General features: G+C 37.5%; 6 protein-coding genes and 3 non-coding genes across 11 annotated transcripts in view; all 9 read left to right on the top strand.

Annotated features, from left to right (window-relative positions):
- The window catches only part of LOC138902133 (uncharacterized), a 1,008-nt gene extending 626 nt beyond the window's left edge, over nt 1-382 (top strand). Inside the window, exon 2 of the mRNA XM_070189952.1 lies at nt 63-382. Coding sequence (XP_070046053.1) covers nt 63-382 — 320 coding nt within the window. The remainder of the gene's footprint in view (nt 1-62) is intronic.
- Nucleotides 383-22,766: 22,384 nt separating this feature from the next.
- On the top strand, nt 22,767-29,022 carry LOC104121522 (serine/arginine-rich SC35-like splicing factor SCL33). Its single transcript, XM_009633535.4, has 6 exons — nt 22,767-22,913; nt 26,076-26,241; nt 26,623-26,700; nt 27,628-27,795; nt 28,147-28,272; nt 28,556-29,022. Exons 2-6 carry the CDS (start codon nt 26,096-26,098, stop codon nt 28,833-28,835), a joined length of 798 nt encoding a protein of 265 aa, XP_009631830.1. The 5' UTR covers nt 22,767-22,913; nt 26,076-26,095; the 3' UTR covers nt 28,836-29,022.
- LOC117273721 (small nucleolar RNA Z102/R77) lies at nt 24,612-24,690 on the top strand. The gene has a single exon (XR_004503748.1). It is a non-coding gene; the product is annotated as a small nucleolar RNA Z102/R77 (small nucleolar RNA).
- On the top strand, nt 25,146-25,223 carry LOC117273722 (small nucleolar RNA Z102/R77). The gene has a single exon (XR_004503749.1). It is a non-coding gene; the product is annotated as a small nucleolar RNA Z102/R77 (small nucleolar RNA).
- On the top strand, nt 25,593-25,673 carry LOC117273720 (small nucleolar RNA Z102/R77). The gene has a single exon (XR_004503747.1). It is a non-coding gene; the product is annotated as a small nucleolar RNA Z102/R77 (small nucleolar RNA).
- Nucleotides 29,023-29,902: 880 nt separating the features above from the next.
- Nucleotides 29,903-30,574, top strand: LOC104121527 (zinc finger protein ZAT5-like). The gene is made up of 2 exons (XM_009633545.1): nt 29,903-30,053; nt 30,123-30,574. The coding sequence occupies exons 1-2, from the start codon at nt 29,903-29,905 to the stop codon at nt 30,572-30,574; spliced, it is 603 nt and encodes a 200-aa protein (XP_009631840.1).
- Nucleotides 30,575-41,083: 10,509 nt separating this feature from the next.
- Nucleotides 41,084-45,606, top strand: LOC104121523 (glucan endo-1,3-beta-glucosidase 4). Of its 3 annotated transcripts, XM_009633537.4 has the most exons (6): nt 41,084-41,297; nt 41,418-41,473; nt 42,988-43,127; nt 43,355-44,602; nt 45,183-45,210; nt 45,298-45,606. In XM_009633537.4, exons 3-6 carry the CDS (start codon nt 43,055-43,057, stop codon nt 45,446-45,448), a joined length of 1,500 nt encoding a protein of 499 aa, XP_009631832.1. In that variant the 5' UTR covers nt 41,084-41,297; nt 41,418-41,473; nt 42,988-43,054; the 3' UTR covers nt 45,449-45,606. The 3 variants fall into 3 exon arrangements, with proteins under 3 accessions (XP_009631832.1, XP_009631835.1, XP_033508810.1); XM_009633540.4 differs by lacking the exon at nt 41,418-41,473; XM_033652919.2 differs by lacking the exon at nt 41,084-41,297 and having other exon boundaries at nt 41,310-41,473.
- Nucleotides 45,607-46,802: 1,196 nt separating this feature from the next.
- Nucleotides 46,803-50,360, top strand: LOC104121525 (constitutive photomorphogenesis protein 10). The gene is made up of 4 exons (XM_009633543.4): nt 46,803-47,125; nt 48,259-48,332; nt 49,599-49,746; nt 49,995-50,360. Exons 1-4 carry the CDS (start codon nt 46,915-46,917, stop codon nt 50,090-50,092), a joined length of 531 nt encoding a protein of 176 aa, XP_009631838.1. The 5' UTR covers nt 46,803-46,914; the 3' UTR covers nt 50,093-50,360.
- A 511-nt stretch (nt 50,361-50,871) lies between these two features.
- Nucleotides 50,872-52,078, top strand: LOC104121526 (extensin-1-like). The gene has a single exon (XM_009633544.4). The coding sequence runs from the start codon at nt 50,941-50,943 to the stop codon at nt 51,850-51,852; it is 912 nt and encodes a 303-aa protein (XP_009631839.1). The 5' UTR covers nt 50,872-50,940; the 3' UTR covers nt 51,853-52,078.
- Nucleotides 52,079-71,386: the final 19,308 nt, after the last annotated feature.

Genomic DNA, 71,386 nt, shown 5'->3' with positions numbered 1-71,386 from the left:
GCCCCGGTGTTATGCTTTTCCAGCCATGCCTGGGGTTGAGTCATCTGACATCATTATTACAGGTACTGTTTCAGTTTGCAGTAGGGATGTTTCAGTTCTATTTGATCCAGGATCTACTTACTCCTATGTGTCATCCTATTTTGCTTGCTATTTGGTCATGCCTCGTGATTCTTTGAGTGCTCATGTGTACGTGTCCACACCAGTGGGATATGCTATTATTGTAGATCATATTTATCGTTCATGTGTGGTCACCATTGGGAGCCATGAGACTCGCGTAGATCTTCTACTTCTCGATATGGTTGATTTTGATGTCATTTTGGGTATGGATTGGTTGTCACCTTATCATGCTATATTAGATTATCACGCCAAGACGGTGCCTTAGACTTGTCGGGGTTGCCTCGATTAGAGTGAAGAGGGACTCCTGGCCATTCTACCAGCAGGGTTATCTCTTATGTGAAGGCTCAGCATATGGTCGAGAAGGGGTGTCTAACTTATTTGGCCAATATCCGCAATTCTAGTGCGGAGGTTCCTTCCATGGATTTAGTACCGGTTGTTCGTGAGTTTCCAGAGGTGTTTCCTGTAGATTTGTCGGGGATGCCACTCGACAGGGATATTGATTTCTGCATTGATTTGGCTCCGGGCACTCATCCCATTTCCATTCCGTCATACCGCATGGCCCCGCCAGAGTTGAAAGAATTAAAGGAACAGTTGCAAGATCTACTTGATAAGGGCTTCATTAGACCTAGTGTATCGCCCTGGGGTACACCTGTGTTGTTTATGAAGAAGAAAGATGTATCGATGAGGATGTGTATAGATTATCGGTAGTTGAACAAGTCACCATCAAGAACAAATATCCACTGCCGAGGATTGATGATTTATTTGATAAGCTTCAGGGTACCAACATATTTTCGAAGATTGATTTGCGATCTGGCTACCATCAGTTGAGGATTAGGGCATCCGATGTCCCTAAGACAACTTTTCGGACTCGGTATAGGCATTATGAGTTTCCAGTAATGTCATTTGGGCTGACAAATGCCCCAGCAGCATTCATAGATTTGTTGAACCGGCCCTACTTGGATTCCTTCGTGATTGTGTTTATTGATGATATCTTGATCTACTCCCGCAGCCGAGAGGAGCATGAGCAGTATCTTCAGATCATTCTTCAGACTCTGAGGGGCAGCCGGTTATATGCTAAGTTCTCAAAATGTGAGTTCAGTTACTTTCTTGGGTCACATTGTATCGGCAAAGGGAATTCAGATGGATCCTAAGAAGATTGAGGCAGTTCAAAACTGGCCTAGACCCACATCACCTACAGAGATCCATAGTTTCTTGGGGATTGGCGGGTTATTACTGTCGGTTTGTGGAGGGTTTCTCATCTATAGTAGCCCCGTTGACCAGGTTAATCTAGATGGGTGCCCCGTTCAGATGGTCGGATGAGTGTGAGATGAGATTTCAGAAGCTCAAGGCTACTTTGACTACGGCACCGGTATTGGTGTTACCCTCAGGTTCAGGATCTTATACAGTATATTGTGATGCATATCGTATTGGTGTGGGCGGTATTGATGCAGGGTGGCAAGGTTATTGCATATGCTTCGCAGCAGTTGAAGGTTCATGAGAAGAATTACCCTGTCCATGACTTAGAGTTGGCAGCCATTGTTCATGCGCTGAAGATTTGGAGGCACTATCTTTACGGCGTGTCATGTGAGGTTTTCACGGACCATCGGAGTTTACAGTACTTGTTCAAACAAAAGGATCTCAATTTGAGGCAGAGGAAGTGGTTAGAGCTATTGAAAGATTATGATATCACCATCTTGTATCATCTTGGGAAGGCCAACGTGGTAGACGATGCCTTAAGTAGGAAGTCAGTGAGTATGGGCAGCCTTGCGTATATTCCAGTCGGTGAGAGACCGCTTGCACTAGATATTTAGGCTTTGGCCAATCAATTTGTGAGGTTGGATGTTTCTAAGCCTAGTCGTGTTCTAGCTTGTACCGTCGTTCGGTCTTCGTTGTTTGAGCGCATCAGGGAGCGGCAGTATGATGACCCTCATTTGCTTGTCCTTAGGGACACGGTGCAGCACGGTGAAGCCAAACAAGTTACGATCGGAGATGATGGAGTTTTGAGGATGCAGGGTCGTGTTTGTGTGCCTAATATGGATGGACTTCGCGAGTTGATTCTAGAAGAGGACCACAGTTCCCGGTATTCTATTCATCTGTGTCGCCAAGATGTATTAGGATTTGCGGCAGCATTATTGGTGGAGGAGGATGAAGAAGGATATAGTTGCATATGTAGCTCGGTGTCTAAATTGTCAGCAAGTCAAGTACGAGCATCAGAGACCTGGTGGTTTGCTTCAGAAGATAGAGATTCCTAAGTGGAAGTGGGAGCGTATCACCATGGATTTCGTTGTTGGACTCCCAAGGACTCAGAGGAAGTTCGATGTCGTTTGGGTCATTATGGACAGGCTCACTAAGTCAGCGCATTTTATTCCTGTGGCAGTTACCTATTCTTCATAGCGGTTGGTAGAGATTTACATCCGCGAGATTGTCCGTCTTCACAGTGTGCCCGTGTCTATAATTTCTGATCGAGGTATGTAGTTCACTTCGCACTTTTGGAGAGCAGTACATCGTGAGTTGGGCACGTGGGTTGAGTTGAGCATATTGTTTCATCCTCAGACAGACGGATAGTCTGAGCGCACTATTCAGATCTTGGAGGATATGTTCATCGCATGTGTTATAGACTTTGGAGGATCGTGGGATCAGTTCTTGCCCCTTGCAGAGTTTGCCTATAACAACAGCCGCCAGTCGAGCATTCAGATGGCTCCCTATGAGGCACTATATGGTAGACGGTGTCGATCGCCGGTCGGATGGTTTGAGCCGGGGGAGGCTCGATAATTGGGTACAAATTTGGTACAGGATGCCTTGGACAAGGTCAAGATTATTCAGGATAGACTTCGCACAGCTCAGTCCAGGCAGAAGAGTTATGTCGACCGTAGAGTTTGTGATGTTGCATTCATGGTCGGGGAGAGAGTTTTGCTTCGAGTATCACCCATGAAGGGTGTAATGAGGTTCGGAAAGAAGGGCAAGTTGAGCCCTAGGTATATCGGACCTTTTGAGATTCTGCAGAGAGTGGGAGAGGTGGTGTCACGGCCCAAAAACCTAACCTGTCGTGATGGCGCCTATCGTGGAACTAGGCAAGCCGACTCATTTCCAAACAAAACCGATATTTTCATTTCCAAGATAATTTCTATTATTATTTAACATAAACCTTCATTTAAGGAGTTCAAATCAAAGAAAAACAAAAGTGCAGAAAAGAAAAGCCCGACATTGGGGTGTCACTAGTCATGAGCATCTAATACAATCTGTCTAACAATATCAAGGCTAACTCAGCCTGGAAAATAGCTGAATACCACTAGAGGAAGATAAGAAGGAGAAGAGCAGGGGTTGCGATCGCCAAACAGCTATCTTACTATCTCCAAGAAAATCTGCAACCAGAACACTCAATAACCGCTACCGTGTCCAGCTACACCTGAATCTACACATAAGGTGCAGGGAGTAATGTGAGTACTCCAACTCAGTAAGTAACAACAATAAATAAAGACTGAGCAATAGTGACGAGCAATAAAACATATAACGTTCATATCATGAAATCTCAGTAAAGTACAACATGCTTTAAAAATCAGTGTTTGAATCAAATCATCACGTTTAAACCCGGTTCCAGTAAAAATCATTTAAAGATATTTTTCCAACAGTTTTTCAACCAAAGGCTCAATGCAAAGGTGAGCAAAAATGATGAAATCATAAACAGCCCCTCGGGCAAAATATCACTCATGTACAGCCCCTCGGGAAAACCTCACAGTCACTCTTGCCACTCGGGCATACCTCACAATCACTCATGCCTTCCAGTCACTCAGCACTCGGCACTCGACACTCACACTCAGTAGGTACCTGCGCTCACTGGAGGGGTGTACAGACTCCGGAGGGGCTCCTTCAGCCCAAGCACTATAATCTGCACGGACAACTCACGTGCTATAATAAAGTATGTTGCAGGCGGGCAACCCCGATCCACACTTATCCTCACAAATCAGGCCCTCGGCCTCACTCAGTCACAAGTATGCTGCAGGCAGGCAGCCCCGATCCACACTCGTCCTCACAAATCAGGCCCTCGGCCTCAGTCAGTCATAAACCTCTCAAGCCACTCAGGAATTTCAGTAAAATAGGGTATTCGGCCCAAAACATTTATATGCATCAAGATAGAGTCATAAAACTGAGTTATGCGGTAAACAAGTATAAACATGACTGAGTATACATTTTCAATTGAAAATAATGAGAGGATGGTAAGAAAAAGGCCCTAAGGGTCCAAACAGCTTCGGCGCAAGGCCCAAACATGGCATTCAGCCCAATTTACAGAAATTCTTTCTAAAACATATAAGTATCATATAATTTCCATAAAATATGCAACTTTACAGTTGCTACGGGACGGACCAAATCACAAATTCCCAACAGTGCACGCCCACACGCCCGTCATCTAGCATGTGTGTCACTAAAACTAGTAGAATGATACAAAATCTGAGGTTTTATACCCTCAGGACAAGATTTACAATCGTTACTTACCTCCAACCAGTCTAATCTCTACCCCGCAATGCTCTTGGCTCTGGACTCGGCCTCCAAATGCTCCAAATCTATTCACAATCAGTACAATACCATTAATATACGCTAATGGAATAAATTCCATAAGAAAAACTATAAAATTACTCCAAAACCCAAAATTGGCTCAAACCCGGCCCCCGGGCCCATATCTCGAAAGCCAACAAAATTCACAAAACTAGAAATCTCATTCACTCACGAGTCTAACCATACCAAATTCATCAAAATCCGACATCGTTTGGTCCTTCAAATCCTTAAATTACTTTCCACAATTTCCAAGCCCTAACCCCTCATTTTCACTAATTACCATGATTAAAACAACGGGAATTCATCATATATACAAATATTAGGGCTCAAGTAACTTACCTCAACGAAATCCCCTTGATTCCCTCTTCAAACCCCTCCAAAAGCTCCAAAAATCGAGTTGAAATTATGAAAAATGACCAAAATTCGCGAAAGGTTCTATTTATAGTTTCTGCCCAGAAATTCCGCACATGCAGACCCTTTCTCCCACCTGCGCTTCCGCATCTGCGGACAAAGGTGCGCACATGCGCATTCTACTTAACTGACCAGACTTCACACCTGCGGCAATATCCTCACACCTGCGAGCCCGCAGGCGCAACCCATTCTTCGCATCTGCCAACTTTTCTGCATCTGCGAGCCTTCCACGCACCTGCGATCATCGCACCTGCGGTTCCCAATCCGCAGGTGCGGACACACCAGAACAGCAGCTCCAGCTGCATTTTTCCAACTTTAACAAATCCGTTAACCACCCGGAATCACCCTGAGGCCCTCGGGACCTCAACCAAAAGTACAAACAAGTCATATATCAACATACCAACTTAGTCGAACCTTCGAATCACTCAAAACAACATCAAATCATCAAATTACCCTCGGATTCAAGCCTAAGAACTTCTAAATTTCTAAATTCGGCAACCGATGCCAAAACCAACCAAACCACGTCCGAATGACCTCAAATTTTGCACACACGTCACAAATGACACTACAAACCTACTCCAATTTCCGGAATTCCATTCCGACCCCGATATCAAATTTTCCACTGCCGACCGAAAATTGCCAAATTTTCAATTTCGCCAATTCAAGCCTAATTCTACCACGGACTTCCAAATCACATTCCGGACGCACTCCTAAGTCCAAAACTACCTAACGGAGCTAACGAAACCATCAGAATTCAAATCCGAGATCGTTTACACATAGGTCAACATCCGGTTGACTTTTCCAACTTAAGTTTCTACTTAAGAGACTAAGTGTCTCAATTCACTCTGAAACCACTCCGGTCCCTAACCAACTAACCTGATACAACATAATATAGCTAAATAACACATAAAGAAGTAGAAATGGGAAAACGGGGTTATAACTCTCGAAACGACTGGCCGGGTCATTACATCATCCCCCTCTTAAACATCTGTTCATCCTCGAACGGGTTTAGAAACATATCTAGAGTCTCGAATAGGCGTGGATATCTGCTCCGCATCTCCCGCTCGGTCTCCCAGGTGGCCTCCTCCACAAGCTGACCTCTCCATTGCACCTTCACTGAAGCTATATGCTTTGACCTCAACCTTCGAACCTGCCGATCCAAAATAGCCACCGGCTCTACATCATAAGTCATATCACCATCTAACTAAACCGTGCTGAAATCTAAAACATGGGACGGATCTCCAATATACTTTTAGAGCATGGAAACATGAAACACTGGATGTACACTCGACAAGCTGGGTGGCAAGTCAAGCTTATAAGCCACCTCCCCAATCCTCTGAAGCACCTCAAAAGGCCCAATGAACTAGGGGCTCAATTTGCCCCTCTTCCCAAACCTCATAACACCCTTCATGGGTGATACCTTCAGCAAAACCTTCTCCCCAACCATAAAATACATATCACGGACCTTCCTATCCGCGTAGCTCTTCTGCCTAGATTGCGTCGTGCGAAGCCGCTCCTGAATCAATTTCACCTCATCTAATGCATCCTGGATCAAGTCTGTACCTAAGAGCCTAGCCTCACCCGGCTCAAACCATCCAATAAGAGATCTACACCTCCTCCCATACAAAGCCTCGTATGGAGCCATCTGAATACTCGATTGATAACTGTTGTTATATGCAAACTCCGCGAGTGGCAGAAACTGGTCCCATGAACCCCCAAAGTCAATGACACAAGCACGCAACATGTCCTCCAATATCTGAGTAGTGCGCTCGGGCTGCTCGTCCTTTTGAGGGTGAAAAGTTGTGCTCAACTCAACCTGAGTACCCAACTCTTGTTGCACGGCCCTCCAAAACTACGATGTGAACTGAGTGCCCCTATCTGAAATGATGGAAACTAGGACACCATGCATACGAACGATCTCTCGGATGTAAATCTCAGCCAACCGCTCTGAAGAGTAAGTAGTACCAACTGGAATGAAGTGCGCGAACTTGGTCAGTCGATCCACAATGACCCAAATAGCATCGAACCTCCTCGAAGTTCGTGGGAACCCAACTACAAAGTCCATGGTGATCCGCTCCCACTTCCACTCTGGGATCTCTAATCTCTGAAGCAAGCCACCTGGTCTCTGATGCTCATACTTAACCTTCTCACAGTTGGGACACCGAGCCACAAACCTAACTATATCCTTCTTCATCCGCCTCCACCAATAGTGCTGCCTCAAATCCTGGTACATCTTTGCGGCACCCGGATGGATGGAATACCGCGAGCTGTGGGCCTCCTCAAGAATCAACTCTCGAAGCCCATCCACATTAGGCACACCGTCATCACCAATAGTCATATCCCTAGCATCACATCTCCGAACCGTGTCCTGAAGAACAAACAAATGGGGGTCAACATACTAACGCTCCCTGATACGATCATAAAGAGAAGACCTGGAGACCACACAAGCCAATACCCGACTAGGCTCCGAAATATCCAATCTGACAAGCTGGCCCGCTAAGGCCTGAACATCCAATTCCAAAGGTCTCTGTGCTGCTGGAAGATATGCTAAACTCCCCAAACTCTCTGCCCGGCGACTCAAAGCATCGGCCACCACATTGGCCTTCCCCGGATGGTACAAAATAGTGATATCATAGTCTTTAAAAAACTCCAACCATCTCCGCTAACGCAAATAAATATCCTTCTGCTTTAACAGATATTGCAGACTCCGGTGATCTATATAGATCTCACAATGAACCCCATACAAATAATGACGCCAAATCTTCAAGGCGTGAACAATGGTTGATAACTCAAGATCATAGACAGCATAATTCTTCTAATGGGTCTTCAACTAGCACGAGGCATAGGCAATCACCCTACCCTCCTGCATCAAAACACAACCAATGCATATCCTCGAGGCATCACAATACACGGTGTAAGAACCTGAAGCTGATGGCAGAACTAACATTGGAGCTGTGGTCAAAGCAGTCTTGAGCTTCTGAAAGCTCTCCTCACATTCATCTAACCACCTGAATGGAGCACCCTTCACAAAGCGATGGTAGTAACCCACCAAACTAAGAAAGCTCCTAATCTCCGTGGCTGAGGACGGTCTAGGCCAACTCTGCACTGCCTCTATCTTCTTCATGTCCACCTGAATACCCTCACTAGACACCACGTGCCCCAAGAATGCTACTGAACTGAGCCAAAACTCACATTTTGAGAACTTTGCATAAAGCTTCTCATCCCTCAATCTCTATAATACAATCTCCAAATGCTTGGCGTGTTCCTCCCGGCTACGAGAGTACACCAGGATGTCATCAATGAATACAACAATGAATGAGTCCAAATAGGGCTGGAATACATTGTTCATCAAATACATAAACGTTGTCGGGGCATTAGTCAGCCCAAAAGACATCACCAAGAACTCATAATGGCCATATCAGGTCCTGAAAGCTGTTTTAAGAATATTTGAATCCCGAATCTTCAGCTGGTGATAATCGGACATCAAATCGATCTTGGAGAACACCCTCGCTCCCTAAAGCTGGTTGAATAAATCATCAATACGAGGCAAAGGATACTTGTTCTTTACTGTGACCTTGTTCAACTGCCTGTAATCAATACACATTCTCATGGAACCATCCTTCTTCTTCACAAATAGAACTGGTGCACCCCAAGGTGACACACTAGGCCGAATAAACACTTTATCAAGGAGTTCCTGAAGTTGTTCTTTCAATTCCTTCAACTCCGCCGGTGCCATACGATACAGTGGAATAGACATGGGCTAAGTGCCCAGCACCAAATCAATACCAAAGTAGATATCCTTGTCAGGTGGCGTGCTCGGCAGGTCTACAGGAAACACATCCGAAAAATAACGCACCACCAGAACAGAATCAATGATAGGAGTGTCTGCACTAACATCCCTCACAAAAGCCAAATAAGAGAGACAACCCTTCTTAACCATGCGTTGAGCTTTCAAATATGAAATCACCCTACTTGGTACATAATCTACAGAACCGCTCCACTCAACCCTCGGAATTCTCGGCATAGTCAACGTCACAGTCTTAGCGTGATAATCTAGAACAGCATGACATAGAGATAACCAATCCATACCTAATATCACATCAAAGTCAACCATACTGAGCAACAATAGATCCACTCGGGTTTCCAGACCCCCAATAGTCACCATACATGACCGATATACGCGGTCCACAATAATAGTATCACCCACAGGAGTAGATACATGTACAGATGAAACTAAGGACTCACGGGGCATATCCAGAAAATGGGCAAAATACGAGGAAACATATGAATACGTGGAACCAGGATCAAATAATATCGAGGCATCTTTATGACAAACTGAGACAATACATGTAATCACAGCATCTGAAGCAATATCATCTGGTTTGGCCGGGAGAGCATAGAAATGGGACTGACCACCCCCTGATTTGTCTCCCCCTCTAGGACGACCCCTAGCTGACTGACCTCCACCCCGAGCTGACTGGGCGGGTGGTCAAGTAACTGGTGCTGTAATCGGAGGCTGACTCCTCTGCTGAGATAGACCTCTATGACGATGAGGACACTGCCTCCATATATGCCCAATCTTCCCATACTCAAAACAATTCCCTGGTGCTGGTGGCGGAAACTGAAGGGAACCCCTAGCACCAGGATGACTGGTAGAAGAACCTGGCATGGAAGAGCCCTGAACAGGTGGAGCACGAGACGAACTCTGAACTGGAAGGGCACTAAGTGATGAGTGGCCTGATGAGAGCTGTGAGAACCATGGCCAGATGATGCACCCCGATGAAATGGCCGAGTTGACTGAGCCTGCCTGAAATGACGACCTCTACTGTGCTAGAACTGACCCTCAAAAGGAGCACCGCTGAATCCACCCTGACCACGAGGCCTCTTGGCCTCCCTCTCAACCCTCTCCTGACCGCGAACCATCTCAATCTACCGAGCAATGTCGACAACCTCATCAAAGGTAGCACCTGAAACCCTCTCTCTGGTCATGAGCAAGTGTAGCTGATAAGTGAGACCATCAATAAACCTCATGATCCTTTCCCTGTCCATGGGAACCAACCAGATCGCATGATGGGCCAACTCATAGAATCGCATCTCATACTATGTCACAGACATATCACCCTGGCGAAGCCGCTCAAACTGTCTGCACGGCTCCTCTCTGCGAGATCGAGGCACGAACTTCTCCAAAAAGACCACGGAGAACTGCTGCCAAGTAAAGGGTGTTGCGCCAACAAGCCTACGCCTCTCGTAAGTCCCCCACCATCTGAGTGCATCCCCAGAAAACTAAAAGGTAGAGACCCCACAAATTTCCAAAATACCAACAATACGGAGTATCCTCTGACACCTGTCCAAAAAATCTTGAGCATCCTCTCTCTCTGTGCTACTGAAAGGTGGTGGTTGGAGTCTCCCAAACCTCTCCAACCTACGCTGATCATCCTCAGGCATAGCAGGAACCACATAATCTTGAGCAACTACAATCGGCTGGGCTGGTGGTGCCTCTGGTGTCTGAAGTCCCTGAATAACCTGCTCGGGTGTGTGTCTGGAAAAACCGGTGGATCTGCAGGTACTGCCCCAGCTAATGTACGGACTGCACCTCTGCCCCTACCACGGCCTCTACCGCGGCCTCGGCCTCTCACGGCCCTGGCTGGTGGTACTGGTGGCTGGCCCTCCTGGCCGGTAGTGTGAGTCCTCACTATCTGTAAGAGAATGAAACAACAGATGTTTATTTACTAGAATCAACAGATTCGCGCGACAAGAATTCAAGAATGTGGAGTTTCCTAAAGGTTCTGCAGCCTCTCGAAGATAAGTACAGACGTCTCCGTACCGATCCACAAAACTCTACTAAACCTGCTCATGACTCGTGAGACCTATGTAACCTAGGCTCTGATACCAATCTATCACAACCCAAAAACCTAACTTGTCGTGATGGCGCCTATCGTGGAACTAGGCAAGCCTACTCATTTCCCAACAAAACTGATATTTTCATTTCCAAGATAATTTCGATTATTATTTAACATAAAACCTTCATTTAAGGAGTTCAAATCAAAGAAAAACAAAAATGCGGAAAAGAAAAGCCCGACATCGAGGTATCACTAGTCATGAGCATGAACATCTAATATAATCTGTCTAACAATATCAAGGCTAACTCAGCCTGGAAAATAGCTAAATACCACTATAGGAAGATAAGAGGGAGAAGAGGAGGGGTTGCGATCGCCAAACAACTACCTTACTATCTCAAAGAAAATCTACAACCAGAACACTCAATAACCGCTAACGTGTCCAGCTACACCTGAATCTGTACACAAGGTGCAGGGAGTAACGTGTGTACGCCAACTCAGTAAGTAACAATAATAAATAAATACTGAGTAGTAGTGACTAGCAATAAAACATATAACGTTCATATCATGAAATCTCAGTAAAGTACAACATGCTTTAAAAATCAGTATTTGAATCAAATCATCTCGTTTACACCCGGTTCCAGTAAAAATCATTTAAAGATATTCTTCCAACAGTTTTTCAACCAAAGGCTCAATGCAAAGGTGAGCAAAAATGATGAAATCATAAACATCCCCTTGGGCAAAACATCACTCATGTACAGCCCCTCGGGCAAACCTCACAGTCACTATTGCCACTCGGGCATACCTCATAATTACTCATGCCTTCCAGTCACTCAGCACTCGGCACTCGACACTCGCATTCAGTAGGTACCTGCGCTCACTGGAGGGGTGTACAGACTCCGGAGGGGCTCCTTTAGCCCAAGCGCTATAATCTGCACGTACAACTCACGTGCTATAATAAAGTATGCTGCAGGCGGGCAACCCCGATCCACACTCATCCTCACAAATCAGGCCCTCGGCCTCACTCAGTCATAAACCTCTCAAGCCGCTCGGGAATTTCAGTTGCTACGGGACGGACCAAATCACAAATTCCCAATAGTGTACGCCCACACGCCCGTTACCTAGCATGTGTGTCACTAAAACTAGTAGAATGATACAAAATCTGAGGTTTTATACCCTCAAGATAAGATTTACAATCGTTACTTACCTCCAACCAGTCTAATATCTACACCGCAATGCTCTTGGCTCTGGACTCGGCCTCCAAATGCTCCAAATCTATTCACAATCAGTATAATACCATCAATATACGATAATGGAATGAATTCCACAAGAAAAACTACAAAATTAGTCCAAAACCCGAAATTGGCTCAAACCCGGCCCCCATGTCCACGTCTCGAAATCCGACAAAATTCACAAAACTAGAAAGCCCATTCACTCACGAGTCTAACCATACCAAATTCATCAAAATCCGACATCGTTTGGTCCTTCAAATCCTTAAATTACTTTTCAAAATTTCCAAACCCTAACCCCTCATTTTCACTAATTACCATGATTAAAATAACGGGAATTCACCATAGATACAAGTATTAGGGCTCAAGTAACTTACCTCAACGAAATCCCCATGATTCCCTCTTCAAACCCTTCCAAAAACTCCAAAAACCAAGTTGAAATTGTGAAAAATGACCAAAGTTCGCGAAGGGTTCTATTTATGGTTTCTGCCTAGAAATTCCGCAAATGCGGACCCTTTCTCGCACCTGCGCTTCCGCATCTACGGACAAAGGTGCGCACCTGCGCATTCCACTTAGCTGACCAGACTTGCACTTGCGGCAGTCTCCTCGCACCTGCGAGCCCCCAGACGCGACCCATTCTTCGCATCTGCCAACTTTTCCACATCTGCGAGCCTTCCATGCAACTGTGATCATCGCACCTACGGTTCCCAATCCGCAGGTGCGGACACACCAGAACAGCAGCTCCAGCTGTATTTTTCTAACTTTATCAAATCCGTTAACCACCCGGAATCACCCCGAGGCCCTCGGGGCCTCAGCCAAAAATACCAACAAGTCATATATTAACATACCAACTTAGTCGAAGCTTCGAATCACTCAAAACAACATCAAAGCATCAAATTACCCTCGAATTCAAGCGTAAGAACTTCTAAATTTCCAAATTCGGCAACCGATGCCAAAACCAACCAAACCACATCCGAATGACCTCAAATTTTGCACACACGTCACAAATGACACTACAAACCTATTCCAACTTCCGGAATTCTATTCCGACCCCGATATCAAATTTTCCACTGCCGACCGGAATTCGCCAAATTTCCAATTTCGTCAATTCAAGCCTAATTCTACCACGGGCCTCCAAATCACATTCCGGATGCACTTCTTAGTCCAAAATCATCTAACGGAGCTAACAAAACCATCATAATTCAAATCCGAGATCGTTTACACATAGGTCAACATCCGGTTGACTTTTTCAACTTAAGTTTCTACTTAAGAGACTAAGTATCTCAATTCACTCTTAAACCACTCTGGTCCCGAACCAACTAACCCAATACAACATAATATAGCTGAATAATACAAAAATAAGTAGAAATGGGGAAAACGTAGTTATAACTCTCGAAACGACCGGCCGGGTCGTTACAGGTGGCTTACAGGCTTGCGTTGCCACCGGGGTTATCATTAGTTCATCCGGTGTTCCATGTGTCCATGCTTCAAAAGTATCACGATGATTCGTCCCATATGTTAGATTTTAGCTCTGTCCAGTTGGACAAGGATTTGACTTACGAGGAGGAGTCAATGGCTATTCTAGCCTAGCAGGTTCGCCAGTTGAGATCAAAGAGCTATCCTTCAGTTCGAGTGCAGTGGAGAGGTCAGCCCGTCGAGGCAGCCACTTGGGAGTCCTAGTCAGACATGTGGAGTAGATATCCACATCTTTTCACCAGCTCAGGTACTTTTCTTTGTCCGTTCGAGGACGAGCGGTTATTTTAGAGGTGGAGAATGTGATGACCCGATAGATCATCCTATATTTTTAACCTAATTATGCATTTTGAGGTCTTAAAAACCTCATCTTAGCCTTCCTTGATTTGTGTGCGATGTCCGAGTGTTCTTCCGGAAGGCTTATATGTTAAAAACTGATAAAAGAGAATTTTTACCTTAAAAAATCAATTTAAGTTGACTTCGGTCAGCATTTTTAGCAAACAGACCCGGATACATATTTTAACGATTCCAGTAGGTCCGTATCGTAATTTGGGACCTGGGCATATACCCGAAATCGAATTCCGAGATCCCTAGCTCGAGATATGGATTTTTGATGAAAAATTAAAAGTTTGGAAGTTTAAGGATTTTTAGAATTGACTGATGTTTGGTCATGTTGATACCGGGTCCGTATTTTGGTTCTTGATCACGGTACAGGTCCACTATAATATTTAAGACTTGTGTGTGAAATTTGGTGAGAAACGGAGTTGGTTTGACGTGATTCGGGCGTCCGGTTCTGAAAATAGAAGTTTTAAAGTTTTCTTGAAAATTTCATTTGATTTGGTGTTCAATTCGTAGCTCTAGGTATTATTTTGGCGATTTGATCACACAAGCGAGTTCGTATGATGTTTTAGGACTTGCGTGCATGTTTGGTTTGGAGCCCCGAAGGCTCGGGTGAGTTTCGGATAGGCTTTAGGGTGTTTTGTACTTAGAAAAATTTAGTTTTTCTGCAGTTTCAGATGCCTTCTAGTTTCCTTCTTTGCGTTCACGAAGGCACTCTCGCGAACGCGAAGTAGAAACTGGAATGGCTGGGTTTTTCTTCTTTGCGAACCTGAAGGCTGGGTCGCGAACGCGGAGCGATGAGGGCTTTATCCTTCGCGAATGCGACCAGCTCAACACGAACGCGTAGTGTTTGGGACCTGGGGGAGGGAGTCAGTCACTCTTCATCGCGAACGCGAGCAAGGACTCGCGAACGCGATAAGAGTTTCGAGATTGCATAAGCTTGGCAACCTCTGCTCTTCGCGAACGCGACAGTGTACTTGCGAATGCGATGAACACTGTCGCCCAGCTATTAAACAGTCCCATTACGGGACTTAAGCCATTCTTTTAACTTTTCAAAAGCCAAACGGCCTAGAGACAATTCTCCCAAGCAAAATTTTTTCCCAAAGTGTTGGTAAGTGATTCTAAACCATTTTTTTTCAATTACCTATTACATTTCATGAATTTCCAACCTAAAATCTAGGATTTCCATGGTAGAAATTGGGGGTTTAGGTAGAATTAGGGATTTTTGGGAAATTGGGATTTAGATCTCAAATTGAGGTCAGATTCCAAAACTAATTGCATATTCGGGCTTGGGGTGAATGGGTAAATGGATTATGGTCCGAGCTTCGGGTTTTGACCAAGCGGGCCTGGGTCGATTTTTGACTTTTTTGGGGAAAGTTTAGGAAATCTAAATCTATGGAATATAATTGATTCCTTTAGCAATATTTGATATTATTGAGCTGTTTTTGAATAGATACGAGTGGTTTGGAGGTGGATTCTAGAAGAAAAGTTGTGATTGAGTATTGAGTGGCCTTCAGAGTGAGGTAAGTGTCGTGGTTAAGCTTGGCTTGAGGGATTAGGCATTATTCGCTTATTTGCTACGTGTTTGTATGTTGAGTACAATGTATAGGTGAGGTGACGAGTACCTATGAGTTGTTGTCGAGTCATAACATGCGAGTGAGTCTTATTATTGTAATCGTGGTATTCTTGATCATATTGTTCATGATTAGACTAGCTATTCGCTATATTGAACAACTCTTATTATGTGTCACGAAAATTGGTATTGATTGGGTATTGACTCAAAGTTGAAGTTAGTAACGTGGAATTGAATGTTGAAGTAAGACTTGTTCTTGATATTTCTATCTCCATGTTATTATTGTTCATTGTCTTGGTGAGGGAGAGTGTTAAAGTACGAAGGGTGATGTCGCACAATATTTTGTGAGTGAGTGATAATGCACGAAGGGTGATATCATACCATGTTATGAGAAAGAGTTAATGCACGAAGGGTGATGCTGTGCCGTTTCTATTGTTTCTTATGGTGAGGTTGAGAGTAAAAGCACGAAGGGTGATGTCGTGCACTTTCCTTTACTGTGTTTACTTGTTTATTTTTGTTAAAGATATATCGATTGATCATGTTCTCATTCCTGTTGTGATTCATTGCCATGTAATCCCCTCAGCAAGTCCCCTTCCCAATATTTCTTGCCTTGCTTCTTTAGTTGTTGTTATTGTTGTATATATTGATATATATATATATATATATTGCACAGGTTTATCTGTAGATGTCTTGTCCTAGCCTCGTCACTACTTCGCCGAGGTTAGACTCGACACTTACCAGTACCTGGGGTCGGTTGTACTGATACTGCACTCTGCACTTTCTGTGTAGATTTTGGTACCAGACCGAGTTGACCCGAGTCTAGTTGCTGGCTTGATCTGTTTGGAGAACCAAGGTAGTCCTGTTGGCGTCCGCAGGCCCTGGCGTCCCCTTCTGTACATTTCCTTTACTGTTTCATTTGTATCGTAAACAGTTGTACTTCCTTCAGATACCTTACTTGTAGCTAAATCTTAGTAGTTTGTGGATTGTGACACCAGTTTCTCGGTAGTACTGTATAAGCATTAAAGTTGTTATGGATTTCCGCGCTTTTCTTTTTACCTTGTTATACCTTATTTACTGTTAATTATTGAAATGTACAAGAATTTGGCTTTAAAATCTCTATCGTTAGCTTGCCTAGTAAGTAAAATGTTAGGCGCCATCACGGTCCTGACGGTGGAAATTTTGGGTCGTGATAGTTACATAATTATGTATTATAGTTTAAAAGTATTTAATGTAATGGTAACTTAACGAACACTTCTTTGTGGACAATATTTTTGTGTGTATGTTTCTTACTAATGCTTTGGTTGTTCTACCTTAACCAGAACTCTTGTTGTCGATCTTGATATCTCTCTTGAAAGTACAACATACAATTGTTCATGCAAAAAAATATATTGCGGTAAATATAGTCCAATATTTAGAATGTTTGTTCTTATACTTTATTTATTATATTTTGCAAAACATAAACATACTAAAAATTATTTTCACACAAATTTAAAAGGATATTCCTTAGTTTCGGAAGACGAAAGTCGAATTTAGGGATAAGAATATACTTAGAAGCATATTGACCAGTATCATAATTTTTGCATGTATGACGTTATTGTTGAAACTTTTATATACCATCTATATGCTATTACATAAGTTATTCGGCGTATCTATATTTTTCAGTAGCATGACAAACATACTTTTCTTCAAAATTAACCTATATACAATGGAAAATCAATTTTAACTTAGTCTATTATATATACGGTGATACTAACATACGTAAGAAATAATAAACTTGACAACAAACATATAAGGTAGAAGGCTATTTGGTATTAAAGTATTTAAGTATTCTTCTTGGTAGTAATTATTGTCTTATTGGTATTATTTTCTGTTGAGTCAAAAACTGAAAAATACTTTATTTTTACTATAAATTTTTGCAATCAACATTTACTTAGTTGATCAACATATTCATTTATGCTAGCTAAGATATCTTTTTAATTGTATCATGTGATTTGTACAAATTACGTTTTAATCTAATGATAGAAATATTTCTCTTATTAAATGCACTACCATCACCATTGAGATTGATAACCAAGAGTTCAAAAGAACTAAATTATCTTTTATTGGATGCTCTTCTTTGTTTTCGACACGAAGCAAGAAGATACTAAATACTGGATACGTTCTTACTTTATATTTCTTGTTAGTTTAATCTTTTTCATTTAAGGCCAGAAGTATAACTTTGGCAAGCCAGCTTTTACAGTCTTTGCTTTTGTCAATTTTAGAACTATGGGTAGTACTTGACATAAATTACCTCCAAACCATTAAGTTTTCATCAAACGGTTCATTGATATCCAATATATCTCTAGAACTCCGGGCAATTATTTCGATCGTTTTATACTTAGCCATAAGTGCTTCATCCCATATTATCAATTTTGTTTTCCTTATAAATTTAGCACCATTGTTCTGTTTTGATATATTTGTGGTGGTTATTTAAGTTGTTTGAAAAGGTACATCAAATCAAAAGTGGGTGGCCTCACAATAAAATCGTTGTTGGTACACCACTTGCTATTATTGCTAACAGTGTCATGCCTCTTGATATGATATTTGCAAGTAATGCATGACATAGAAATATTATTTTGATTCCGCCGGAGGCATCTACAAAGAATAATCCCATTATACCAGAGTTGACTCTTTATAATATAGTCTTGTAAGTTTGTTCTTGATTAGGATTTAACTTTGATTGTGCTCCCTCACACACTTGTATAGCATTTTGATTCTTAGTAATGTACTAACCTTCTTACTTTGTGTTCTAACGCTCTTTTTATGTAATAAATTTATATACTCTACAATTGTTTTTAACTTGAAGAAGAATTTTACTCCTATGATGAATTTTAAAAATAATTGAAATAGATTCTCTTGCTAAATAATTAAGTAAATATTTAATTATTTGGTTTTAACATAAAAAATAATTTATTCTATGTTGATTTAGTTCTTAATATTAGTTCATCTCTTGTTTTGAATATTTAATCTTGATTATAATTTTATCTACCTTAAATTTTATTTTCAAAGAGTAAAAGATTGATATGGCATTTCACTTTTAGATCGTTATGTTTGTAGAATTATTAGTGGTATTGACTCTTACCAACCATTTTTTTCTCTTTCTCACACATTAATATTCTTAAATATTTTCTTAGTTGTTGTTTGATAATTGGGTATTTTTCAATATTACAGGAAAAATTTGTTTAAAAAATATTATTTAAGTAAAAATAAATTCAAATATAATATAAAAATATATTATCATGGGGGTACTTTTTTCTCAATTTCAACACTTTATGCAGTTAATATAATATTTTTTAATTGTTTTATGGTATTAAACATTATGGAGTGGTAATGTATTGTCAATACGGATGATTCTTATAAAATTAATTTTATTAAACCTCCATACATATTTTTAATAAGAATTTAATAGACAAAATTTTATTAATTTTAAATTATTAAATATTAATAATTAGCATGGAAGGTATTGTATTCCAAAAAATAGGTTGTTACAGTTACGTCCTTTCCCTGTGAGTTCTTTTGCTTAATATTTTAGGGCTATTTTGGTATATTAATATTGTATTTATATTTTTATAATAATATAGGCTCTCATTTTTCTAAATGGATTTGTATAGTATAATACATTCTCAAATTTTAATTAGTAATAGGACATTATAATTAGTTTTCAAATTAAATTAGTAATATGAATTTTTAAGAAGTATATCCTAAAAGTTATAGGATTACATGACTAAAGATATTTACTTATTCAATTTTATATGAATTAGACAGCCCGAAAGTAATTATACTAATAGGATTCCTAAAGGTAATCATGTAGGATTCCTAACGTGTAGTATTATGTCCTAAAACTAATAGGATTATAAGGCTAATATCTACCATTCAGGTTATGTCCTTTTATTATGAGTTATTATGCGTAATATTATAAGGTTATTTTTGTAAACCGACATTGTATTCATGCTTTTATAATAACTAGGCTCTATGTTCGTGCGATGTACGAAATATCTTGTGCCAAAAATTATAAACTTCCGATCTTGCATCTAATCAAGCGGCTTCGCTCCATTACAACTTGCTCCAGTAGTTGTTAATGTAAGTCTAATTTATCGACATGTATTTTTGTAAATTCAAAAGGCTGAAACTTGATTTGGTTTATTATCTATTATTCGGCTTAAATCTCTTTTAATGATAAGATAAAAAAAAAAGTTTAAAATATGTGCTACAAGATACCCATCAGCATCATGTCTTCTATTCCCACGAAATCAAAAAGCATTCCATCATGTCTTCTATTCCCATTGATCTCTTAGGTTGTGATACCAATTAATATAAAAAGTTCAAAATGATAATGTCCAAGAGAATTTGACAAATATCATATTTGTAGGGTCGGCGTATGTGTAGTTTAAACCGAAAAGAAATTTCAGACTTAGGTTATTTACATATTTATCCTTAACTAAAGGTCGACTAATGTTTGAGAAATATTTTTAGATAATAAAATTTTATCAAACATAAACTACTTGAGAAAAAGTCAGTAACAAAGAAGAAAAAAAGATCAATACTTCGTCTATTGTCATACCAATTAATATAGTCCAAACTCAAGGTTAAAAGGAATAGTTCAAACCGATAAAGTCTCAAATGAATTTTACCCAAAATCAACTTTGTAAGTCGACATATGTGTAGTTTAAATCGAAAAAGAATTCTAGTCTTGGGCGATTTACAATTATATCCTTGAATTGTACAAATACTAAGGTCATAAAAGTCGATTAATATTTTGAGGATATTTTAGTCGTTTAACATTTAGCATAAATTATTTGTGCTTTTATAACAATATAGATAGATATAGATAGATAGATAGATATATAGATAGATATACATGGAGTGCACGAAATCAAGCACATTAGACCAATCAAGAAGGCCCATGTTGAAACTAGGCCCATATGCTTATTAGAGGTAATTAAGAAAGAGATCTTTATGCAAATAGCCTGCCTAATTCATAGTGTATACTTTGTAGCCGATACATATAAATTATATATTTGTTATACACATATCATATCATACATTATTCTATCATGTTAAGTTTAAGCGGTTAAGTAAACGATTATTTAGATTAATTATGCATTAAGAAAAGTCTTTCTTATCTACGTGTCAATAGTAAGGAAGGCCCATATGAAATATGGCCCAACATGTCTAGGAGAGCTCTCGACATATTTACCCAATCCAAAGGCAACAAAGCCCGATACTGATCCAAGACAAAGTTATCATGTTGGATTCATTTCTTTCACTTTAGAAAAAGGCAATTTATATGTATCGTTTTTGTGAGATGCTTTTCAAACTATGGTTGTCATGGGGGTGTTCGTCGGTCGGTACAGTACGATATTTAAATATTTTGGTTCGGTATTTTTAGTATTCAATTTTTTAAAATATTATACCAATATCGTACCTAATTAAATTCGGTATGGTTCAGTTTTTCTCCTTTCCGTTTTGGTTTATTTGGTTTGGTAACTTCGATTTATTCGGTTTGAATACTAGATAGTGCATGGAATCATAGACTGTAATATTCTTAATTAAAATAGTTAATATGCAAAACTAAAAATATTTTTTGACAAAAGTTTTATCCAAAACCAGCAAATATCAACCCATAGAGAGAAAACTGTACATAAAGGAATAAATTTGATTATTATAAATGTCTTATTACTTGCTTAGAGCTAATTGATGAGTTTCGAGAATAAAGAAAAGTAAAATTTTCGATTTTTTATTTTTATGTTATAATTAATAATATGTGTATTGTGTAATATAATATATATTTTGTTATTCAGTATCGGTATTTCAGTATTTATTTTTAAAATACCATACCTAATACCAATATTTTAAAAAACTTAAACCAAATTCTATACCGAATACCAAATACTAAATTTTTTGATTTCGGTATAGTAATTCGGTATTTACCAAATTATGCACAGCCCTAATTCTCATTATATCATGCAATAAAAAAAACTCGTTTGTAGAAGAAAAATAATGCAAGAAAACAAAATATTTTGCTTAAAAATATGAGTAGTTCAAGTGGCAAACATTGTTAGACTTATCACTTAGGCCACAAGCTCGAGCCATGCGAATTAAGCTTGGTATAAAAAAGGGATAGAGGAACAAACCTTTTTCCTTGAGTTTCGATGATTGTAGTTGATCCTAAAAGTTAGGCTATCTCCAACCTTGACTCCATTTTCTCCTTCAAAATGGAGTAAAGTTACTCCAATCATTACTCCATTTTTTATTCAAAAAAAAAAAATCTATTTTATATTCTTCTCTCTCTTCAATATTATATTATTATTTTTTATTTAAATTTTATTTTCTTATTTCTATTAAAGAAATTTTATCTTTTTTTCTTTTTTACATATTCATCACATATAATTTAATATAAAATTAGTTTATACCATAAATTTTTAAATAATATCATTTGTAAGCAAATATTATAGATTATATATATATTAACGGATAATTCAAATAAAAGTGAAATAATTAAGATACAAGATAATTAAATATATATTATATTATGGTAAAATTCGTATTAAATATTACATAAATATTCAACTTCCACCTATAGTATGCTCTCATAAATGATTTATTAATGCATTACGAAGTACAAAATGAGCGTCTTTGTCCTTAATTTTTTTGTGTCGAGCTAATTGCTCAAATTGGTGATTTTCATCTACTACCATTTTTACCGTTGGAGGTGGACATTCCCAATAAAATTAACTTATAATTTTACATAAAAATAATAAATGCACGAAAATTAATTTATCAAAATTATACGCCAAAGCAAAGATGTAAAATTAATATTCTAAAGATATTATATAAAGATAATTAAGTATATATAAAGAGATAAATTAAAAGAATTAAATAATAAAAATAATAATAAAATAATGATAAATAGTAATGGAGGAGATGAATATTGTCACTCCAAATTTGGAGTAACACTATTCATCTCTTATTTTGGGGACAAAAATGGAGGAGTATTGAAGCCATATTTTGGCAAAAAAAGGCTGCATTATGGAGAAATGGAGGAGGTTTGGAGATGCGCTTAATCGAGAGAGGTTTTTCGATTATATTTTAAAAAAAGACCCCCCCCCAAAAAAAAACTAGTTCAAAAGAGGGGTTGTGTGTACACATAATAAAACCTATGGGGTACAAAACCTATTTTCACGAAAGTTGGAGACCAAGAAAGGAAATATAGACAACGTTATATACCCGGCTCTCTCCTCTCCGGCCAGTGCGAATCTGTTTGCCCTAATTAACCTTCAAAAGGGTGCAAACTTAAACTTCATCCGCCGTCTACAATTCAAATAATTTCTTCTTTCATTATAGGTATAAAAAAAATTCTCTCTTTCTATTATATATAAATTGTTTATTCTAGCTAGGGTTTGTGAAAAGTATAATTGGTTTTTATGAATCTTCGTGTTCTAGGGTTTTGAATTTTTTCATTTTGCTTCGGGTTTTTGGTATTAATTATTGTTTTATATTGTGGATCTGCGTTAGATTTTTGTTAGTGTTTGGATGATTGAAAGTTAGGCGTTTTATTGGAATGTTTTGTCAACGGAAAGGGTAACGTTTGGATTTTGTTGGGTGAAAATTTGTATTTTGGGTGTGTTTAATGTTGGGAAATTATTGTTAGGTGTTTGAAACTATAGGATCTCTTTTCATGAAAAATTTAGGGTCTTAATATTGCTGCTTTTTTGAATTTTGCTTTTATTTAATTGCTTTGTGATGTGTGTCTGAGCTGAAATTGGTTTTGGGGGGTTTTAGTAGTTGAAAGAGTGGGATTTTTATGCTGAAATAATCTGAAGGGGAAGGGCTAAATCTACTATATGTTCTGTTCTGTTGATAGTATTAGCTTTACTTGGACCTGCATAGTGAGTCTTTTTGGTATTGAGATTTTAGAGATTGTACTTAGCTGAGCTAGTATTTGTTTTTATGCATTTCAGCTATTCCTATAAGTTTCGGAATCTGTTGCTGGGAATGATGGGGACGCTAACTGGCGCATTGAGCAACCTCTCAAGCAACCACCAGAGGTTGAGGTTGCTCAATGCGTCAGTCAACGTCCTCATCATTCACGAGCTTGTACTTAGCTGGGGATAGCTAAACTTGCCTCTACTAGCTGGTGTCTCCTTAATATTTCTGTGGAAGCCACCATTTATGTCTTGTAATCATTGAGTATACTTAAACCACATGCATATTGCTTTTATTGAGAAACTTAATTCATGCTTGTTTGGATTTTTAAACTTTTGTTAAGTTCTATATCTTAAGTGCACTTTTTAGTGTTTTCACTAGTTTTTCTTATATGTGATGTTGGGCCTTTTTAAATTGTAATCTTTCTTGGTTTTTGGTTGATGAATACTTTATGGGTTTTGGAGAAGGATATGACGATCGTTATGACTTGGAATGCTGAGATGACAGCAACTTATATTGTATTCGTACTGGCTGATCATTTCTTCAACTACCCAAATTGTTTTTTTTTTTTTTGTGGTTTTAAACTGGCTAGAAAATCATGAGTTCCAGGGAGCTTGCGGTGATTTTTTTTTTTTGTATGAATTCGACTATCAAATTGTGGTGAAACCAAATTGTTTTTCTTTTGGTTTTAAACTGGCTAGAAAATCATGAGTTCCAGGGAGCTTGTGGTGAAATCTTTTTTTGTATGAATTTGACTATCAACTTTTTTATTTGTTTTCATTTCACTTCTATGCTTTGCATTTATTCCCCAACTTATAATCTATTATAAGACTTTAGATCTTGAGCTTCATGTTTATTTTTGGTCCAAAGTCTTATATTTTATACTGAAGAGAACGAGATGATGAATAATGTATTATCATGATTGCTGTATGATGCCATTCATCATGTATTCGTACTGGCTGATCGTTCTAGAATTATCTGGTTATAGGGTGCTTGTTTTAAAAAATAAATTGGTTTACATTGATCTCGGGTGTGAAATCTTGAAATATGGTTTTACATCTGAAACCATTTCACTTGGGTTTACTTCATACATTCTGGACCATACAGTATCATGGAGAATGAGATGATGAATGTTATACGGTTTGATAGCTGATATGATGGCAGATTATCATGTATTAGCTCTAGCTGATCATTCTCTGTGGTGCGCCTTCAACTGGTTCTACACTTGTGTGCTAAGTAGACTTGTTATTGAATTTATTTGACTGGATACATTGTGTGTGTAGCAATGTCTGTTCTCTATTTTTGTTTCAACTTTGACATTTTCTCATCCTGATAATGAAGTCCAGAAGGTAATTTTTATCATGTTGACGTACTATCTTAAAGGCTGTCTTTGCTTTCTTTTAAAGCCCGATGGCCCTTTCGATTCTCTTCTATAGAAGAAGATACTGTAGGGAGTACAGAGGGTCGCCTTTTTTCATCAGAAGGTGCTATCCCTGTCCCATTAATGCTCCCTTCTTTGCTTTTATTTATAAAATATTATCTAGGGTCAATTTTCAATCTTGTGCATCTATATATTCGGCAAGGTAGAACCAAATCAGGACATCAAGAGAAGTCTGACTTTTTTTTTGGGTTTTATTATTTGTGGTTGGAGAATGATATGATGAACTTCATACAAGTGATTGCTTATATGATAGCACTTTATCAAGTATTAGCTCTAGCTGATCATTCTCGTTTGATTCCACACGAATTTTGTTGCTCTATTCTGTTTTCTATCATGTTATTCAATTCAAAAATTTCTTAATTTTTTGCCTTCTTGTTTCTACCAATCTGAGAGAAACTATCGGGCCTGTCTTGTCCTCTTTTCTTTTGTGTTGACGTCAATAGGGATTTTCTAAAGTACAATAATATTAGTATTCACAGTTGGTGTATGTGAGAGTGAGGGTAGATAGGTAATGTTTACAGTACCTAAATTCTACCTTGATTTTATTTGTTAAATATTATCTAGGGTCAAAAGCTCCTGCCTCGTGCACCTAGCAGAACGATGGAGAGCTTATGTAGAAATTTGAATTTTCGTTGGTTTTATTATTTGTGGTTGGAGAATGAGATGAAGATGAATATCATACGAGTGATTGCTGATATGATAGCACTTTATCATGTATTAGCTCTAGCTGATCATTCTCTTTCCATTCCGCACCAATTCCATAAAGTTATCTAATTTTGTAATTTTGATACTCTTGGACTTAACGTTGTTTTGCCTCCTTTTTTTTTCTACCCATCTAAAAGGAATTGTTGGGCCTCTGTTGTCCTCTTTTCTTTTGTTCTGGTTTGCGTCAATAGTAGTTTTGTAAGGTGGAATGTTATCAAACTTAGTGTATGTGAGAATGATAGTAGATATGTAGTGTTTACAGTAACTCCTCTGTTGAATATGGATTGATAATCTGAGTAGACATTCTCTTTTCTCTGGTCTTTTCTTATCATCCCTTTCTTTTGGATCCTGGAGTGTGTGGTTTATGCATTGTTTGATACCATGACATTTATGTTTGTGTAAGAGTTTCCTCACTCTTTTTAAACTGTGGACAGTTCATATCAGATTTGCTGCAATGAGGAGACGGAGTTACAGCCCATCTCCACCGCGAGGTTATAGCAGGAGAGGCGGGAGGAGCCCGAGCCCCAGGGGTCGTTATGGTGGTCGTAGCAGAGATGCTCCGACTAGTCTCTTAGTTCGAAATCTTCGCCATGATTGTCGGTATGCACTAATGACTGTCTTTTTCAAACGTTTAATGAGCTAGACATGAAGCATGCTATACTTTGTTTTCTTTCTGCAAAACCAGAACTGAACCGTTTTGTCAGTTTCAAGTAATTTTGTACCTGTAGTGGATCACATAGACATTGCATTTTATTAGAAATTGCTCAGATGATTCCTATCTTGAGGAACAGCTGGTGGGGGAGAGGGTGAGATGGTAAATATTTCAATAGCAGAGATGGCATTGAAGACTTTAACATTATGAGCTTCAGTAATTATATTTTTAGAGCACTCTGAGCTACTTACGTTTACCTGTTCCGTGTGTGTGTGTATATGTATATATGTATAACTTGCTATACCACTCACTTTACTGCTTGTATGCAGGCCAGAAGACCTAAGAAGGCCGTTCGGGCAATTTGGGCCTGTCAAGGACATTTATTTGCCCAGGGACTACTACACTGGGTGAGCTTGATTTGCATGCGATCTATTCATCTACTAAACTTTTCCCCTTATAAAAGAAGAAAGAGAAACTGAGCAGAAAGCATACCCCTCTCTCTCTGTCTCCAAAAAATAGAAAAAGACCTATCTTTATGGTCAAGCTCTTTCCTGTCATAAGTTGCAATTTTATATTTTAGTTTTGAGAAGCTGACACCGCTCCCTACCTTCCCCCAGCCCCCAAAGTTCTAGTCTAAATTTCATTTTTGGTGAATCCGTACTGTATTTCTAATTTGAGATTCTTTTGTTTACTCTTTTTGTTATGTCAAGTTGGGTTGTGCTTTATTATTAAAATTGATGAGATTTAGCAGCGAAACTTAGAGAGTTTTGAAGACTTCAATCAAGTAGTAAGAGGTTTGTTGACACATTGAAGTAGTAAAGAGCAATCAAGTAGTAAGAGTTGAAGGTGATGTTAATGGTAGTGAAGATTTGAAGGAATTTGGATTTGAATACAATGTGAAGATTTCAAGATTTCAAGTCTTGAAGAAATTCAAGTCAATCTTTAAACTGATACATTCAAGGTCAGCAGCCATGTGCTTGCTTTATGTGCTTATGAAGACATTATTTTAGTAGGATTATTTTTACTACTGTTGTTTTGTGGCTGTTTTGAAGTCTTGGTACTCCGTAGGCTAGTCCTTTACTTTCTTTATTGTATCTTTCTTAGAATCTTGGGTCCTGATAATTGTTCTTTTTGGGGTGAGACTGAAGCTCCCAATCTAAGTGTTTGGCAATTTGGAACGTAAAACCTGGTCAGATTTATATTCTGACTTGGTTTTACTTTTCGAGCAGCCCCAGAGAGCTGTAGCTATGGTTGATGTGCAGAACTCCATACGGCAGCTTATAGAATCTCAAGTTTTCTAACTTTCTTCATTTGTTCCCACATCCTTTGCACAGTCAACCACGTGGCTTTGGATTTGTCCAGTTTGTGGATCCTGCTGATGCTGCAGAAGCTAAATATCAGATGGATGGGCAGGGTTTTCAAGGTCGGCAACTGACTGTGGTTTTTGCTGAGGAAAACAGGAAAAAGCCAACTGAAATGAGAGCTAGGGAACGTAGTGGAAGGTAATACTTTCTATTTCATTTGCTTACATCATATTAGCCCATTTAATTTCTGTCTTGGGTATCCAGAATTTGGTTGCTACTCAGTGGACAACTACTTGAATCTTGGTTGTCCTCCATTTATGGCGTTGAGCATAGTGTCCGAAAGTAAATATCTGGTAGTTTAAAGATTAGTGATTTGGTGCTAGGCAATAATCTACCTCACATTTCCTGTTTCCTATATTTTGGTCATTCTAGTTAGCATTCCTCCATTTTAAATCAAATGATTAAATGATGATAGATGTGATTCTTGAATTGATTGGGTTGATTGTTTTGCATTTTAATGTTTGTCCATTTAACTTGATTTTCTTGTAGTGGTAGGAGCCGCAGCTATGATCGGAGACGGTACTCACCTCAATATTCCAGATCTCCACCTCCACGTTACGCAAGGTCACGATCCCGCAGCCGTGGCTATATTCCTAAAAGGAGGCAGTACTCTAGGTATGCCAGAGTATTATTTTATGTTTATTGTACGTTTATGTTGTATTAAATCCTTGGTGTAACTAAAGGTGCTCTAGGTCTTTAATTACATGTGTGCATCCAACAACCAACCAAGGTGTTAGCCTATCTGCTGATGTTAACTTCAATTTTGTGCATCATTGCATGTTGCTTGGCTTATATTATCACTTGGGTTGCTTTTTGTGCGAAAAATTATATTTTAGATTTTTGTTCAAATCCAAATTTCCATCTTTTTGTTAATGATGATTTACTCCTCACTTTGCAGGTCTGTTTCACCTGAAGAGAAAAGATACAACCGTGAGAGATCATACTCGCATTCCCCTGCAGGGGACATTTCTCCACCGTATAATGGCTCAAGGAGTCGCAGTCAAACTCCAGTCAGAGAGCATTCACCATATGATGATGGTCGAAGGAGCCGCAGCAGAAGTCCAGTTAAGGAGCGTTCTCCGGTTAGGGGTCACAGCAGGAGCCCCAGTCGCAGCAGGAGCCCAGATGACGTTCGTTACTCGAGGGATCCAGATCATGACGTGTCTCCACAACACTGAGCTATCTCTTGGAGATCAATGCTGTAGTAGTTTGAATCACTTTCTAGTTGTATGGCTCTTTGCTGTTTCTTTGTCTATGCCCGAGTAAAATATAGTTGGTATTGGCTTGTCGTGTGTAGTAGACAACATGAATTCTGATTGGCTATGACATTGAACGATTTCTAGAAGTGGTTGATTATGCTTGTTACTGTTGAGTTTAGGCATGTTTTTGAGAGCCAATGATTTCTAATTCAGTTGGTTTTATGAGTATTATAAATGTTCTTTTTACTACATATAAAGTAAGTTCAATATGCTATCTTTCAGGGTAAGACGTAGGATTGGTAAATATAAGATATATTCTCCTACTTTGCTCCTAAGTTTGAGAAAGACAATGATTTAATCCTCACTTCCCAACTGTCAGCCTTTGTATGCCTGGACAAAGTGCAAACATTTGACCAAATGAATGACTTCAATCCTATTATCCAATCCAATCTTGCAAATACATTAAAATAAATTTACATGTATATTTTTACGCTTAAACTCTATTTGCTTTTCCTATGTTTTTTAAGTAGATACGTTATAGACTCTATTTCCTTGTTGGAAGAACACTTCGTATATTACCAATGTTTTAAATTGAGCTATCTATTTCACTAAGGGCTAGTTTGGTTTGAGGGATAATTAATATCGGGTTAAATTTGAGGTGAGTTTATCCTATATTTGTTTGGGATAAAATTATAATATAACTAAATCTGATTAGTTATTCTGAGACGGTAGTATTTTTTTATTCCTATGAAAAGGTAAAATAACTACACTCGAAATAATTAATAATGAAATAACTTTTCTGTTAAACAACTAAAGTCATAAGCGCGTTGATAGATAAAGTTGTCCTGAAGTTCCACTCTTTACACTTGTGAGAAGGGTAAATTTCATTTAAAAAATAAATGAAAGCGAACTTTCTCGGAATGACATATTGACATTAATAAAAGTTGACTATATATCACTCTATTTTAAGCTCAGTAGGAAGGAAAGTAGGTAACTCCAGCAGTTTATAATCAAAGAAAAGAAGAAAAAACACAGTTTTTAGAGAGATGTCTATGGACACAACTACAGAAAATAGTGATTCCTTTATTTCTAATACTGATGGAATCATCTGCGGTTATTCTTATAATTCAGGATGGGGTGAAAGCATGATCTCAGATCCCAATATTACTTCGTCTCCTTCAAGGAGTGTAGACGACCGTCAGTAGCAGCAGTCGAAGCAACAGATTTCAATTGCTGTTGCTGGCGATGATTTGATTATATCATCAGGTGCATCTTCCGGGATGCAGTTTAATGCTTATTGCAATAACTGTAATAAAGATGGTTTTGAACTTTGTTTAGGTTTGAATATTGGTGGTGGGGAAGTGAACAAAGTAGCTAGCGTTAGCTCGTCTGTCCAAACCTTGATGGCAGTACAACGAAAAATCCGAAGTGTAAACAGAGGTTATTCACATAATAATAAGAATAGCAAAAGCAAGCCAAAGGTCCACGAGTGTTCAATTTGTGGGTTAGAGTTCTCATTAGGTCAAGGTTTGGGTGGTCACATGGGAAGACACAGACCACTTAAGATTAAAGCAACAAACAATAAGGTTTCCTTTAATACTGTTGATGAGATTAAGGAGGAGTCGAGAAGCATTCCATTGCTGCTTGATCTTAACTGGCCGGCGGCGCCACCGCCAAGAGATGTGGCGGGACGGATCAGATCTTCCATCTTTAACTAGATGTCTTTGGTTCAAGCTCGAAGAACGAAAAAATCCTCGATCCTTAACTTGATGTCTTCGGTTCAAGCTCGAAGAAATTCTCAATATGGAGGTTTCCCCTTAAATGATTTCTATACGAGCGAATTTGTATTAATCAAACCTAAATTTCAGGTGCTCTAGGTCTTTATAATGATTACGGATATAGAAACTATCATTAATTTATCCGACATTTTATTATCATTTTGAATTTCAGCATATTTAGTACTGGTATAGCTTATATGGTTATGTATATATAACTTTATACCAAACACTATGTGACATAATTGAAGGATTAAAATAAGCAATGAAAGCAATCTCAGTATCAAAATCACATGTAATCTAGACAACTAGCATAAACGGGATTTTACGGGTTACCTCTTGAAGCGTGAACAAAGCTCCTCTATCACGTGAGCCTCCAATTCTACAGCAACTCAATGAATTCTCCATCATCAGCATAATAAAGATTCGCGAGCATTCCACGGTCTTCTACTGTTTTACCCAAATAATATCCGAAAATAGTAATTTCGTGTGAGCGAAATTTTTTAGGAAAAAGGGTGAAAATTTCGGCCACCTTGTTCTACCTCCTCTAGGTGGAAAACTTTAAGTATTTATAGCACAAGTTTTAAGGTTTAAACCCCTTTTCCAAAACCTGTTGGTTTTTTTTTTCACCAGAAAAAAGATTCCTTTATTTTTTATTATTTAGGCACATCAGGGACCACAAAATTTAATTAACAAGGCTTCCAACTATGGAATTAATTTTTAATTTTCGAAATTAATACCCACCATAATTAATTACGAATTATTCCACTAAAAAATCGTAATTGCACTCGTTATTCAATTTCGAAATTTATCCATTAAATCTTATTTAACTCCCCATGTTAAGATTCAGATACTAATCAGTTAAATTAAATTACTTATTGATTATTTCCTTTAGTCTTTCGCTTAACTTATTTCATGTGTCGGATACAAAATCCATCAATCGGGTTTACACATGAAAACTTATAAGCTTTCATAAAGGTGTATCATCAATCTCTAAACCGAGACATGGATTCTATCAACTAACTGTTACTTCGCCAATGTACATTATTATTATTCAATTTATCAGGCATATTGACCCACGAAAGAATCTCGCCTTTTAAGAAATCAAAACAATAATAATATACAAAGTTAACAATAATTATATCAAGATTAAGAGTATAAGTATATTTAATGGCTAGAGAGTTTATTTTATTAAGTCAGTATAAAATACATATCTCTACTTGGTTCGTTCTATACATACAAAATGTACTAGCACAAGAAGTTTGAATTAAACCATTCTCATAATCAAGATAAATTATATTTAATCTTGTGCTACAATCATCCATGATGATTTGTCCAATTTCATCATTAGATTGTAAACTCAAACTTTATACTTATAAGAACCGAGAACCGATTATCTAATCTTCCGTGTATAAGCTAAACTCTATACACTAAATCATCTACTATATAAGCAAAGGACACAGATTAATATATGATCTATTTAAAATTTTATTAAAATTGAATAAATAATTATTTTATAATAAATACTATATCCAAACCAAACACATGGTTAATAGTATATATCCCAACAATCTCCTACTTAGACTTTTAACCATGACAATTATTAGAATATACTATATCTAAACGCATGGTTAATAGTATATGTCCCAATAATCTCTCACTTAGACTTGTGACCATGCATCTACAACTTTTTTTCAGGCATTCTTTTTACATGACTATTAAAAGTCTCTAAAAAATAAGATTTTGTTAAAGAATCTTGCCAAGTTATTTCTGATGCAATTTTTGTCTAGTAGTACTTTGTCGTAACTATCTAGTTTGGTATTAAACTCTTCAGGGATCCTGTTACCAAAACTATCCTAAGCGTGTATACCAAACTATGATTTTCCTTTGTATTCTCCCACTACGACGGAGTACTACTAATATTACCTTCATTACCTTACGACATTGAAATATTAGTGACTTCTTACTATAGTGTTCACTGTTCAAACATCACTCCCACTCGATAAAGGCATGTCTACTAACGTTCTCCCACTACTTAAATGCAATGGAACATCAATTCAGACATGTGGGTTTTGATGTTCTTGAACATCTAGTTATTTCTTTGCCAAGTTCCTATAAAAATAGTTTACTTCTAGGAACATGGTTTATTAAACAGCCCTTATCTAGAAAAATGCATTTATTTTAACAATTGCCTTGTTTTCTTTAGGACAATAAAATAAAACTCCATTCGTTTTCTTGGATATTCAATAAACATGTACCTGTCCATTCTTAGTTCCAACTTACATATCCGCTTTCCCTTTCAGCACATACGCGGGACAATTCCATATCTGAACATGCCATAGACTGAGCTTACATTCAATCCACAGTTCTATAGATGTCCCGGGTACTAACTTTGAAGGAACTAAATTCAGAATATAATTTGCAGTTTTCAGGAAATATTCCAAAAATAAATAAGGCAAATCTGAATAACACGTCATTAATCTATCCATGTACAAAAAAAACTTATTTCTTCTTTCTACTACACCACTCTATTATAGAGTTTGCGGTGTAGTCAATTGAGATGTAATCCCTTATTCTGAGAAGTAACAAAAGAACTCTTTAGAGAGGTGCTCGCCACTACAATCAAATTGCAGTAATTTAATATATTTCCTTGGTGCTTCTCCGTTTCAAGTCTTAAAAACCTTGAATTACTTAATTCATTAAGACTTACGATGCATCAAATAAATATATTAATATTTTGAGTAATCATTTATGAACGTCACAAAAATACTCAAAACTATCTCTTACCAGTATGTTCATTTAACCATACAAATAAGAAGGGATTCATTCTAGCTTATCATTAGTTTTATTTCCTTTTGAAGGGAAACAACCTTGAGTCAAATTTCCTTCCAAACAGGATCTACAAGTTGGTAGTGCCTCTACTTTCAATGAACCTTAAGGTCCATCCTTGACCAACTTGAAACCCTATCCAGATTAATATGACTTAGACAAAAGTGTACATATTATTTTTCTCAATTTTTGAAGAACATATTCTCTTATGAGGTAGACTAATATTGTTCTGTCCAGAAGAGACATTAATATACAATAACAAGGTCATGTATTCATGTACCACAAGTGATAAAATGTTTATCAAGCTCAATAACTCAAGAGTTATTTGAAAAAGAAAACAAATATCCATCTCTTATCTTGCCCAGAAATCAGAATTAAATTCCTTCTAACAAAAGGTACATATATCGCATCCTTCAAATTAATGTCTTATCACAAAAAAAAAAATTTAACAAGTAATACGACAAATTGCATGAAGTCATTGTGGAGTTGAGATAAAAATATTAAATAGATCATAATAAGTCAAAATACTGAATAGTAAAATTCAGACTACATTCAATATTTATATACATACGTGCATCTCGAATAATAAATTTCGATGGGAAAAGAATTATTCTTGCAAAGTATATTATATAATGCAAGAATTATACAATCCAAAAATAAATAGGAGCAACTCAGATGGAGAGTATACTATTATTTTCAGTCAATTGTATATAACCTTTTAATACGAAAATTTTAAACACACTACACATATATGTCATGCATCTTGAATATCAATTTCAATGGGAAAAGAACTACTCATACAACATATATATATATATATATATATATATATATATATATATATATATATATATATATATAATGCCAAATTATTCACTCCACTAATTGAAACAGACCCAACTCAGATGGAGAGTATACTATTAATTTAAGTCAAGTGAACATCATAATTAATAGGTCTAGTTCCATTGATTCAACATGTATACTCAAATGGAGAGTAAGTACACAATATCAATTACTAGTATTTCACTTAGTGAGCTTACAATAAATCTATCTAATATGGAGGAAGACCTAAAGTCAACGCATAAATTTATTACTCACTTGAAATTAATAGCTGAAGACATAGAAATATATTTCTATCACCACTTAATCATGATTATATTTTAGTTACAAAATTGATTCAACCTTTTAAACTCAGATAGAGAGTTAATACAGGTTATCAATAACTAGTAACTGTATCTAGTGAGTTCATAATAAATTTATCCGATATGGAGGAAGACCTAATGTCAACGCGTAAATTTATTATCTCACTATAAATAAATAAAAATGGAGACCATAGGGGTTAATTCCTATCACCACTTTATCACAACAACGGACTTTTCTCTGAGGATTAAGTTCCATAATTAAATAAAATGCTCAATACCCCATTTAAACAGTCTTAAGACGCTAAATTTAATGTTTTTCACTGCATCACAGTGAGTATTGTTCACTAGGATGTTTCTAATAAACCTACCAAATTTCAGACCAATCGGAGATCGTTAAAATCACAATCTCCAAAAATTGCGACCAAATTTGGAAAATTATCATTTTAATCATTTTTTAAGAATTTAAAATATGACCTACATTCTTATCATATACCGATTCATGTCAAATCAACATGTGTTATCATGTTCCAGATTAGATATAAATAAAATGACAGAAAGAATGACTTTTCGTATGTAAATCATACTTTAATCCGCCAAACCTCCAAAAAACTCATCTAAACGATCCCGAATCATCAAATATGATGTGGTTCACTGCATAGCAGTGATTTCTCCTTAACTGATCGTTTCCGATGATCCTACCGAATTTCAGGTAATTCGGAGATCGTGAAATTCACGATCGCCAAAAAACTAGACCAAATTCAAATAAATTATTTTTTGGCGCATTTAGGATTAAATCCATGTGATTTGCATTCTTGTCGTATATCATATCAAGTTAAATCATTATGTTTAAGATTTAACATAAATATAGCCTATATATAAAGAATAACTTTTTCATATTTATAACAAATTCAATTCAATGGACTGTTTGAAAACCCATCTAAACGATCTCAAAATGTCGAAAAACAACATGATTCACTGCATATCAGCGAGTTTTTCTCACTAGATCGTTTTCGATAAACCTACCAAATTTCAGGTCAATCGGAGTTTGTCAAATTTATGACCACCAGCCTGTAACCAAACTCGGAGAATAACCGTTTTAAGCAGTTTCATGAATTAAAATAAATATGATATTGATTTCTATTCTCTTTATAATTATAATACGAGCTCAAGGCATATATTATGTTCTCCCTATTTCTAGGATACATAATATCTCCTTTACAATAAATTATCCTTTTATTAAATACACAAGAACCTAAGATATTATATTTTCTCCCATTCGGCGAAAAACTTAATATCTCTTCTCATGGGTGGAGTTGGTCTCACTAGTACCCAAAGATACAACTCTTTTTCTAGTTAAGAACCTCCCCACTAATGTAGATTTATCAAGGATAATTTTCACATGGTACATTAAGCAGATTTTAATGACTCAAATAAATAGACCATTTTGTGGATCCTACTTATTAATCATAATGCTCAATCCATGAAATGATACAATTTCACATGTACAAATTTATTAAGATTTTTTCATGACTTCACACAAACAAACCACTTTAGTGGTAACTATTTATTACTCACAAAATTCTTAATTTACGAGTGAAGATACATGTAGCTCATAAAATTATTTTACGGCAGATTATGGACCACAACTTAAAAGCCATACCAATAATATAAAACTCATACAAAATACCATCATATTTCACTTAATTACAACCTCCAACCAGAGAACAAAATTTTTCATTGAAAATCCAAGATTAGTAATTACGTAGGGCATGAAAACATAAACTAAAATTTGAGAAATGTTTTTATGCATAAATATACCAAACGCTCCAATCATTAGTCATCTTGGATATCAAACAGAGGATTTCACTTTCTTACAAAATAATTATATCATCACACAATATCAATTGTACCTTGTAAGACATATTCAATAAAATCCTACACTTCTATTAATAAATTTAATACAACAACACGTCTATTTACTAGTAGCCAATGTGTAAACCTATTATATCACCAGTATTTAATCATGGAGACCATGGGGAGTCACCCCCACCACCATTGAATTAAAATTATTAAGAAATAATTTTTAGAAAATAAAAAAACGTCCAAAACACAGTCCAAACGACCTCTGAAAAATACCATGATTCACTGTTAAAGCAGTGAGTTTTTTTCACCACGTCATTTTCGATGGGCCCACCACATTTCAGCTCAATCGGAATCTGTCAACTTTGTTGACCTCCAAAAATACTGGCAATTCGGTCAAAATCAGATTTTGCGTTTTTCTAGGGTTTACCAAAAAAAATCAGATCATCCCAATCAAATATCAATAAAAAACAGATACCTCATGATTACAAGAATAATCTAAATTTTTGCACAGTTAATTCACAAAACAGTAGTGCGGTTTTTCAGAAAACCACATATACATGTAATTCAAAAACGCACATAAACACGATATTCTTGTTTCATGAAAAATCTAGTTTTCTAATTAGATGTGAGTGGGCTCTGATGCCAATTGAAGGATTATAATAAGTAGAGGAAGCAATCCCAGTATCAAAATCACATGTAATATAGACAACTGGTATAAACGAGATTTCACGGGTTACCTCTTGAAGCGTGAACAAAGCTCCTCTATCACGTGAGCCTCCAATTCCACAGCAACTCAATGAATTCTCCATCATCAGCATGATAAAGATTCGCGAACGTTCCACAGTCTTCTACTGTGTTACTCAAATAATATCCGGAAATAGTAATTTCGTGTGGGCGAAATTTTTTAGGAAAAAGGTTGAAAATTTCGGCCACCTTGTTCTGCCTCCTCTAGGTGGAAAACCTTATGTATTTATAGCACAAGTTTTAAGGGTTAAAACCCTTTTCCAAAACCTGTTGGGTTTTCTTTTCCACGAGAAAAAAAATTCTTTTATTTTCTATTATTTAGGCACAGTAGGGACCACAAAAATTAATTAACAAGGCTTTTAATTATGAAATTAATTTCTAATTTTTGAAATTAATATCCACCATAATTAATTAAGAATTATTCCACTAAAAATTCGTAATTGCACTCCTTATTCAATTTTAAAATTCATCCATTAAATCTTATTTAACTCCCCATGTTAAGATTCAGATACTAATCAATTAAATTAAATTACTTATTGATTATTTCTTTTAGACTTTCGCTTAACTTATTTCATGTGTCGGATACAAAATCCACCGATCGGGTTTACACATGGAATCATGAAATATAATCAATATAGGATAAGGAACACTTACCCCAATGATTTCCCATGAAAATCGCCCAAAAATCGCCTAAACCGAGCTCCCCAACTCTATTTTTGTCAAAAATGGTCAAAAAATCCGTTTTATAGACCCTCAGATGTTTCGGGCGTTACAGGTAGCGTGGGGCGCTGCCTGTGTCGCAGTTTCCAGTATCCCAAAATTCCCAGCGCCAGGGCTAGCGCCCCACGCTATCCTGGGCGCTCGCGGCGACGGAAAAATCGTTCCAGTTACGAAAATAGGCATAACTCTCTCATACGATGTCCGAATTCAATGATTCTTTTTGCTATGGCTCCGTAATTTCAATGCGGATCTAATACTTCAATCAAAACTGAATTTGGAGCTCACTTGATTAATGTGATACCATATATTCTTGAAGAATCGACATCAAACATTCCAGGTTCGATGCCGAAACATAGCAAATCAATCCGGAATGAACTCAAATTTTGTGTACAAGTCATAATACCTCGTAGGAAATTATTCAAGACTTCAAATAGTTGAAAGGAGAGTAATTACTCAAAAAAATGACAAGTCGGGTCGTTACAATGCACCTCGTGTGCAGATCCAGGTACGTCCGGACACGGCGGTTGCTAATCTTTTGAAGCTTTATCCATTGAAAACTATCGAGGTAGCTGCTTGACGTCCGCATACCTTGACTTTCTTTCCTTTTAGTTTTTGTACTGTTCTATATTTTCAGAGAGTGTTTCATCAGTCAGACATTGTTATTGTTTAGATGCCCATGTACTCCGTGACACCGAGTTTTGGGAGTGTTTATATATGTATTTGTGAGATTTCTTCCGCTGAATTTAAATATATTTTTTCAAACTAAAAAGATATAGTGGTTTACTAAGATTGCCGGCTCGCCTAATATTGAGATAGGCGCCATCACGACAGGTGATATTTTTGGGCCGTGACACCAATCCCAGATTAAGTTGGTTGAATTAACTTCACAGTAACTGTCCACATCCAACATCGAATGTAGCAATTGAACTACCGCACCAGAATCAGATCCTTTCATTTCTGTGGATGAACCCAAATTGGCTAATGCGACTGCCTCCACATTTTCCTCCCTTGGAATGTGGATGATTGACCACTCTGTGAACCGAGAAATTAATACTTGAACCTTGTTCAAGTATTATTGCATGCGCTCCTCCTTGGTGTCAAAAATTCCATATACTTGGTTCACCACCAGCTAGTAATCACACTTTATTTTGATGACCTCGGAACCTAGTCCCCGAGCTAGTTCAAGTCCCGCAACCAAAGTCATTTGTAACCAAGTATACTAAGAAGTTAATTAGTGAGATTTTTCATGTATAATATATATATATATATATATATTATTTCAAATATCTACATTAAAAGTTGTACTAAATAATGTCAAAGAATTTTGTTTTCTTTAGAAGAAATATAAATAAGGGTCCCACCAGAAGCATATGCTTCCTGAATTTGAAAAAAAGGTAGCATCAAATTGCAAATGATGTTGGCCATTGAAAAATTGTCACTTTCCAACTGGATGCCTTTGTCTGCATTTTCGAACATTCTGCAAACATTTGACCAAATTAATGACTTTTTCCCTATTAAAATAATTCACTCTTCCTATAATGAGAAAGTATCTAAAATCTTACATATGAATTTCTTCACTACTCTTATTAAACCAGATTTACTTTTGATCTATATGCACTTCAAGAATTAAGTAATAATATAACTATTTTATATTGGTTTAGTGGAATATTTCATCCAATACTTCGGATTATTCATGTGCTTACATATAATAAATAATCTCATATTTACTCTTGATCCTAACAGAGCTCCTTTCTTTAGGTATTATTGAACATAATTTTAAATCATAGTCAAAAGTAGAGGGATAAATATAACATTTTTATCTGAAGTATTTGACACATAAAATTCACTCGCTCCTCGTTAGAGCCAGGGGTGAAATTATATGTAGCCAAGGTGGTCAACTGAATATTCTTCGCAATTATATTGTGTATAAAGTAAAATATTTTTTGTTATTAATTAAAAAATAAACTTTGAACATTTTTTCAAAATTGCATAGACTTTGAACATCATTATTGAATTTTTTGACTTTAATACCGCCTGAGCTTCAACGAGGTTATACTAAATACAAGACAAATAGCTCGAAGTATAACGGATGATTTTAATTGTTCACTATTTTGAGTTGTATTAAAGAGGAAAATAATCATTATAAGTTGCTACAGTACAAAATGATAGTGTGATACTACTATAACATAGTAATGGACTTTATATATCACTAATTCACTATCTGGTGTTGTATATTTTGTTCTTTTATTGTTGTTTTTGTGTTTGAATTCTAAGAGCCCATACCTCCAAGTCCTTAGTACACACATGCTTAGTTGGCTTCAACTATAGGAAAAAAGATACTAGGAATCTGTTCATAAATACTCAATCATTTTACCATATTTTTATAGACTTTTCACATTCTTCTGTTTTTTTTCTCAACCTGAAATAATTCTTCTTTTGTGAGGGAAACTCCCCAAAGGCCCTTTTTTTTTCCTTCTTTTTTCTTTACTAAAATTTTAAGATAAAAACAATTACTCTTTCTGTTCTAAGTTATGTGAACCTGTTTGATTGGATACGGAGTTTAAGAAAAAATAAAGACTTTTATAATTTGTGGTCCTAAATAAATCAAAAAGGGACCCATAGTATTTGTGTGGTTATAAAAACTTCTCATTAATGATAGAATTGTAAGTTTAAGTTAAATTGTTATCAAATTTAGAAAGAGATCACTTTTTTAAACTGACAAATAGGTTCACCAAAACTGAAAGAGTGAGAGTATCTCATTTGTTTTAAAATAATAAATAAAAAAGAAAAGAAAACAAAGAGGAATTTAAGGGAATGTACCACTAGATTGTGTTAAGCTAGACATAAGGCGAAAATTTCGATATGTCTCAAAATCTCTGTCCCCAGATTTCAAGAATCTTTAGATCTAGAAAATAAAAAAATAAATGCAAAAAGAAAAACTTTTTTTCTTTTACTTTTTGTATGCCTTTTCCATATTCCAAGAAATTTATTTTCATCCATCTAAAGACAAGTAAAAAAACAAAAAAATGGTACACAGTATCTGTAAAGTTCTAGAGTTGAGATTAGCACAAGCTCTACATTTAAGGTCTCTTTATACTTTTTTTGTCATATAGTATGAAAATAATAATCTTTTTATTGTGGATATGTACAATGACATGAATAAAATAATTTATTTGGTTCATAGTGTACGTGGGTGTTTTTGTTTTTTATATATTAGTATAGTTTAAGGGTAAAGATTAAATCTTTATGCAAGAAGGTTAGTGATATTTAACAATAATTACTTATGTAGTAATAAATGAACAGCTCATTTTGGGGTACTGAAGTTACTACAGTAGACTAGTGTCCTGTGTTGTTCCAGTTTCCTTTAGGTAATTTTATGACCACTCATTCCTTTGTTTTTGTACCCAAAGTGAAGAGAAGTTAAAGGGGTTTTGTCTCTAAACTGTCTGTGTTTACATTTGACTGTTTGAGTTTACTAACTTTTATAGGATCTTGGTTAGTAGATTTTCTTTGTTTGCTTCAGTGGAGCAGAAGTTCAATTAAGGTACTTTCTTTCTTTTTTTCTTCTCCTGCTCCTTCATTTTCTGCTTCTGTCTGAAATGTTGTGTGCTTCTAAAGCAGTTTTGAGATGTGGGATTTTGAAGTTGAGGCTAAATTTGTAAAGGGTTTCTTAATCTTTAAATATTTCTTGGATTTTGGTGTTGTCTATGCTTTTTAAGGTGTTAGATAATGTTAGTTTTTGTTAACGTTTAGTTCTTTGAACACTGTTTTTGCTCTTATGAGAGTGACTGTTTTGTTATTTTGAACACTGTTTTTGCTCTTATGAACTGATAAAGCACATGTCTTAATCAATGTTACCTCTGTAGTGACAATTTCTTTTGTTTTTAAACTACCCTGAAGTGGACTAATAAGTACATGACACTATTTGTATACCAAGAATTGGATGACTGAAACTGAAATGTCAAATACTTGGGCAATCCTGTGATCTATTATTTAGGAGAACAAGCATTCTAAACTGCCAAAAGTTTGAATCTTTTGTTAGGTCTTTGTTTAATGAACAAGAATGCATTAAGTGCTGGTCTTTTGCTGTGGAGTTGTCACTGCGGGAAATCTGGATTCGCTAGACAGTAGACATCCTTTAGTGGAATATTATGCTAAGATTTCTTGTGTTATGAGAGTGTGCCTTCCTTTTTCTTATTGCAGGGTTGGGTGGGAATATGGTGTATATTCTTCTGGACTTCCAGTAGAGTGCTATTACTACCTAGAGTTTAACTGCTTTCTTGGGTTCTGTCTTTTTTATCTTGTTGTTGTTCGTACTTGTTGCCATTACTTTTTTCATCATATGGGGGTCTATCGGAAACAACTTCTCTGCCCTTCCAGGGTAGGCGTAAGGCTGCGTACATCTTACCCTCCCTAGACCCCACTTGTGGGAAATCACTGGGTTTGTTGTTGTTGTTGTTGTTGTTGTTGTTGTTGTATTCTTCTAGTAGAGTTCATGTTTGTTATACAAAATCCCATGCTCTTAGCACAGACAACAAGCTAGAGAGAAAAGAGTTCTATTATCACTTTCTGATACTGCTTTTCTTTTGAATTACTTTACTATAAACACGTCCCTCCATAGTAATAGCTTGGTGACTTGGCCTTTACTCTTGAGCTCCTCGCACGCCTATACCTTATTTCATATCCGTTTGGTGGGTTCTCTAATTCCTGGTTAATACTATTAGGAGAAACCCAATGATGTAGAAGGTTACCGTTAACTAATGTTAGAGCATTTATTCCAAAGTTTTTTTTACAGTGGTTGAACTCTCTTAATAAGTATTCTCCCTTTGATGCGTATAGTTAAATTTATAAAAGTCTTCACTTTTTGAATTTCTTTGCTCATTTTTTAGATATCTGGGGCCAGTTTTATTGGGGAGGAGTGTTTTGCCTGTTAAGTTTTGCATTTCTGTTTATATTTGGAGCTAATAATCGACCTACATTTTTGAGGCAGTCATACGTCTGAGTTCATCTTTCTTTTCAATGAAACTCGCGTTAACTTTTGTACTCTATTTCCTGTAGAACCTCTTGACAAACCTCGTCTGAAGCAACAGTGCAGGCTGATTGATACTAGAGTTATAAATTTTGGATGCTTCTGATGATGCTCAAACCGTGGCTTGCGATATCCATACTATTTTCTTTCCTCATCTCAAATGTAATAGGTAATGCTTAAGTTTCTACTTATCAGCTCAATAATCTAATAGTTGTATGGTGATTCAGGACATTGGTTACTTGATTATGTTCTTAGTTGTTCCTGTTTTTTGTGTTTTGATTTTCTGTTGTTCATGTGATTCATTTGTAATAGGATCCAACAGCTGAGCTTTTTACGTATTGTCCTTGATTTGATTTTGTTTGGAGTTTTAATGTGTATGTTATTTCAAAATTGTAGGTGCATTTGTTGGAATAAACATTGGCACCGATGTTTCAAATTTACCGCCAGCTTCGGATGTGGTTGCACTCCTTAAAGCTAATCAAATAACTCATGTGCGCCTATTTAATGCTGATGCTCATATGTTGAATGCGTTAGCCAACTCTAGTATCGAAGTTGTTATCGGTGTTACAAATGATGAGGTCTTAGGGATCGGAGAATCTCCATCAGCTGCAGCTGCTTGGGTAAATAAAAATGTAGCAGCTTACATTCCCTCTACAAATATTACGGCTATTGCCGTGGGTAGTGAAGTTCTCACCGCAATCCCAAACGCTGCACCGGTTTTGGTTCCTGCTATGAATTACTTGCATAAAGCATTGGTTGCTTCACAACTTAATAACCAAGTTAAAGTTTCAACCCCGCAATCAATGGACGTGATTGCTAGGGCATTTCCTCCTTCCACTGCCACTTTCAATTCTTCTTGGAACTCAACAATCTTCCAGATCCTTCAGTTTCTAAGAAACACAAACTCATACTTCATGTTGAATGCTTATCCGTATTATGAATATGTTCACTCTGATGGAATCTTTCCGATTGAATATGCCCTTTTCCAACCACTCTCCACAGTGAAGCAAATTGTTGATCCAAACACCCTGTTTCACTATGTAAGTATGTTTGATGCTTTAGTTGATGCTGCATACAACTCTATAGCAGCCCTCAACTTTTCAGATATCCCAATCGTTGTGACCGAGACTGGTTGGCCGTGGGATGGTGGTGCCAATGAGCCCGATGCTACTAAGGAAAATGCGGAAACTTTTAACAATAACCTGATTCGGCGTGTTTCAAATGATACAGGTCCACCTAGTCAACCTAAAAATCCCATTGACACCTTTATTTATGAGATGTTCAATGAAGACAAAAGACCTGGACCGATATCGGAAAGAAGCTGGGGTATCTTTTCTATAAATGGGAGCGAGGTTTATTCCCTTAGCCTAGGTTCCTCGGGCGGCATCTCTGACAATTCTACTGCAGTTTTCTGTATAGCAAAAAAGGGTGCAGATGAGAACAAATTGCAAGATGGAATTAACTGGGCTTGTGGCCAGGGACATGCTAATTGCAGTGCTATTCAATCTGGGCAGCCTTGTTATTTTCCAGATACATTGCAAAATCATGCTTCTTACGCTTACAATGACTATTATCAGAGAATGCGTAGTGTTGGTGGAACATGTGATTTTGATGGTACAGCAACAACGACAACACAAGATCCAAGTAAGTTACCATATCTGATGTTTTAGTATGTATTTTCTTTTTTGTCTCTACAAAGGAGTTCCAAGAGACTACTGACTGTTTTTTTAGTTATCTTCTTGTCCAGTCTAGTCACATTTTTTATGGCTACATTAGATGAATGACATTAGTTTTTTCAAATGTTTGTGTATGAGATATGGTAGTGGAACATTGCTTGTTTTGCAAAGTTAAGCAACTTGTATCTGTTTGATTTCTTACAGATTTTGCAATGGTTCTCTAAGTTGTGACACAATGAGTAAAATGCAAAGTATGCGACTGTACACTATACTGCTAAATGCATCTAGCAGTATATTTCTAAATAACATTTCAACATGCTGATGCTGCATTTCAGTCTACAGAAAGCTCTTTGCTCTTCCATTTTCTTTTTCTTTCTTTTTTCCCCTTTTGGCCCCTTGTCCGGATCATACTTGCAAAATCGTCGATAATGATCTAGACAATATGCATTGAAATTACAACCCTTTTCGTCCTCTGTGTATGTTATCAGAACCATTTCTTTTGCTTTCTTATCTAAAGCTCGACTCATTTGATGGTTATCCTTGTGCAGGTTCCAAAACATGTAAATTTACAGGAAGGTGAGATTACCTAAACTAAGTATATGTGTACATGGTAAATTGCAAAAATATTGCTTCTGTGCTAAATTGCTTTCTTTTATTCGACAGTTCGACTCCAGGTGGGCTTTTCCCTCCGGCAGCATTTGGACCTATCAGTCCGACATCTCAGAGTTCAACGATTCGAGCATCTGTTATCGTGTATACATTGGCTGTATTTTCTGCTTTGTTGATGCTTGATGTGAATGTGCATTTTGTTTAATAGCCTCTTTATGAAGTCAGTTCTTTCCCTTGATGATTCCTCATGTATTTTTCAGGAAAATTGAACCATTTCAGTAGTCAGTTTAGATGATTGATATCTGTCTGACATCAACTGGATGATTGAAATCCATTTTTTGATATTTATTCCTGTTGATGATATCCACTTTAGTCATGTTACATGTTTACTAATTTCTAAGAGTCATTTAGTCATGTCAGAGATTTACATGCTTTCAAGTATTTTAGTTTTGTTTTTATTTTGTATAACATTGGCCTTGAGATGAGCTTCAAATGGAGTGACATTGTTAGCAAGGATTCATGTAGGTCGATCTCAACTTGTTTGGAATTCAGGCATAGTTATATCTTGGTTGATGAATAACCTCCTTGCCATTTGTCGTTCATCCACTATTCGGTCAACCGGCTCATCTTGTAGGTACCTTGGTAGGTCAAGTTTCGTCAATGTATTTGACGGAATAGTTAGAAGTATGCACAAGATGGCCAATCAAAATTATTATAGAAAGAGAATAAATGTCACGTGAAAATGTACATTAGATATACTTAATGACTTAGTATATAAAAAGGGCAGTCCAGTGCTTTAAGTTACCGCTATGTGCGGGGTCCGGGAAGGATCGGACTATAAGAGTCTATTGTACGCAATCTTAACTTGCATACGTAATGACTCAGTATATGTAGCGCAATATTTTTTAAACAACAATTATTTTTGGTAATTCTCCAAAGAATTTTGTATGCCAAGCAATAAACTATGGAGTATTCTCTTTCATCTTTTCTTTTTATAAATTTTTAATTAAATCATTGTCAAAATCCCCCAATGCTAGCAAAAAAGTTCCTGGTCTTCCCGTATCTGTCTAGGGACAAAATGAAAGCCTCATTTGAAGAATGGAAATTGTCCATAAAATGTTTTCCTTTCAAAAATGTGTTTATCCATAAAATTTTGTAAGCTTTTGGAAATTTTTTGAAAATGAGTTTTTTAAAAATCAAAAAGTGCTTTTGACCACATTTTTAAAATTTCAGATTTTTTTTTCCCACAAAACTGCAATATTTTTTCTAGTAAAATGCATGTCCAGCCATAATTTCAAATTACAAATATCATTTTTCAATTTAACTCTAAATATATATATATTTTTAAAAAAATTATAATTTTTATGTCCAAACGCCTATTAAGTACCAAATTGTCTAGTACTAAAAATAGAATTTAATTTATATATACACTTTAATAATTATTAAAAATATAATTGCCTGAAATAATGATAGATATTTTGTTATAACAAATTAAAATACGTATAAAGTAATTAGGAAAACTTAGAAGAGAATATTTAAACCACGAATATGATCTCTTTATATAATCTCTTTATATACTTTCCAACGACGTCGTATGAAAGATGGAATAAAGGCAAGAAAGCAACAGAAATAGAAAGCAATCCACTTCGATAGACTGAGAGATAATCTTCAATGTACGGCGGAGCTCCGTCGGGCGGAATAGGAATCGGCGGTAGTAGTAGTGGAGGAAGAACATGGCCGTCGACGACGTCGGTGTCTAGTTCCGGTAAGAGAATACAGAAGGAAATGACTGAACTAAGCATAGAGGCACCACCAGATTGTGCAGCTGGGCCTAAAGGCGATAATCTTTACCATTGGGTTGCTACCCTCTTCGGCCCACCTGGTCAGTCTTCTATTCCCCTCTCTTTCTTTAGCTACAAGGAGTTAATCTTTCTTTTTCTTGTGGATAAGTATTACAAAGTGTTGAGCTTTTTTTTTTTTTTTTTGGTGGATGATACTGTGAAGTGTTAGGGTTTGAAGCATAAAGTTGGATACTTAGTCCCCTTTGGGAATGAGTACTATTATACAGTATTTGCAAACTTGCAATTCTGTATTTTAGAACTTGCACATAATGAACTTCAAGAGAAATATTGAAATAGTTGTTTGAAGGTATATTTCAAGTGAAATGTTGGTTTCAGCTCATAAATCTGTTTTTTAAGTGAAGCTTGTGTCCAAACAAATTGAAACTTCCACAAAAATTATTTATTTTAACTTCAACTCGAATATTGTCCAAACCGTAATACTACTTTAATCCACTTTAACTGTGTTGGATTGACATTAGATGTAAATTGACCAATTTGGTGTTGAAGTGTGTCACTCTATCATTTAGAAGATAAACGATGCTTTTATTTACTTAATTCATGTATGTATTAACAGTTACTCTCATGATTTATCCGAAAAAGAAAAAGAAAAAACTCCAAATCCTGTGTGCTCTGATTCTCGTAGGGACAAGCACACGGAGATACTTTTTTTTGTTAATGAGTTGTGGTGAGACTTGAATCCAATAATTATTTAATTCCTTCACGGCAAGGTCCTGCATAACCTTATTTGTTGAATCTGGCCTGATGATGCATACCACGTAGGTCGAAACCTTACTGTTAATGTATCTTGAATCTCTAAATAATAGGAAATGACAATGCTATTTCTGATGAAAGTGATTTTTGTATTCTTCATGTTGATGTGGCTGTGCTTATTGCCTGGTTTCTTTTAAAGTTGGTTATAAAAACATTTGTTTTTGCAAACTGAGTGCTGCTACAAGTACTTCTTTGAATTCCATGGCAGTTCTAAATATGCTCGGGATAACAATTTTGAGCACTTGGTTTATTTATTGGGTTTACATGAATTATGGGTTTTTAAGTTTGAATGTATACTTCTGCTTGATTTTTAGATAAGTAGATAGATAATTATTTTTTTTGCTTCGATTTACTGAAGAATTCCTGGTGTTTCACAGAATGAATATCTTCCTGTTTCTTGCAGGAACACCTTATGAGGGTGGAATATATTTTCTTGATATAACCTTCCCTTCTGATTATCCATTTAAACCTCCAAAGGTATGTTGAAGAATATGCATTAGTGAATGTATACGTGCATATAGTGTTGTACCTTTTTTTTAAGCAAGGCATCTATTGTTGTATTTTGTCTGAATGAAAAGTTTCCAATATTTTCCAATAAAAAGAAACTCTATCTTCTGATATAACTGTTAAAACTAGTACGAGCTGAAAAGACCAGCCGGAGATCCTTGTTCACCCTCTTCTGATAAATTTTGCAGTGTTCTTTCTGCTGAATAAAACTAACATAAGAAATGATAATTGCTATTATAACGAATTGCCTCCCATGAAATAGTCGCTTGATTGCTTCCCTTCCTTTATGAAAACTGTTACTTATGTTCTTTATTTTTGGGTCATGTGTAAATGTATGATCACTCTGGGAACTTAATACTCTTGATGATTCTTCTATTTATTTCTTCACATGTTTGATGAAAGTATCAGACAATAGCTGGACATAATGTCTTTTGGATTGTTTCATGAATCCTAAACATTGTTTCTAAGGATTTTGAGGTTGCCATGTCTTAAAATGGTAATTCAAATATTTTGGGTTTTCGTGTTCTTTACCTATAGAGTACCATCATGGTGGATAATAGAAGCTTCTTTAGCCATTATAATTGTGAGACAAAAGGTTACACACAGATAAGAATTCTAGGAAATTGTGCAGTGATGTTCGTTTTGAGTGCTAAGTTTCTTTCTGGTTCTTCCTTGTTTCTCCTGATTTATCTCTGCGTAAAGGCTGAAACTTGAGCTAATGATGATTTCCTCCGTACTTGTATAATCTTCTTTATGGTTTTTGTTTAAAATGATCACTATGCATTATTGCTTGAAGAGGACAACAAAGAGCACGGCTGCGGAACCAGAAAATGAAGTGAATTATGCCATGAAACAAAATCATTCTCTATGCGACCAAGTCCAGTAAATTCATAAATTGATGATAAATTTGATCCTTCCTGAACTTTGGGTTGGTGTACAATAAATGAGTGAAGTGAGGAAAGAATTCCGTAAGATCTGGTATATGTATAGTTATTTTCACCTTTATACAGTACCATGCTTATCAAGAACATAGTCTTTACTGTAATTAATCTGAACAAAAGACATGGGTGCCTTCGTTGAAACATTTCAACTGCCAAATTCAGCCGATAAACAAAAATCATCTTCACACAATTAACAATATTTCTTGTTTATCAGCTAAATCTGGCGGTGGAAACATTCCCTGGAGATTATCTTTTAGGTCCCTTTTCTTTTCAATGTGACCTCAAGCTTTTGCAGGTTGTATTCAAAACTCGCATATATCATTGTAATGTTGATCCTTCTGGCAATGTTAGCTTGGACATCCTAGCAGATAACTGGAGTCCAGCATTAACAATCTCGAAAGTACTACTTGCTCTGAGATCAATGTTCACCACTCCAGAAACCTGTAAGTTCATCTCCTATCTGCATTCCTTTGCCCTCTCTCAACCGAAGTAAAATAGACAAAAGTATGTTAATTTTATGAAACGAAAAAATGCATAATAAAGTTTGCATGTGTTGTTTGATGAAAGCGATCACAGGTTCATGCTGGACGTCCTTCCACTTATTTGGTTTCAATGAGTTAACTATATGAATATAATAACTACCTTTCTTCTGCATTCTGATGGTAGTATATTTTGATCCTGATTCTTGCAGATAAGCCCGTTGTTCCTGGTATTGCACACTTATACTTTGAAGATAAAACCAAACATGATGAAATAGCTACAGAATGGACACTGCGATTTGCAAGGTGAAAAAAATGAATTCAATGTGGAATTTTCTTAACAAGTTCTGGTCAGCCACCTGCTTAGTTTGAAATTCTCCCTACAGTTACTAGTTAATAGACATTTAAGAGCTGTTGTAGACTTGTAGGTGATATTTAAACTTAACGTCTGTATATAATACATATAGACAGTAAAAAAAAGCAAAAAAAAGATAAATTAGACTTCCGGTAGCTAATGTTTCAATTTTCCGTTGAGCCCAATGGCCTTATTTGTTCTATTTAAATTGTTCATTCCTTCATATTGCTTCATTTACAAGTCCTTAAGGCTGAATCAATGGAAGCAGAACGAAACTTGAGGGCAGGTTTTACCCAAAATTGGAATAATCTTGCATTCCTTAAGAGGGTGTAACATGAAGTTTTAGGTTTGGGATAAGCTGACTCTCAAATCCCGATATATATATGGTGTCTCTTGTGTGTATTCACTGTTTTCCTTGAACTCCATGTTCAATATTTAGTGATATGTAGTTGATAGAAGAACAAAAAGAACTGCCCCCTTTTTCTGTTTATTTTTTAAGAAAAAGTCAACCTTTTACTTTGATAGTAGGATGCCATAACTCAAGTGGTATCCTGACAGTTTTTTAATTATTTAAATTTATTTTTGTTAGTGTTAAAAATTATTATTTCAGTCACCAGAACCACCATATGGTGACCTGGTTTTTATTTGGAATTTGGTATTATCTTAGTGGGTAAGCATGAAGGCATTGTATTGAGGAAAATAAGGATGTCACATTGCTATATAAAACCAGAGCTCCCTACTCACTATGCAAGACAAGTTTAAGATCTTTTCATTCTTTCTGTATTGTTGGCTGCATAAGCAAAATGACAAGCTTAGGAAAGTTGGGGCAATGGCCTTTACTTGTAACTGCTTTGGCAATTTGCATAGCAGCTAACACTGTTTTTGCTGATTACTCTTATGGGTATACTTCTCCCTCACCTTCTTATGCCTCTAAGAAGTATTACAAATCACCATCTCCACCCAAGTATCATGTACCTACTCCTTACTATAAGTCACCTGCTCCTTCGAAGTACTACAAATCACCCGCTCCTACAAAAAACTACTACAAGTCACTCGTTCCTTCAAAGCAATACTACAAGTCGCCAGCTCCCGCGAAATACTACAAGTCGCCCGCTCCCGCGAAATACTACAAGTCGCCCGTTCCCGCGAAATACTACAAGTCGCCAGCTCCTTCAAAGAACTACTACAAGTCGCCATCGCCTGCGAAGTACTACAAATCCCCATCACCTGCAAAGTATTACAAGTCACCATCCCCATCAAAATATTACAAATCACCTGCTCCCTCTAAATACTATAAGTCACCGCCACCACCAAAATATTACAAGTCCCCAGTTTACTACAAGTCTCCACCACCACCAACTTATTATGAGAAATCACCTTCGTATTACAAGTCACCTCCACCCCCACCAAAATACTATGAGCAATCACCATCTTCTTACAAATCTCCACCTCCACCATACTATAAAGAATCTACACCTTCCTATAAATCTCCTCCACCTCCACTAAAATACTACGAACCTATAACTTACAACGTGCCATCTCTACCAAAGACTTATGAAAAATCACCATCTTATTACTCACCTCCACCACCAACGAACTATTACAAGCAAACTCCCACCTATGCCTCACCTCCACCACCTGAGAAGTACGAGCAATCCGCCACCTATGCTTCACCTCCACCCCCATCAGCATCTCCTCCGCCAACCTACTACTAATTTTAACTATTCGATCATTTTCCTCCATTTCCATGATTTTTAATTCCTTTTTGTTCTCTTATTTTTGGCAACTCCATTTCCTCTGCCAAAATTTGATGTATGCTTCCCGAAATGATCGGCTTTTACTTATTGTGTGTTCAATGTTCTTCTATTTTAATAATTTATATTATGTATTTATTTGAAATTGAAGTAAGATCCTCAAGATCTCCATCAGTTCTACTCTTTATATTGAGATTCTTTGCGTTCTACTTTTCCTAATTCTGTCGTCTTCTTTGTCTAGTACTGCATGCTTTTGTTGACTGAATTCTTTCGTTGTTTCTAACTTAGTTGAAATGAAGCGGTATTATCTCTTGAGAATCTTTTCCTTAGAATTGTTTCTAACCTATCTACTAAAGAATTGGTAAAATTACGAATATATTAATTTCTTTTCACGGTTTCTAAAGATGTAAAAAAAAATTGAAAGGCTCAAATGGCACACTTAATTTTTTTTAATAATTGACAGTGTATTAAAAGATGGGGATTCAAAGTGAGGTATATAAGGTGTAAGCGTTTGAATTTTTTTTGAATTTTGCTAATTTATAAATAAATTAATGTAACTTTATATAATACCATGATTTACAATCAACTACAATGTCCTAACAATTTAAACATCAAAAGGAAACAAGAATTCTCTTGGAAACAAAGTGTGAAATGTACTTCCGGAGAAGTAAATGAGTCGAGAAACATTTTCTTAATGCTACAATTTAAAATTTTCTCTTTGTTTATGACGGGTCGTGTATTCTGGTACATGATACCTCCCACAAGTACATGTACGGGATAACTCTAACCAATTAGGCTTAGGTAGGAAGATATTATCTAGTGTTTTAAAGACTAATGTTTATATTACTAAACTTCTTGGTTGAGATGCAATCAAGTGTTAGATAATTAAGAAATATGATATTTAGGGGTCGTTTGGTATGCGGACTAAATTAGTACCAAGCTAAATTATCCCGGGATTATAATCCCAGTACTAATTTATACCACATGAGAGGTGGGATAAAATAAAAGGAATTTTCAGAAACCATTATTGTTTAGTGACTATTAACTTCCTATAGCTACCATATACATAATTACTTCCTATAGCTACTATTCAGTTGTTACGGTAGTGTATTCGCTGTATTTGCGCTGCTGCATTCATGAATACAACAACAAAAAGCGCTTAAAATCAGGCAGTCCAGCCGTGCGCGCATGTATTCACATGTATTCGCGTTGCTATATTCATGAATACAACAACAAAAGCGCCTAAAATCGGGACAATCTAGTTGTACACGCATTTCATGAATACAACAACAAAAAGCGCTTAAAATCAGGCAGTCCAGCCGTGCGCGCATGTATTCACATGTATTCGCATTGCTATATTCATGAATACAACAACAAAAGCGCCTAAAATCGGGACAGTCTAGTTGTACACGCATGTATTCACATGTATTCGCGCCGCTGTATCCAAAATACAACAGCAAAAAGCGCCTAAAATCAAGGCAATTCAGCTGCACGCGCATGTATTCGCGCCATGTATTCGTGAATACAATAACGACAATCACCTTAAAAATAGGTATGTCCAACTGTCTAATAACGAAAATAATATCAATTAGCGTGATACACTCCTAATATAACTCAACAAAATAAATTCTAACACGCCTCATTATCAACCCAATTAATTAGAATAATTTTTCAGTTGTATATAAATGTTGTATTTAAATTTTGTATTTAGTGTGTTTTAATATTTTTTTTTACTGTTGCATTCATTAGATTCAATATTTGTATTCACTATTTTATATTCAGTGTATTCAAATGAATTTGAATTAACAATATTTTAGTTATTTCTAATACATGTTATTACTGCTGTATTCAATATATTTCATTAGTTGTATTCACTGTATTTTTATTTGTATTAAGTGTATTTTAATGTATTTTAAAATTAAATGTATTCACTGTTTATATTCTATTTTATTTTAATATTTGAAATCAGTGTATTTAAATGTTTATATCCTGTATTCATGCATGAATACAAGTATATTCAGCTGTATTAAAAAAAAAATACAATATGTTCCTTTTCTCTTCTACTATCGAGAGTCGTTTGTCATGGAGGCCAGTGTTGCCAATGCATCCGCGAACTTATTTTTTCTCTTGGTAGTGGAGAGAAACTGATTACATTCAAAATACATAAATACATGCAAAAAATAATGTATTTATACCAGTATTTTAAAAGGCGTGGGCGTAAGGCGGGGCGTTTTACATATGCCTCAGCGGGGCGTAAGCCCCATAGGTATTTAATTTTTAATATTTTATAAAATAATATAATGATAATTAATATTTATAAACAGGTAAAATTGCATAAAAATTAAAGAAAACTATATACATGTGTTCCATCCCCACAAAAAACTAATCAAAACAATCTATTATACGTTACTTACAAGCACAAGTAATTTGAGTCTAAAAGAATAAAGTTTTCTATATGGAGGAACAAAAAGGATGATTAACCTGTAATTTGAACTTTGAATTTGCTGCTATAAAAAAAATGTAGTTCTCTTTGAATTTGTAAAATAAATTAAATATTCGTTGCTTTTGGGAGATATTAGCAGACTAGCGGACAAGATAAAAATTTGAAAAAATCATGAATTAGGGCTTAAATCAATAAAAAAGGTCTTTACTTTTAAATTTAATACTTTTGAGTTCCTTTTTAAACCTTTTGAGTAATTACCAAACTCACTTTTGAGAATTTGGGTATTATATGAAGGACTAATTGAACAAATTTTATTTTAATTTGAAAAAGTCTCTGGGGCTTGCTCCTTACTAAAAAAACGCGCCCCGAACGCCCGGGCGTACGCCCCAAATTGCGGGGCGTACGCCTCTTGAGACTTTCGCCCCACACCATCGCCCCGGGGCTTTTTTGGTATGCCTCGCCCCGGGGCTCGCCCCAAAAACGTCTTTTAAAATAGAGATTTATACAAAAATACAATGTATTTGAGTGAATTTGTACCGAATATAATGTGTTTGTATCATTGTATGTGACTAAATAGCAAAGAAGGGAAGAAAGTTCGCCGGAGATGGCGTTTTCGGCCAAGCAAAATATTACATTGTATTAAAACTAAAAATAGAGACGAACAAAAACCTCGACCCTCAAATCTTCTCCGGCGTAAAAAATATTGCAATATTCGTATAGAGGAATCTATTACAATATCCGATTTAGAAGAAAGCCACAGTTTCTTTCTTTCTAATATTACTGTACAAATCCATTGCAAATATCCGGCATAGAAACTAAGCAGTACAAATCCATTGCAATATCCGACGTATAAACTAAGAAGGTATTTTGCTCGAAGAGAGAGAGAGAGAGAGAGAAAGAATTTTTTTTTGATGGGATTTGAGAGAGAATCGTGTGTTAATTGAAAGAAAGAGAGAGAAGGAAGATAGAGAGAGAAGAAAAAAATCTGAGAGATAATCTTATGTTAATTGAAAGAAAGAGAGAAAAAAAATAAATAGCGTATTTCATTCATGTGGGGGATTGTTGGGATTTTAAGCTTGTGTAGCTTAAAGAAGGTGAATGAGAAATGGAGGGAAAATGAAATATTTGAGTTTCCCTTGGGAAAGGGACATTGTCCCATATCGGAGGAAGAAAAGGCTTTTGATGGGTATATATATAATTGCTCTTCTTCTAGATCTTAAAGAGTTAAGAAAAAAGGCAAGCCTCGCGCCGTCGTCGTCGTCGCTCGGCTTCGGCTTCGGCTACGGCTACGGCTACGGCTACGGCTACAGATTGATTGATTAATCTTTTTGGACAAAATTCCTTTCAATTATTTAATTAATTAATTAAATAATTAACGAAAAATTCAATCCGCCCGCCCCCGACCCGGTTCGGTCAGGCCCGTTTTCTTTTCCGGATTATTTTAAATATATTTTTCCCGCAATATTTCAAACACCCCTTTTCCAACAGCCATGGCTGTTTCTGAAAGGTTGCAAACCTTTTCAGAAACATTGCCATCAACTCTATAAATAGAGTTTGAATCCCAGAATCTTTCCTTACGAAATTTTCTGAGCTTCTTCTTCTTTTTCTTCTTCTTCTTCTGCACAATATTTTCCAGTGTGTTTTACGACCATTGAGTGGTTCGCAGTTCATCAGAGTTTTGGTACCAATACACTGGTGAGTTAAATCGTTCTATCTTGGAAGGATATATTCCAGCACCTCGGGTACTTGAGGGGAATAATTTCCTTAAGGACACACTGTGTATTCAGTGGGCTCGATTTATTCCTATACTGTTTTTTTATTTGTTTTTCAGAATCTATTTCGTTAAACAAGTATTACTAACTTTCTGTTTTGTTTTTTTCAGAAAGTTTAATTGTTTATTACAAATATACAGAATAATAACACTTCCAACTGGTTAATAAAATAACAAACATTTCACAATACTATGATTTGTAAATAAAAGAGAAATCTTTAGATAAAGTTGTTTGTATATTGTTACTTTCTAATACTTATAGTTTTCATACCCCATGAAACAAAAGAGACACTATTATTATCAACCGGAATAGAGTAAAAGAAAAGGACATGAAAAAAAAGTGTTGAGACTGTATTATGAAGACCTTGTAAAATTTTAGTTGATAATAATAGGACCCATTTTTCAGTTGCAATGTACTCAACTTCTAATTTATGATTGATAACGATGGCTTTTAAAGAATTGAGATTTAGTTACGGAATTTTTTGATTTACAAGGCTAATTATACTCGACTGCACAAAATAATGGGACGAGCCTCGTGTGTTGGGCGTGCATTTTACAAGACAAGAGCTTAGACCATTTTTCATGTGCCTCGTCCCACGCAATTCCTGAAGAGTCTTATTTTGCCATGGTACGTAATTTTTGTTATATCTATATATTTAAAGTATATTCTGGTATGTGTATTTGCTGTTTTTGCCTGATTGTTTTTGAACTTCATATCCAATATACCGTAATTATATGTACATGTCTAACTTATACATTCTTGCTTTGGGAAAACAAGAAAGTAACTCCCTCTCCCACCCATAACAAATAGTCAATTCCTTTACTTCACCAATTGTATACCAGTCGTGGCAACCTTATTTCTTTTTCATTTTAACATTATTTTTTTCTATTTTTTTTTTCAATCACAGAAAAATGCTTGCCACTAAGTAGTGACCTAGTCTTTATTTGGACTTTGCTATCATCTTAGTGGTTAACCATGATGCAGTTATATAAATGTCACGCCATATTGAACTTGGCTCCATTTTTCATTTTGGCACTCTATCTCAACCTTGTTCTATTTTGGCCCTCTAATTGTATTTCTTATGTTTCATTTTAACACGAAAGCTGACTAGTCACAGTGTGAATTGGCTCACATGGTAGGCGCGTGAGGCAGATTATTTATGGCAAAATTCCTTCTTCAATAGTAATAAAATAACTTTTGGCCCCATTTTTAATCCCCCAACTTCCTTCCCCCATATTTCATCTTCATTATTTCCTTCCCCATCTACTGTTTATATGAAAACCGATTGATTTCAGTCGGTTTCTTAAAACATAAATTTTGCGGGACACTAAAAGAGTTTCCTGCATTTTTTGCGCCAAAACAAAAAAAGACCAAAGTTGGTCGGTTTCGTAAAAAAAAAATTAAAAATTAAAATATTTTGAAATAAATTTTATATTTTGTGAAACGTGTGTGCATGCATATTCTGAAATACCCACAAATTTTATAAACTTCCGAACCGCTAAACTTTCGAAATCGCGAACTTTCAAACCCGTAAACTTTATAATTTCTAAACCCGTAAACTTCCAAACACATAAAGCTCCGAACTCATAATTTTGGAACTTGTAAAATTTCGAACCTGTAAATTGAAAGATGAAAAAACTAAAACTGAATATATATATAAAAAATATTTTTTTCCCCAGGGGGAGGGAGGTGCAGAAAAACGAAAAAAATAAAAATTTGAAATTACAAAAAAAAAAAAAGAAGTAAAAAAATATTTTTACGTCGGATAAAAGTTTTTATGTTAAAATGAAACATAAGAAATAGAGTTGGAGGGCCAATGTCAAAACCCAATTTCACCTATAGGTCGTGATGGCGCCGGACACCGCTGTCAGACAAGCCAACAATAAATACTAAATAAATTCTCATTTTAATATTTTTAAAGTCATAGTTGTTCCCCTCAATTAAATAGCAGAAGATGACATTTACCAAATACGTACTAATATCTTTAAAAATTTCCAATACAGTGCAACCCATAATCATCCCAAAATCCGGTATCACAAGTGCATGAGCATTTACTGTGGAATTAAAATAAAATACAACATCTGTCTAGAATACAAATTAGACAGGAAAATATAATAATTCTGAAGGAGACTCTATGAGCTACGGATCGTAATATAGAATGCAACTCACCTATGTCCCCACAATTATTAACCACACCTCTGCGCCCACAAGGCCGCTATACATATATGTACCTGCACAATAAAATGTGCAGCAAGTGCAGTATGAGTACGAAAACAACGTGTACCTAGTAAGTATCAAGCCTAATCTCGAAGAGGTAGATACGAGATAACCGACTATGATACTCACTATGGGTCAATAACATTAAATAATCATGAAAATAGAAATATTTATATCAACGTGATTCACAGAGTTAACAATAATTTTATTGAACCAGCAGAAGTAATTAAATTCCTTCAATTCCAATAATTCTCAATATATTAATTAAATCCTTCAATTTCAGTAAAAATTCTAATTTATCAAATAGCTTTACAAGCTGCAATAAACTGTCCAAGTATCGTGTAATTATTATTATTATTAAGCACGATTTCTGCCGAGGTCGTATGGCCCGATCCAGAGTTTCGTGTACACTGCCGAGGGACGTGCGGCACGATCCATAGATGCATCTATCCTGCCGAGGCGTTCGTCCCGCTCCACAAGAAAGGAGAACATTTTCTTATGTACCTCCGAAAGGAGAGTATATTTATTATAAGATAAATTCGGGAGGAAGAATAATTTCTTTTAATAATTAATTAATTTAAACAGAAAATCAAGCATATGAGGTTTCCATCCTTTAATATCTTTATCTGAAAATTCACAATATATATATATATATATATATATATATATATATATATATATATATATATATATATATATATATATATATATACAATTAATATTAATTAAACAAAGAATACAATTTTGTAACGACCCGGCCGGTCGTTTCGAGAGTTATAACCCCGTTTTTCCCATTCCTACTTCTTTTTGTGTTATTCAGCTATATTATGTTATATCGGGTTAGTTGGTTCGAGTCCGGAAGGCCAAGATCGAGGCAGAACCGAGGTTGTCTGGGTAGAATTATAAAAACAGGGACTTCATCCCATTTGCCATTTTTGACAAATTGGAGCTTGAGGAGAGGCGATTTTTGATATATTTTTAAGGAAAACTTTAGGTAAGTCCCTTGTGATCATTTCTACTCCATAATATTGAATTATCATCGAATAATCCGACTAGATTACATGATTTTGAGGTGTAAATCAGAGATTGGAACTTAGAAATTTGGAAATAAGATTTGTAGATTTGAGGGTCGAGTTGAGGTCGGATTTTGGTAAAATTGGTATGGGTAGACTCGTGGTAGAATGGGCTTTCGAATTTTTATGAAAAATTAGTATTTTCTTATGGAATTACTTCCAATAAATTTTATTGACTGAAACAAATTATTTGGGACTAGATTCGAGGCATTCAGAGGCCGATTTGCGAGGCAAAGGCATAGCAGAGTAAAAGGTTTCACGTTTTGAGGTAAGTAACGATTGTAAATCTATTCCTGAGGGTATGAAACCCCGAATTTCGTATCATTCTACTATTTTGACGTGATGCACATGATAGGTGACGGGTGTGTGGGCGTGCACTGTTGGGGAATTGTGACTTGGTCCGTCCCGTAGCAACTGTAAGATTGCATATTTTGTTGAAACTATATGATACTCATATGTTTTAGAAAGAGTTTCTGTAAATTGGGCTGAATGCCATGTTTGGGCCTTGCGCCAGTGTTGTTTGGACCCTCTGGGGATGTTTCTTACCATCCTCTCATTGTTTTCGATTGAAAATCTATACTCACTCATGTTTATACTTGTTTACCGCATAACTCAGTTTTATGACTCTATTTTGATGCATATAAATGTTTTGGGCCGAATGCCCTGTTTGACTGAAATGCCCGAGTGGCTTGAGAGATTTATGACTGAGTGAGGCCGAGGGCTGATTTTTGAGGATGAGTGTGGATCGGGGCTGCCTGCCTGCAGCATATTTATGACTGAGTGAGGCCGAGGGCCTCATTTGTGAAGATGAGTGTGGATCGGGGCTGCCCGCCTGCAACATACTTTATTATTATGGCACGTGAGTTGTCCGTGTAGATTATAGCGCTTGGGCTGAAGGAGCCCCTCCGGAGTCTGTACACCCCCCAGTAAGCGCAGGTACCTATTGAGTGCGAGTGCCGAGTGTCGAATGCTGAGTGACAGGGAGGCATGAGTGATTGTGAGGTATGACCGAGTGACACAAGTGACTGTGAAGTTTGCCCGAGGGGCTGTTTATGATTTCATCATTTTTGCTCACATTTGCATTGAGCCTTTGTTTGAAAAACTATTGGAAAAACGTCTTTAAATGATTTTTATTGGAACTGGGTTTACACTAGATAATTTGATTCAAATCCTAATTTTTAAAAGCATGTGGTATTTTACTAAGATTTTCCTGATATGAACGTTATATGCTTTATTGCTCGTCACTACTGCCCAGTCTTTATTTATTGTTGTTACTTACTGAGTTAGCGTACTCACGTTACTCCCTGCACCTTATGTGCAAATTCAGGTGTAGCTGGATATGGTAGCGGTTATTGAGTGTTCTGGTTGCAGGTTTTCTTGGAGATAGCAAGGTAGCTGTTTGGCGATCGCAATCCCTGCTCTTCTCCCTCTTATCTTCCTCTAGTTGTATTTAGTTATTTTACTGGCTGAGTTAGCCTTGATATTGTTAGACAGATTGTAGAAGATGCTCATGACTAGTGATACCCCAATGTCGGGCTTTTCTTTTCCGCACTTCTGTTTTTCTTTGATTTGGACTCTTTAAATGGAGGTTTTATGTTAAATAACCTTGAAATTATCTTTGAAATAAAAATATCGGTTTGTTTTGGAAATGAGTCGGCTTGCCTAGTTCCACGATAGGCGCCATCACGACAGAGGTTAGTTTGGGTCGTGATAGATTGGTATCAGAGCCTAGGTTACATAGGTCTCACGAGTCATGAGCGAGTTTAGTAGAGTCTTACAGATCGGTACGGAGACGTCTGTACTTATCTTCAGGAGGCTGCAGAACCTTTAGGAAACTTCACATTCTTGGATTCTTGTCGTGCGAATTTGTTGATTCTAGTAATTAAACATTTGTTGTTTCATTCTCTCACAGATGGTGAGGACTCGTACTACCGGTCAGGAGGGCCAGCTACCAGTACCACCAGCCAGGGCCGCGGTAGAGGCCATGGTAGGGGCAGAGGTGCAGCCCGTACAACAGTTGGGGCAGTACCTATAGATCCACCGGTTGTCCCAGATCAGGACCAAGTTCCAGTTGTTGATGCACCAGCTCAGGCACCACTTGTGCCTATTGTGATTCCAGGCCTTCAGGAGGCCCTAGCTCAAATTCTGACAGCGTGTACTAGACTTGCTCAGGCGGTCTCTATTTCGACGGCCGCAACCACTTCTCAGGCCAGGGGAGGCACTCATACTCCCGTCGCTCGCACACCCGAGCAGGTTATTAAGGGACTTCAGACACCAGAGCTACCACCAGCCCAACCGGTTGCTGTTGCTCAGGATTATGTATTTCCTGCTATGCCCGAGGATGATCATCGTAGGTTGGAGAGTTTTGGGAGACTTCAGCCACCACCTTTCAGTGGCACATAGAGAGAGGATGCTCAGGATATTTTGGACAGGTGTTAGAGGATACTCCGTACTGTTGGTATTTTGGAGACTTGTGGGGTCTCATTCACTACCTTTCAGTTTTCTGGGGCTGCACTCAGATGGTGGGAGACTTACGAGAGGTGTAGGCCTGTTGGCGCATCACCCCTTACTTGGCAGCAGTTCTCCGTGGTCTTTTTGGAGAAGTTCGTGCCTCGATCTCACAGAGAGGAGCTGCGCAGACAGTTTGAGCGGCTTCGCCAGGGTGATATGTCTGTGACGCAGTATGAGATGCGGTTCTCCGGCTTGGCCCGTCATGCTATCTGGTTGGTTCCCACAGACAGAGAGAGGATCATGAGGTTTATTGATGGCCTCACTTATCAGCTACAGTTGCTCATGACCAGGGAGCGGGTTTCGGGTGCTACCTTTGATGAGGTTGTCGACATTGCTTGACAGATTGAGATGGTTCACGGTCAGGAAAGGGTTGAGCGGGAGGCCAAGAGGCCTCGTGGTCAGGGTGGATTCAGCGGTGCTCCTTTTGGGGGTCAGTTCCAGCACGGTAGAGGTCGTCATTTCAGACAGGCTCAGTCAGCTCAACCATTTCATCGGGGTGCATCATCTGGCCATAGTTCTCATAGTTCTCATCAGGGCCACTCATCACTTAGTTCTCTTCCAGTTCAGAGTTCGTCCTGTGCTCCGCATGTTCAGGGCTCTTCCATGCCAGGTTCTTCTACCAGTCATCCCGGTGCTAGGGGTTCCCTTCAGTTTCCTCCACCAGCACCAGGGAGTTGTTTTGAGTGTGGGGATCTTGGGCATATGTGGAGCCAGTGTCCTCGTCGTCATGGAGGTCTATCTCAGCAGAGGAGTCAGCCTCCTACTACAGCACCATCTACCTCACCACCCGCCCAGTCAGCTCGGGGTGGAGGTCAGTCAGCTAGGGGTCACCCTAGAGGGGGAGGCAGATCAGGGGGTGGTCATGCCCGTTTCTATGCTCTCCCTGCCAGACTAGACGCTATTGCTTCAGATGCTTTGATTACAAGTATTGTCTCAGTTTGTCACTGAGATGCCTCAGTATTATTTGACCCTGGTTTCATGTATTCATATGTTTCCTCATATTTCGCTCATTTTCTGGATTTTCCCCGTGAGTCCTTAGTTTCATCTATACATGTATCAACTCCCGTGGGCGATACTATTATTGTGGACCGCGTATATTGGTCATGTGTGGTGACTATTGGGGGTTTGGAGACCCGAGTGGATCTATTGTTGCTCAGTATGGTTGACTTTGATGTGATATTGGGTATGGATTGGTTATCTCCATGTCATGCTATTCTAGATTGTCACGGTGACGTTGGCTATGCCGGGAATTCCGAGGGTCGAGTGGAGCGGTTCTGTAGATTATGTACCAAGTAAGGTGATTTCATATTTGAAGGCTTATCGCATGGTTGAGAAAGGTTGCCTATCTTATTTGGCTTTTGTGAGGGATGTTACTGCAGAGACTCCTGTCATTTATTCTGTTCCGGTGGTACGTGATTTTCCGGATGTGTTTCATGCAGACCTACCGGGCATGCCGCATGACAGGGATATTGACTTTGGTATTGATTTGGTACCGGGCACTCAGCCTATTTCTATTCCACCATATCGTATGGCACCGACGGAGTTGAAGGAATTGAAAGAACAACTTCAGGAACTCCTTGATAAGGGGTTTATTCGGCCTAGTGTGTCACCTTGGGGTGCACCAGTTCTATTTGTGAAGAAGAAGGATGGTTCCATGAGAATGTGTAGTGATTACAGGTAGTTGAACAAGGTCACAATCAAGAATAAGTATCCTTTGCCTCGCATTGATGATTTATTCGACCAGATTCAGGGAGCGAGGGTGTTCTCCAAGATTGATTTGAGGTCCGGTTATCACCAACTGAAGATTCAGGATTCAGATATTCTCAAGACAGCTTTCAGGACCCGATATGGCCATTATGAGTTCTTGGTGATGTCTTTTGGGCTGACCAAATGCCCCAGCAACGTTCATGCATTTGATGAACAATGTATTTCAGCCCTATTTAGACTCATTCGTTGTTGTATTTATTGATGACATCCTGGTGTACTCCCGTAGCCAGGAGGAGCACACTCAGCATTTAAAGATTGTATTACAGAGATTGAAGGAGGAGAAACTTTATGCAAAGTTCTCCAAATGCGAGTTTTGGCTCAGTTCAGTAGCATTCTTGGGGCACGTGGTGTCCAGCGAGGGTATTCAGGTGGATCCAAAGAAGATAGAGGCGGTGCAGAGTTGGCCCAGACCATCCTCAGCCACGGAGATTAGGAGCTTTCTTGTTTTGGCGGGTTACTACGCTTTGTGGAGGGATTTTCATCTATTGCATCGCCCTTGACCAAATTGACCCACAAGGGTGCTCCATTCAGGTGGTTAGATGAATGTGAGGAGAGCTTTCAGAAGCTCAAGACTGCTTTAACCACAACTCCAGTGTTAGTTCTGCCATCAGCTTCATGTTCTTACACCGTGTATTGTGATGCCTCGAGGATAGGTATTGGTTGTATTTTGATGCAGGAGGGTAGGGTGATTGCCTATGCCTCACGCCAGTTGAAGACCCATGAGAAGAACTATCCTGTCCATGATCATGAGTTAGCAACCATTGTTCACGCCTTGAAGATTTGGCGTCATTATTTGTATGGGGTTCATTGTGAGATCTATACTGATCACCAGAGTCTGCAGTATCTGTTATGGCAGAAGGATCTTAATTTGCGACAACAGAGGGGGTTGGAGCTTCTTAAGGACTATGATATCACTATTTTGTACCATCAAGGGAAGGCCAATGTGGTGGCCGATGCTTTGAGTCGCCGGGCAGAGAGTTTAGGGAGTTTAGAATATCTTCCAGCAGAAGAGAGACCTTTGGCATTAGATGTTCAGACCTTAGCAGGCCAGCTTGTCAGATTGGATATTTCGGAGCCTAGTCGGGTATTGGCTTGTGTGGTCTCCAGGTCTTCTCTTTATGACCGTATCAGGGAGCGTCAGTATGATGACCCTCACTTCCTCGTTCTTCAGGACAGGGTTCGAAGAGGTGATGCTAGGGATGTGACTATTGGTGATGACAGGGTGCTGAGAATGCAGGTCCGAATATGTGTGCCTAATGTAGATGGGCTTCGAGAGCTGATTCTTGAGGAGGCCCACAATTCGCGGTATTCCATCCATCCGAGTGTAGTAAAGATGTACCAAGATTTGAGGCAGCACTATTGGTGGAGGCGGATGAAGAAGGATATAGTTGGGTTTGTGGCTCGGTGTCTAAACTGTCAGCAGGTTAAGTATGAGCATCAAAGACCGGGTGGCTTGCTTCAGAGGTTAGAGATCCCAGAGTGAAAGTGGGAGCGGATCACTATGGACTTTGTAATTGGGCTCCCACAGACTTCGAGGAAGTTTGACGCTATTTGGGTTATTGTGGATCGGCTGACCAAATCCGCGCACTTCATTCTAGTTGGTACTACTTACTCTTCAGAGCGGTTGGCTGAGATTTACATCCGAGAGATCGTTCTCCTGGATGGTGTCCCAGTTTCCATCATTTCAGATAGGGATACTCAGTTCACATCGCAGTTTTGGAGGGCTGTGCAGTGAGAGTTGGGTACTCAGGTTGAGTTAAGCACAACTTTTCACCCTCAGACGGACGGGCAGTCCGAGCGCACTATTCAGATATTGTAGGACATGTTGAGTGCTTGTATCATTGACTTTGGGGGTTCATGGGACCAGTTTCTGTCACTCGCGGAGTTTGCATATAACAACAGTTATCAGTCGAGTATTCAGATGGCTCCATACGAGGCTTTGTATGGGAGAAGGTGTAGATCTCCGGTTGGATGGTTTGAGCCGGGTGAGGCTAGGCTCTTAGGTAAAGACTTGGTCCAAGACGCATTAGATAAGGTGAAATTGATTCAGGAGCGGCTTCGCACGGCGCAGTCCAAGCAGAAGAGCTACGTGGATAGGAAGGTCTGTGATGTGTCTTTTATGGTTGGGGAGAAGGTTTTGCTAAAGGTATCACCCATGAAGGGTGTTATGAGGTTTGGGAAGAGGGAAAAATTGAACCCTTAGTTCATTGGGCCTTTTGAGGTGCTTCAGAGGATAGAAGAGGTGGCTTATAAGCTTGCCTTACCACCCAGCTTGTCGAGTGTGCATCCAGTGTTTCATGTTTCCATGCTCCGGAAGTATATTGGAGATCCGTCCCATGTTTTGGATTTCAGCACGGTTCAGTTGGAGGGTGATATGACTTATGAAGTGGAGCCGATGGCTATTTTAGATCGGCAGGTTCGAAGGTTGAGGTCAAAGGATATAGCTTCAGTGAAGGTGCAGTGGAGAGGTCAGCCTGTGGAGGAGGCCACCTGGGAGACCGAGCTGGAGATGCAGAGCAGATATCCACACCTATTTGAGACTCCAGGTATGTTTCTAGACCCGTTCGAGGACGAACGAATGTTTAAGAGGGGGAGGATGTAACGACCCGGCCAGTCGTTTCGAGAGTTATAACCCCATTTCCCCATTCCTACTTCTTTTTGTGTTATTCAGCTATATTATGTTATATCGGGTTAGTTTGTTCTAGTCCGGAAGGAACTCGGAGGGAAATGAGACACTTAGTCTCATAATTGAAAATTTTAAGTTAGAAAAGTGGACCGGATATGGACCTATGTGTAAATGACCTCAAATTTGAATTTTGATGATTCCAATAGCTCCGTATGGTGATTTTGGGCTTAGGAGCATGTCCGGAATATTATTTGGAAATCCGTAGAGGAATTAGGGTTGAAATGTCGAAAGTTTTATTTTTGAGAAGTTTGACCGAGGGGTTGACTTTTTGATATCGGGGTCAGAATCCGATTCTGAAAATTGGAATACCTCTGTTATGTCATTTAGGACTTGTGTGCAAAATTTGAGGTCAATCGGACGTGATTTGATAGGTTCCAGAGTTGTTTGTAGAAATTTGAAATTTCAAAGTTCATTAGGCTTGAATTGGGGCATAATTCATGGTTTTAGCGTTGTTGGAGGTGATTTGAGGATTCGACTAAGTTCGTCTGATGTTTTAGGACTTGTTGGTATATTTGGTTGAGGTCCCGAGGGCCTCGGGTGAGTTTCAGATGATTAACAGATCAAAAATTGAACTACAACAACTGCTGCAATTTCCTTGTGTTGGAAATTTCTTCTGCCAGATTCGAGCCCAGAAATCTCTAAGAATCGAGTCCAGATCGAGCCCAGGGTCGAGGGCCACGATCGAAGCCATGATCGAGCCCAGGGTCGAGGGCCACGATTGAAGCCATGATCGATCCCAGAGTCGAGGGCCATGATCGAAGCCATGATCGAGCCCAGGGTCGAGGGTCACGGTCGAAGGCCGGGTCGAAGACATGATCGAAGGCCTATGATCGAGAACCATGATTGAAGGCCTAGGATCGAGAACCAGGATCGAAGGACAAGAACCGGGATCGAGGACCTCGATCTAAGGCCAAGATCGAAGGCCAAGATCGAGGCAGAACCGAGGTTGTCTGGGCAGAATTATAAAAACAGGGACTTCGTCCCATTTGCCACTTTTGACAAATTGGAGCTTGAGGAGAGGTGATTTTTGATATATTTTCAAGGAAAACTTGAGGTAAGTCCCTTATGATCATTTCTACTCCATAATATTGTCGAATAATCCGACTACATTACATGATTTTGAGGTGTAAATCGGAGATTGGAACTTAGAAATTTGGAAATAAGATTTGTAGATTTGAGAGTCGAGTTGAAGTTGGATTTTGGTAAAATTGGTATGGGTAGACTCATGGTTGAATGAGCTTTCGGAGTTTTATGAAAAAATAGTATTTTCTTATGGAATTACTTCCAATAAATTTTATTGACTGAAACGAATTATTTGTGACTAGATTCGAGGCATTCAGAGGCCGATTTGCGAGGCAAAGGCATAGCAGAGTAAAACGTTTCACGTTTTGAGGTAAGTAACGATTGTAAATCTAGTCTTGAGGGTATGAAACCCCGGATTTTGTATCATTATACTATTTTGAAGTGATGCACATGCTAGGTGACGGGCGTGTAGGCGTGCACTGTTGGAGAATTGTGACTTGGTCCATCCCGTAGCAACTGTAAAATTGCATATTTTTTTGAAACTATATTATACTCATATGTTTTAGAAAGTGTTTCTGTAAATTGGGTTGAATGCCATGTTTGGGCCTTGCGCCAGTGCTGTTTGGACCCTTAGGGGCTGTTTCTTACCATCCTCTCATTGTTTTCGAGTAAATATCTATGCTCAGTCATGTTTATACTTGTTTATCGCATAACTCAGTTTTATGACTCTATTTTGATGCATATAAATATTTTGGGCCGAATGCCCTGTTTTACTGAAATGCCCGAGTGGCATGAGAGATTTATGACTGAGTGAGGCCGAGGGCCTGATTTGTGAGGATGAGTGTGGATCGGGGCTGCCCGCATGTAGCATATTTATGACTGAGTGAGGTCGAGGGCCTGATTTGTGAGTATGAGTGTGGATCGGGGCTGCCCGCCTGCAACATACTTTATTATTATGGCACGTGAGTTGTCTGTGCAGATTATAGCGCTTGGGCTGAAGGAGCCCCTCCGGAGTCTGTATACACCCCCCCAATGAGCGCAGGTACCTACTGAGTGCGAGTGCCGAGTGCTGAGTGACTGGGAGGCATGAGTGATTGTGAGGTATGCCCAAGTGGAAAGAGTGATTGCGAGGTATGCCCGAGTGGCACGAGTGACTGTGAGGTTTGCCCGAGGGACTGTTTATGATTTCATCATTTTTGCTCACCTTTGCATTAAGCTTTTGTTTGAAAAATTATTGGAAAAACGTCTTTAAATGATTTTTACCGGAACTGATTTTAAACTAGATAATTTGATTCAAATCCTGATTTTTAAAAGCATGTGGTATTTTAATGAGATTTTCCTGATATGAACGTTATATTCTTTATTGCTCGTTACTACTGCTCATTCTTTATTTATTGTTGTTACTTACTGAGTTGGCGTACTCACGTTATTCCCTACACCTTGTGTGCAGATTCAGGTGTAGCTGGATACAGTAGCGGTTATTGAGTGTTCTGGTTGTAGATTTTCTTGGAGATAGCAAGGTAGCTATTTGGCGATCGCTGCCCCTGCTCTTCTCCCTCTTATCTTCCTCTAGTTATATTTAGCTATTTTTCAGGCTGAGTTAGCCTTGATATTGTTAGAAAAATTATAAAAGATGCTCATGACTAGTGACACCCCGATGTCGGGCTTTTCTTTTCCGCACTTCTGTTTTACTTTGATTTGAACTCTTTAAATTGAGGTTTTATGTTAAAAAACCTTGAAATTATCTTTGAAATGAAAATATCGGTTTGTTTTGGAAATGAATCGGCTTGCCTAGTTCCACGATAGACGCCATCACGACAGTGGTTAGTTTGGGTCGTGACAAATTTACACAATTAATTCATGCTTTGAGTCCTAAACTTCCCGGACTTTAGCATTAATAGTAGCTACGCACGGACTCTCGTCACCTCGTGCGTACGTTTCCACCGCAATTAGCAACAATTATTCAATTTAATCCCTATGGGATAATTTTCTCCTCACAAGATTAGACAAGAGACTTACCTCGTCATGCTCCAATTTAATCTACTAGTAGGCCTTTTCCTCGATTATCCAATTTCGATTGGCTCGAATCTAACCAAAAATAATTCGATACAAACACTAAAATTTATAAGAATCAATTCTATAAGAAAATACTACATTTTCAATAAAAATCCCGAAATTAATTAAAAATTTGTCTGTGCGGACCACATCTCGGAATCCGGCGAAAGTTATGAAATCCGACCCATTCAATTACGAGTCCAACCGTACCAGTTTCACTAAAATCCGACTCCGAATCGATACCGAAATCTCAAAAATTCGTTTCTATGAGATTTCTAAAATTTTCCGAATTTCAATCTCAAAATACTAATTAAATGGTGAAAACAATGATATATTTGTGTATATAGACCAAATCCGAGTTGGAATCACTTACCCCAAATGTCTTTTCTTGAAAATCTGCCAAACGTCGCCTCTGCTTAAGTTCAAGTTTGTCAAAAATGGCAAATGGGTCGAATGCCTCTATTTTTATAACATACAGATCTGCCCAGTTTGATCTCGGGAGCTCGATTTTGGGCCTCGATATTGGGCTCGATCACAACCTAGAATTTCCAGCAGAAGAGAAAAATTGCAGCAGCTTTTTAAGTCCAATTTTTGATCCGTTAACCATCCGAAACTCACCCGAGGCCCTCGAGACCTCACCCAAATATATCAACAAGTCCTAAAACATCATACGAACTTAGTCGAACCTCTAAATCATATCAAACATCGCTAAAACCAAGAATCATACCCCAATTCAAGCTTAATGAAACTAAGAATTTTTAACTTCTACATTTGAAGTCGAAACCTATCAAATCAACTCCGATTGACCTCAAATTTTGCACACAAGTCACAAATGACATAACGGAGCTATAAAAATTTTCGAAACTGTATTCCGACTCCGGTATCAAAAAGTCAACTCCCCGGCCAAACTTTCAAACTTAAATTCTTGTTTTAGCCATTTCAAGCCTAATTTCACTACGGACTTCCAAATAAAATTTCGATCATGCTACTCAGTCCAAAATCACCATACGGAGCTGTTGGAATCATCAAAATTCTATTTCGGGGTGGTTTGTACATAATTCGACATCCGGTCACTATTTGAACTTAATTTTTTTAAAAATCAAAATTCTATATCTTGGGTTAGGGACCTCGGATTTTGATTTCGGGCATATGCCCAAGTCCCAAATCACGATACGGACCTACCGAAACTGTCAAAACATTGATCTGAGTCTGTTTGCTCAAAATATTGACCAAAGTCAAACTTGGCCTTTTAAAACCAACTTAAGAAATCAAGTGTTCCGATTTCAACCCAAACACTTCCAAATCCCGAACCAACCATCCCCACAAGTCATAAATTATTTAAAGCACATACGAGAAGTTTTATTTTGGGGTATGGGGTTCTAAAAGTCAAAACGACCGGTTGGGTCGTTACAGCCAAAATGGAACAAGGTTGAGATAGAGTGCCAAAATAAAAAATGGAGCCAAGTTCAATGGGTTGTCTATGTATTTGGCCAAGCAAGTATGTATACGCGCTGCATTTGTACGTCGGATAAAAGTTTTTTTGTTAAAATAAAATATAAGAAATAGAGTTGGAGGGCCAAAATGGAACAAAGTTGAAATAGAGTGCCAAAATGAAAAATGGAGCCAAGTTCAATGGGTTGTCTATGTATTTGGCCAAGCAAGTATGTATTACTACTAGAAATTCGCTAAAAACCGACCAAAAAAACCGACCAAAGTTGGTCGGTTATGGCTAATTACCGACCAAAACGCGACCATTAAGGTGTGGACGGTGTTTTGATGGTCAGAATGGCTTACCGACCAAAGTTGGTCGGAAATTACCGACCAACTTTGGTCGAAAACATATTTTATTAATTTAATTTTACCGACCAAAGTTGGTCGGTTTAACTAAATTATGTTTTTTATTAATTATTAAAATTTAAAAAAACCGACCAACTTTGGTCGGTAATTG

Source organism: Nicotiana tomentosiformis, chromosome 11, assembly GCF_000390325.3.
Source record: "Nicotiana tomentosiformis chromosome 11, ASM39032v3, whole genome shotgun sequence".
Taxonomy (NCBI): Eukaryota; Viridiplantae; Streptophyta; class Magnoliopsida; order Solanales; family Solanaceae; genus Nicotiana; species Nicotiana tomentosiformis.
This window is presented reverse-complemented; position numbering and strand designations above follow the sequence as displayed.

Excerpts from the sequence above, each read along its gene's own strand:
- LOC104121523 (XM_009633540.4), top strand. The coding sequence starts at position 43,055 with ATGCTTCTGATGATGCTCAAACCGTGGCTTGCGATATCCATACTATTT. Across the intron at positions 43,128-43,354 it reads CCTCATCTCAAATGTAATAG|GTGCATTTGTTGGAATAAAC; the intron begins GTAATGCTTAAG and ends TCAAAATTGTAG. Across the intron at positions 45,211-45,297 it reads ACATGTAAATTTACAGGAAG|TTCGACTCCAGGTGGGCTTT; the intron begins GTGAGATTACCT and ends TTTATTCGACAG.
- LOC104121527 (XM_009633545.1), top strand. The coding sequence starts at position 29,903 with ATGTCTATGGACACAACTACAGAAAATAGTGATTCCTTTATTTCTAAT. Across the intron at positions 30,054-30,122 it reads TTCAAGGAGTGTAGACGACC|GTGCATCTTCCGGGATGCAG; the intron begins GTCAGTAGCAGC and ends TTATATCATCAG.
- LOC104121525 (XM_009633543.4), top strand. The coding sequence starts at position 46,915 with ATGTACGGCGGAGCTCCGTCGGGCGGAATAGGAATCGGCGGTAGTAGT. Across the intron at positions 47,126-48,258 it reads TACCCTCTTCGGCCCACCTG|GAACACCTTATGAGGGTGGA; the intron begins GTCAGTCTTCTA and ends TGTTTCTTGCAG. Across the intron at positions 49,747-49,994 it reads GTTCACCACTCCAGAAACCT|ATAAGCCCGTTGTTCCTGGT; the intron begins GTAAGTTCATCT and ends TGATTCTTGCAG.
- LOC104121526 (XM_009633544.4), top strand. The coding sequence starts at position 50,941 with ATGACAAGCTTAGGAAAGTTGGGGCAATGGCCTTTACTTGTAACTGCT.
- LOC104121522 (XM_009633535.4), top strand. The coding sequence starts at position 26,096 with ATGAGGAGACGGAGTTACAGCCCATCTCCACCGCGAGGTTATAGCAGG. Across the intron at positions 27,796-28,146 it reads GCTAGGGAACGTAGTGGAAG|TGGTAGGAGCCGCAGCTATG; the intron begins GTAATACTTTCT and ends ATTTTCTTGTAG. Across the intron at positions 28,273-28,555 it reads AAAAGGAGGCAGTACTCTAG|GTCTGTTTCACCTGAAGAGA; the intron begins GTATGCCAGAGT and ends CTCACTTTGCAG.